The following is a 72,089-nucleotide window of genomic DNA, read 5'->3' on the forward strand; positions in this document are numbered from 1 at the left end:
TTTTTATGAGTGACGCAATAAAACTGTTTAAAGTTAAAAAAAAAAAAATAACACAAAACCCAGACCCAGATCTGTCTTCATGTTTAATGCATTTTTGGGCTTTCTATTTCTAAAGCCTGATAATGAGGCCCCATACAGGAAGTCACATGACCAGGACTTTTGTACACTCCTTTGGAGGTCATTCAAATTCAGTGGGGACCTGGAGTAATTAATCAATATAATGTATTCCAGAGAAACAAGCCTGTTGGACAGCAGTGTTCAACAACGACTTGAATACGGAGCATTTCTGACTATGTGCCAACATATCCATATTGGCATGGCATGGAAGGCAGCTTTGCATAACTCTGTATTGTCTCAGTTCCCTCACATAATCTGGCCTAGAACCAATGAGAAACGTTAAGACATTTTTTTTTATCCTCATTTTTTATTTTTTTCCTTTTCATGCGCTTTCTTCCTTTCAATATATGTCAGAAAAAATGGGAATAATTTACATCACTGGCCTGGGGCTCGTTGCAAAGCACGTAGAAAGCAAAGACTTAAATCTGACTGTTGTTTCAGATTTTTATTAGACATGGTGAAATATAGCACATTAGTGGTGGGGCACGGAGTTTCAAAAAGAAGTGACAGATTAAAGGCGGGGATGTGAATTCTTGATATACTTTAAACGCGTACATTTCATTTAATGTAGTAATATGTTGCAAAGGGCTTTAAGAAATGGAATCTTGTGGCCAAGCACATTGAGGTCAAAACATCATTGTGGATGCAATATCCCTCTTTAATTGCTAAGAATTTGAAGAGTCGATTCACTCAAACCTACAGACAGATATTTGTGGTGCTTTTGTAAGCCATGAACATCAAAGATACTGGTTATTTATTTAAGACTTGCCCTACTCCAGCTGCCTACAAAATATGCACTTTCAGACTGCGCATTAACTCCACATAGCCCGATTCTGACACCAGTGATATCTGAATATTTGAAAAGCATATTTAAAGCAGGAAATATTGTTGTTCCCATCTATGGGTTAGTTTTCCATTCCCTTGATGGTAGAAACATTCACAGCCTTCACAGCCATTTTACCAGCTGAGTTTTTTTTTTTTTTTCTTTAATCCACAAAGGGGCTTTAGTGTAATATGCATACACTGAAATGCCACTTTAATTATCTGGAACTGCTGTAACGAGAGGAAACTTGGACCATTAAGGTCCATCCTCCTACACTGCTCACTCTGATCACTGAATACTAACAAACTTAAGGCAAATAAGAAATAATAAAAAAACACCAGTGATGTGAAATGCTTTAACTAACGTGACCTAAAAGCAGTAAGGGGAGTTTCACTCTGGTGTACTAGCCTCAAGATTCAACAGATATAAAAGTGGCAAATTAATGGCAAAACACACACAAAGAAGAACAGAGACTCAACATAATATGAATGCTTAGCTACAGCATATGGAGACAGTAGCTAGTTTGCAGAAATGTCGCTCACAATCACCAGATCTCAGTAGAACTGAAATCATACAGGTTTTTGATTGTTATACAAAAAACAAAACAAACAGAGAATATATTTACATATATGGTGTTCCTTCTCTTCACTGAACCACTATATATTGATGGAAAAGCACCTTACTAAGTGACTTGTTGTGTTTCTCATTTGATTCTTCAAATTATTTAACTGCAAGACTGAGTTTATTCCTACAAACTGTGCAGAAAAGGATAGCAGAAAGGACGAGCAGTGGTGCAGTGGCAAGTCTTGTCGCAAGAAGATCCTAATTGAATCTGCCAGGGGCCTTTCTCTGCGGAGTTTGCACGTTGTCCCTGTGCCTGCGTGGGTTTCCCTGCGGATCCTCCCGCTTCTTCCCACAGTCAAACGACATGCATGTTAGGTTAATTGGTGATTCTAAATTGGCCGGAGGTGTGCGTGCGAGTGTGAATAGTGGTTTGTCTGTCTGTGTTAGCCCTGTGATGGACTGGCAATCCATTCAACGTGTACCCTGCCTCTTGCCCAACGCTAGCTGGGCTAGGCTCCAGCCCTCCTCTATGGGATAGGTAGTTATAATGGCTTGATGGAGGAGAGTCTGGTGGCCGCTCTATTTGTAATAGCTGGAAATTCTATGCATAAAACTGAGGCAGTCTGAGTGTTTTTCAGCAAACGTTGTGCTGTGTGCCGCTGAGCCGTCTTTACATTCCACTCTCTGACTAACAGCTTGATCCCCTTTGCTACATTTAAGGGGCGGATTATCACCAAATATTTTAAAGAGGTTTTGAAGAGGGTTAAAACTTCAGTATACTAGGAAATGACTAGCTTAATCAGCGTTGTGTTAAGTCATGTGGCAAGAGCTTGAATGTTGTGGTAATGTGTATGTAAAGGTCCTGCACTATAACTTACTTTAATATTTCCAATTCATAGCTGTGCCTTTTTACTCTACAGATATAACTAATATGTTTGCAAATTACGATTTTATATGCAAACCATGTGAGACTAATACAATCTGAAATAAAATCGGTGAAACGTCTAAATCTAGCATCTGAAAACATGATCCATTATTATTGCAATGCACTTAATGCAGTCACGTCTGGAATAATACTGCAACATCCGCTGGCACATAATTAAATTTTTACATTTGATGTTGTATTTTGCTGTTATTTATTAAGATAACTGAATGTAAGACTTTTCTTTACGTCATTTTCATAGTTTTTTTTTTTTCCAACATTGTACTAAATAAAAGGAGGTAGTCTTTAATCATTACAGTTAATTGCCAAACTGTTGCAGCCTCGGCTCATCGTATCCCCTCTCGTGATAGGAATTCTTGCTCCTCACCCATGTATTTTATTATATTTTGTATAAAAATATTGCAAATTTTGCAACCATGACCAAAATCTAATCAAGTTGCCCGAGTAACTTTATGAAGGCAGTCCAATTTATTCGGCATGTGAGGAGAATCATAATTTTTCATAATCTTTAAAGTTCATGTCATAAAATCTAATCAGACTGTTACGACCAGGTCAAGCCTCCAAAGAAGGGAGCAGGAACTCTGTTACTACTTCACCTTGCTCTCCTGAGAGGAGTTGGCATTTCGTATCTGTTGCGATACAGGTAGCATGTTCTTGATGCTAATAAAGCAATCCCTCAGCCTGTCTTTTAATGGAATTTAGGCCATACGTGACAGGAATATTTCCCTCTTCAAAGTCGTGCAGTGAGTTGCATAGATAGTCTCCCCGTTCATCGACTGCTGTTGCTTAGATGTGAAAAGTCAAGCACACTCAGCCTTTGCTCTCTGCGTGGGCTTCATCTTCTGGATATCTGTCTCTTTGGTGGCGGCCATTTTAATATTCAAACCAAGCAGAGAGAACAAGTGCAGAGGGACAGCGGCCATTTGAATAATTGAAGAGGCTCCATAGTGTGAGAGTATCCTCTCTCTCTCTCCCTCTTTTTTTTTTTTGCCCCCTCCCTCTCCAGCATATTTTCCATTCCATCTTTCTTCCAGCCCAGCTTCTTGAAGTTTGTCCCAGAAAGCAGTCTGGGACATGTGCTACCACAGCAGCCGATCCAACGATCCCAGTAGGCCGAGGGAGAAAGATAGAAAAGGAGGAAGAAGGGGAAGAGATGTCTCACAGAGAGAAAATATTATAGAGGCCAAATCTAGTTTGACAGACAAGTGGCTACAGACCAAAATAGGGGATAAAAAGAATCAACTAAAGCCATCGCTGCATATAACGTGTTAAACACTTCCACATAGCCTCTCCCATTTATGTCCTTCAATTAGTTTGACAGACTTTAAAGCTAAGATGTCTATATGAGGCAGTGAGCAGAATCCCCTTCCTCCCAAAAGACTGAACAGAGTTTGAAGTTTTCAGCGTTCTTCTCATTTAATCATATCTCAAGCAGCAGCCTCGAGAAATATTCCATATCTGCTAAACTGTTATGTCCTCACCATGTGGCTAGTTAACCTTCATTTCTGTTATTTATTTCTGTTATCTGTTAAGTTACAAAGCTCCACGTTGATGAATGCCAGACGTAGCGGAAGGCGTTTGCAGTCAGTGAATGTGTTGTCATCAAGGAGTGTCATGTCATCGTGGAGTTTTCCTCTATTAAACAGACATTTCCCTGACATTAAGCGGGCGCCTAAACGTGACCATAAAAAGTTTGATATCATTGTAGTGCTTTCAGTGAATGCATCTTGTTCACTATTATTGCATTTGCAAGTTGCCAAAGTTTCCCCATTACTTCGATTTTAATTATACTTTCCTCGATTTGCTTTTGCGCTTGACTTGCATGGGAATAAGTGACAAAGGGAGGCAATCACAAACTCTATTACCTAAGATATTAAACATGATATTTACTGTTTCTAATCAAATGAGAGGTGTACATTTATAAAAAACCATAGTGGGCCGGTAGCTGGTAGACTCAGCTCACATTATACAGTATATTTTAAAATCTATAGTACAAAAGCTGTTCCAGGCTAAAGACTCTGACACATTAAGCAAGGGTTGATGGCTGGTTGGTATTGGACTGTTGCTAAGCATTGGTAGCCCTAGTTTTTGCCTTATGTCCTGCACCACTGTCATTGACTCTAAGGCCACGTTTACACGAATAAGATTTTTGGGTGAAACTGCATAGGTCTTGCACGGTTCTGCCCGCCGTCAATGATAGAGTCGGATCTTCGTGTGACTGGAGCCACATCCTTTTGAATCCAGGTCCCAAAGTGGTTCCTTTTTTTCATTTGTGTGAACAGCCTGATACGAACACGATGATCATCGCCCCACTATCGTCCGCTGTAGCGGACTACAAACTTGTGACGGTGCTGCATCAGATATTGACTCTTGTTGGGTGGCTAGCTCCAATATATACTGTTGCTTCACCACTGCAATGAGCTAAAAATGATTATGGACTGTATAGGGCTTGCAAGGTTGATGCGAATGCTCCACGTCTCTAGCAGAAACAGCGGCACGCATAGCAGCCTTTCTACTACTAGATGTTAGATGATGGATCATCATTTATGGAGAAATACTCAACACGACGCCAAGGAAAATTGGATAATTTTCGTACGTATGGGCGTGGCCTAATTGGATGATCGGAATATACCAACCAGGGCATGGGAAATAATGAGCAAGTGACAAATACTCCAATACTCAACAGCTTGTTGCTCTTTCTAGTTCCCTAGCCTTACAGCTAACAGTAGTTCCTCCATTTATCAGTTTTTGAATGACATTTTGGCAGCACAAGGTGATGTCGTATTCTGTATTTTCCGTTGATACATTTTTGACTCTGTTTGTTGGTCTTAATCACTAACTGCATGTAAAGATTGATAAGCCATCCATAACGTCGGCCTTAGTTTTCCTTAAGAGCAGTTTTGAAGATCAGTGCGTTGGCTCTGATTGTCTCGGCAATGCGTGACTACCTCGGGCAGACAGGAGGATTTTGAGAGGAGCTGAAGCATGTCAGTTGTACCTACGCAGAACACTAGCGAATTGTGAGGGGCACCCAACTGTTACTCAAAGTAGCATAGCTTAGCTTTAAGCCTGGATGCAAATGAAACAAATAAAAACTGACCTACGTGTAAGTGCCAAGAAAAGTAGCTATAGAGACCAAAGCCATTTTTCATATCAGTCTGTGAACATATTTAGTTTAGGCATTTCAACATTGACGCTTATAAATTGACTCACTCTTAGACCTACCCTAAAGTGGCTATTACGTAAACTGTACAGATGCTGCTGGTCTTAAAAAGGCTGAGAGTGGCTAGATTATATGAATCCCACATGTTCTAGTAAAGCACCCTTGGTGGAGTCCTTTTAGAAAATGTCTGGTATTACATGCCTTCTCTAAGCAACTTTTGCCTTTTGCATGGAAAATAGAACTAACAACTACTGTCAGACTGTCCTTCATCTATGTGTTGATTTACCCCCCAGAAGCTGCTTGTGGGTGGGAAATGTTTGCGCTGACACTGAGTATTGCTGTTGTATAGATTCAAACAGGACTAAATAAGACATAGGGTATATTTATATTGTCCTTGTATGAAAAACATTGTAATGAGGGAGTGCGTTTTCGAAGCAGCATGTGGTTGATATTGATTTGATTGTACAGATCTGCTGAGGCTTTCACTTATAGGGTGTGCATCCCTCCCTCTGTTGCCTCCACTTTTATTTTTTAATTTTTTTCTGCTCTGGAGATCTCAAAGAATTAAAATTCATATTTCATCAAAGCACGAATAGAGTGCTGATAAGAGAAAACATATCAAATGTATCTGGAGTTCGTAGAGGATACTGAAAGGTCTCTCACAGCTATGTAACCATTACCACATTAAGATTAGTGCGAGGCATGGAAAAAGATATTGAAGTCAAGTCCAATTATTCCTCCATATCTAAAAACCTACAAGCTCCAGTTTTCGTGCACCTGAATCTGACTTTGTCCAAGGCTATGAAAATGATCTCAGATATATTTCTTCTCAGACCATGATTACATTTAATCTGTCCGAAATTGGCTTGTGTTTTGACAAGCTTCCCTTTTAGTTATGCGCGAGGAGAGAAACTCTGACTTTCACAGATGAGGAAAAAGCACTAAAATCTTTCATACAAGTCTTGAGTCATTCCATGAGAATGGTTCAAATTGGACTTCGACATTTTCACATTTTTTACCAAAATGTATTATTTGTAGGGTTCTATCAGACAAACACATTTTCCCATCTCAGACATTACTTTTCTATTATTACTGGTCATTATTTCAAGATGACGTCACTGCTATTCTCCAACCCCGTTATGTGCACTAAACTATAAAATGTATCTGGAGTTTGTAGAGGAGACTGTGAAAGGTCTCTCACAGCTATGTGACCATTACCACATTAAGATTATTGAAGCTCATGGAAAATTATATTGAAGTCAAGTCCAATTATTCCTCAATATCTAAAAACCTACATGGTCCAGTTGATGTGACTTTTGTCCAAGGCTATGAAAATGTGTGAAAGTACTCTTGTCATTTTTCATCAACTTTTTTGGTTTAATCAAACTCAGTGATCTTAAGATAGCTCTCTACACTTTAGACAGAAGTCAACAAACATTTAATAAGCTTTTTAACATTTAAAAAATAACCAACCCTTGTAAGTGTGATGGGGTTGAGACTAGGATAACAGACTTTTTTTTACTCTCAAATTCACTGTATAGGACTTTCTATTAGCATTTTATTTTATTATGTAACCCGAGTAGCAGATATAGCATATATAAATTGCAGTTGAATTGAGTTATATTAACCTAAAGTAAAAACAATGTATAATTTTTTAAACATTGTAAAGTGAAATTTAATGTAATTCTTGGTGGCAGCTGTTCTTCCTGGGGTCCGCATACGACCACGTTTTACAAAAAATATGACATATTACATATAGAATAGATATCTGTTATCTGATCCAAAAAGTCAAATTAAAAACTTTTCCATGAAAAGGTCCAATAAAAATCATTCATTAATATATTATTTGAGAGTGTAAACAATTTGGTTTCTTACACCATCTGGTGCTCCTTTTCCATGGCTAGCCTCAAAAAAAAATTCAAGAAGCAGCGTTGAATCCTCCAGTTCTGTGGTGGAACAAGAAGAAGTTGTTTGTATTGAGTACACGGTCCGTCGCTTAAAAAATGCAACACAGACAGGATGTTGGGCCTGAAGGTAATCCAGCACAGAATTTAGATGCTGCCACATTGCCAGAGGGCCTTTATGTCTACTGGCTGAGATTGTGCTAAAGCGACATACAACACACCCATATGAAGGGTAGTATGCTGAAGTGAAACCCCAAAGTGGACCGCCTGAACTTGGGAACTGTTTTCCCAGCTGTAGCTTTCTGAGAAGTCAACATGTATCAGAGCGTCTTCCCCTGACATGCTCTTCTTCAGCTCACGGCAGAAAGCGTACTGCTGCTTGATGTTAAAGTGAAGCGTTTTAAATCGCTTTACGTAGCTGTGGAAGAGCTCATTGTGGTCCTCTTGTGTGCCCTCCACAGATTTCTTGACTGTTGCCTTTTCTTAATTTTTGTCTATGACCTTCTCCTCTGTTACCCACCGGGTAAACGATGCATTTGAGGTGCTGTTGCACGCACTTGTGGGCACATTCTCCATACATCCAACTCCTGCTAGACGAGTTGCACCAAACCTTCTCTATCAGCTCTTCAGTGTTGCTAGTCTCAATGAGTTTCATCTGACTGAGCTTCGTTGCCAGGAAGCTGAAATCTTCATGCATGTGTCACGTTCAGAGAGAGTCAGATTCATGACCCAAAAGGGGTGAAGGTGGCAGAAACAGCAGTAGGTTATAATCTGCTTTACGTTTTCTGCCAAGAATCGTCTGTGGGTATTTTGTAGTGTTTCCATCAGGAACCTCACTTGCATTTTCATCTTGTTATTTCTGAGTGTTTCTTTGGTTCCCGTGGTGATTCTATTCACATCATCTCTGAGATAGAATGTCTTAAAGGGGAAACAGAGGACTCAATCATGTAAACCGCATTTTATGGACAGAATTCCACTTGTATCAACAATTTATAATACTATTGACAAATGTCGGCATATAAGGAGAATGTATGTATATGTTTATATGTTTATAGAGTTTTTTTTGGCATGGGCGCTGCCATCTCGCTGCACTGTGGCTCGCGACATCATGGGTGTGGTGATTCCCATAGCGGTAGACAGTGAAAGACAGAAGATAGATAGTGGAAGATAGATGGTTAAAGTCAGATACGCGTAGCGTGCACTTGGCTTATAACACATTTTAACGTGTGGTTACAGCTAGCTTGGCTAACCTGCTACAAAAGGGGTGTTGCAGTGTTTGCTGCTCGGGCATCTTTCGGTGAAGGCATTGCCACCTCCAACATGTCCACCTCCCGGCATATAATGTGAAGAGTGCGCACTGTGGAGATAAATGGGCCAGCAGATAGACTCTGAAACAACAGCTGCGTGTCTATCGTAATTTTTCACAAAAAATTATACGTGTTTCCTTTGAAAGGTGTTCGAGGCGTGAATGAGCTGTATTTCTCTTAAATTGTCATCATGCTAGACTTCACTTTGAGGATGATGGACAGGTCACATGATCCCCTGCGTCATCTCAGGTGACGCCGGTGACGGGAAATGTCAAAACAGTGTTTCCATTGCACTTTTGCGATACACTGTTATATTGATACATCTGAAAAACCACCTCATGAGAGCATAAAAATGTTTGAGAGGTATTTGAGTTTTTTTTTCTAAATGTAGACGCTTCAATTACCAGTTCTTTACTAGGATATTTAGGTTTTGCACAGCAATTGGCATCGGTGAACAATAGCCACGCTGACACCAGGTGGTGTTGCCAACACGCTCTTCTCTCCAAACCACTGGTTTTACCACTTCTTCCCCTCTTAGTGGTGCCGCTGCCCGGTTTCCATGCTGTATCGCTTCATAGCCAATAGGATTTATACCGAACTCAAGACGTCTTTCCATTTCATCCTCATCTATTTCCAACAGCGTTCAGAGGGGTCCAACCAAACCCGTGACATATTCAATTGCATCGCTTCAAAATGGCAACTCCCTAGCAGGCTAGGCAGATGGAAATGATGAAAAATAAACTTCCTAAATTTTTTTTAGTTTTTTTTTAGTTTTTAATATTTGTCTTTAGCAAAAGTGTTATTTCAGATATAGTTCACAGTACAAGGACCAATACATGAACTTTTCATTTCCTCTTTAATTCTTTTCTTCAGTGAACCTGCTGGTCTTCTTACTCTCAAAATGAAGACTGTCATGATGTTGGAAATTCTTATTTGAAAATTCTATAATCTTAATTTAAATAATTCTCCCTGTCATGACTTTGTAAATCTGCTGTCCTTGGTGGTCCTTGTTTTTTGTACACTCCTTGATGGCAGCAGATACATACACAAAAATACGAAAAACAGCTTAAGGTGTTGACCTGGCCTCCCTATCCATTAGATCCCAAAATGATCCAGTATCTGTGGGATGCACTGAAACAAGCCTGATCCACAGAGGCCCCTCCCCTCAACCCACAGGACTCATAGGGCCCCACTTTAGCGACAGTGTGATCTAATAAGTGTAGTTTAAGTGTAGTCAAATGAATTTGTTCCATACTGTGTTTCTGGAGCTTCGGACACTTCTTTTCCTCAAGGTGGCGGCACACATGGGAGGAGCGGCTCTTTACACTCAGGTAAACAGCATATCTGTTTTTTGTCCTTTCTTGTGTGTGTTATGTTAACTTGTTATATATAAAGGCAATGTATGCCATCGATGAGACAAACATTTTAATATCAGAAGACATGTGTAAAGATTACATCCCATGTATGCCGACACGTATAGAGAAACTGACAGCAAAGAAATCTTGACACTTGACTTCATTCTTCTTTTATTTACAACAGACTGCTACTACCTTAAGTGTGCTGCTTATTAACATTCACCAAATGTAATTTCATTACAAGCCCACAAAGATAATAAGGTGTCTTGTGTCTACTTCGTGCGCCTCGGGAGTAGCTTCATTAGAAATACAACTCCGCTATAAGAAAGCGCATCGTAAGAGTGCGGCCCTCGTTTTGATGGTGGAAATGGAAGGAGTGGCCTAACATCGGACAGAAATCCGATATTAATGTTCATCTTTTGGTGAGAGCGAAGGCCATCAGACCCCTCGGTGACACCGTATGTCCTTTATAGAAGCTGCCATTACCATTCGATGTTTGTGAAATAGTCCATCCGGCAGGTAACCTGTGATTATTTACTCTGTGGGCTCTCGGCTCTCTTTTCATTTATTTCTTTAGCTGATCAAAACACCATGTAATACAATGCTGTAATGACTGATATATATTCATTGCCCTCTCCCTCTCTACCTTTCTCAATTTCATAAAGCGCTTGGCTCCTGCGACCAGGAGAGGCTGTGTCACGTAGCTGACTTGTGGTTCATTATGTCATATAATGAGACAGGCTGTTCATCTCAGATCAAATGAAAGCACTTGCAAGTCACTAAGCCCCCTTACCTACGAAACCAACACGTGTGCGTTTCTTTGCAATTACTTGGGATTTTGTTTAAGGCTGACAATGACTGCATTTCAACCGCACCGACCCTAATGCTGCAGAAATAAACAGTTTGCAAAAAATCACGCTCATTCAGCAGGGGGAGAAATCAGGCAAGGTTGCAGAAAGAGATGATTTCTGTCATGGACGACGCATGCACATAGTCTGCCTGCGCTTTTGTTGTGGAGGGGAACTGATGAGATGCCTACATGTTGAATGTGGATTTATTGGTGAATGCTGACTGTGGAAATTGTTCGTTTTGGATGACAGAGTCGAGTATAACGCCTGTAGGTGGCAACCATACCTCATCAACAACTGTGCACCCACACGCGCGCACACACTCACACACGGACGGGTAGACAGACGCACGCACACGCACCCTCGCGCGAGCACGTCAGACGTGGGCTTTGTGCGTTAATGCTATTGATCCCTGATAATTAACGACCACTGGGTGATTTAAATGGGCAGATGGACGCGCAGGCAAAGTGGTCAAAGTTAAAGTGGTCCCTGGGCAATACGGGATCACGCTCACGCCTACACATGCGCGCACCTACCGACGCTCGGTTACGCACACACTCACACGAACACGCACACATACACACACACACACACACACACGTGACTCACACATAAGCGCGCACTAGATTTGTGCCTGCAGACCGTGATTTCAACGTGCTCGCTATTCAAGTCATGGACTGCAGAGAGCGCGGGGACCATTAGGAGCCGGTGGCAAAGAAAAACAAAAAACAAAAACGTTTTATTTGCAGCACACGGATGCTGCTTCTGCCGCTGCTGTTTCTGTCTCTGCCTCACCACCCGGGTCGGACACACGCTCCGTGACAAGCGGAATTATCACTAATAGCCGCGTTTATGTAATCGATACACCGGATCGCTTTGGGGGAGAAATAGCAGACGTAGAACCTTCACCTTCCACTTGACAGAAAATACCGTGTGCCATATGCTCTGCGATTTTTAGAGCAGCCTATGGCAGCTCATTTGTCCTGATGCGACGCGTGTGATGGTTGCAGTGGGACGGATATCCTTAATTTTATCCAATAGGCGTTCTCAGTTTTTTTTTTTTTTTTTTTAGTTTTTTTTGCACCCCTTTTTTGCGCTGACCTTATCAACAATGCTTTAAATAGGCAATTGATAATTGCCATGTTTTTCGGCTATTCTTTCCCATTTGTTTAAGGAAAACCCAGACAGACTCTTAAATCCAAGATAATCACTCCACTTTTTTTTTGTTTGTTTGTTTTCCGTTTATTTTTTTTATTTTTTTTTTGTGAGTCTGGTCGAATTTGATTTGGAGATTTTTTTAAAATTCATTATTTATTTCATTTATTTATTCTTTAAGGAAAAAAAAAGAAGAAAACCACCAGTGGGAGTCAGGTTTGGACTGTGGCTGGTTTGGGGGAGAAGAGGGGGGCCTACACGGACTTGAATCCCCGTCAGAAACTCTGCAGGATTTTTCCTCCTGCTCAGTCCAGAGGAATACCTTTAAGTCCGCGGGGTTGCTGCTGGTCCTCTGAGCGTTTTCTTCGGCGCTCGCCGCATCCGAGGGAATGGTGGCCGCGCCGCAGATCCGCGCAACTCTTTCTGAATGTTTGGCATTTTTCGCAGGCGAGCATCTTGACTTGTGATCGAGAGAGACGCGGACTGCAGCAGCCCTTTTCACATGGAGATTTGTGCCTCGGTCGTACTGCAAATCTTGAAAACGGGGACCGGGGCCCTGCTGATTTTTCCTGCACTGCACTCAACCTCGATTTCATTTATTCGAGAAAATGCGTAAGTATTTGTTTGAACTGAGCCTATTCGCCGTGATATGTGCTGTTGTATATATATACATGTTTATGTATATATCCCCTCGTAGACCCATTTCCAATCGCCATTTAACCCTGGATTTGCGCTCGGTTCACAGACTTCAATGGAAAGAAAGCTACTTTTTTATTACGCTATTTCATACGTCCCTTTTCAATCTCTATAGGTAGGTTATGATAGCTGTCGCATCCTCTTTCGGCTGTGAGCGACTGTGTGCGCTTCTGAGTGTGTATGTGTGCGCGTTTGAGGGAGAGATTCCTATATATAGATAAAGATATGGGGGGCAGAAAGGGGATTGTGGAGATGTAGGGGTAACTGGTGCAACACATTGTGTGTTTGAGCGCTTGGTAGAGAGTCTGTGGTAGTCCCTGTTGCCAGTAGGACATTACTGCTAGAAAAAGGCCTACGTCATATGGTAATTCAAATTCAGTTCAGGTATTCTCAGCATACACGTTTGCAGCAAAAGGGGCGCCGGATTGGCCAGGTGGACTGTGCTGTAGGAAGGGCGCTTTTAAGATGTCAAAGCAAAAGCTTCGTTTTTTATAGAATCTGCTGGCTATTTTTTTCTTTATCTATATGTGAGTCTGAACCCAAAAAAAAAAGACTCTGGGCTCTGGTCTGTCTGTTCATCTACAGTAGTTGTATCTCCCTACAACAGCCTGAGCAGGTTAAAAACAATTACAAAGTCAATTAAAAAAATATATATATGATAATAAAAAATCAATCTGCCAGATAGTGGAGTTGCTGCTGCTTCTCTCTTTGGGCAATGCAGCCTTTAAAAAAATGTGAATAGGAGCTGTCCATCAGTGGGAGGTGCTGAAAAAGCCTTGATGCTGAAAATACATGTGTTGGTTGAAAAGGGGGTGGGGGGGGGTAAAAAGAGCTGCATTTGGAGCAGATATCACATCTGAAATTGGCAGCCAAAATCATTCCACTTAAACCTGAACTGCTTCGTCCTCAAGTGAACACTTCCATACTCACATCTGCCGGTTTTATGACCTGCCTGTAAAATGAAGGACGCGGTCTGAGTGTGAACCGGTCTGTCACTCAGCCGTCGGGCTACCACAGTATTTGCGTGCATGTATAAAGCGTAGCTGTTGCACAGTATATATACATTTCACAGAATTGTGCGTTAATAGACCTTTCGGTCGACGGTTTTGTCAGTTCTAGTTGGGGGTTAGTCTCCTCCCCATCAGACCCTTTCTTACTTACTGTGAACGTGCTCTTTGAAAGGTCTGTAAATGCCTTACATCAAGCTATTATTGGTGCCATAATAAATATATTATAGGGTTTGCATTGGGCTCTTTATGCAGAAAAACAGCAACCATTCAGCTGTTTCAGAGTGTAAGGTTTCAATATGTCCAGTTCTAGGTCTGAATCCTGCTGCTACTCTGTTCTTTCAGTGAGCTGTAATACGCTACTAAGCGCTAAAATGAATGCCACACACCACCACCATTAAGTGTTTCAATAGGACAATAGGCCACCTGTGCAGCTACACTGAGCTCTTCTGAAGTCTGGATACACGTGACTATTTCTCACCTGAAGTTCGTGCAAACCGAAGGGCGGTTGGCGCCATTGTTTCTAGAACAGACGTAGGCCGTGGTATATCTAAACAGAAGGATAAAACAAAGGCAACTAGACTTGTATGGGTGTTCTCGAAGATGTATCACCTCCCGTCCAAGTGGCCTCTTCAGTTGCAGATGAATGGCAGCGAGTTTAGGTTTTTACTACAACCCAGTGAGTCATTAAGGGCTGGGAGAGCCACGTGGATGCGTGGTGAAACAAATTCAAGAAAGCTCAACCACTGTTTTACCCTTGTATTTAGACAGAATAGCATTCTGCTTGGGAGAGCATTTGGCAAACATGATTTATGTGGTGAGAAAGCATCTCGGGGACCTTCTCGTGTCCCTCAGTCATCAGGGCAGAAACACAAGAGCATGAGAAATGTCAACAGCCAAGCAAGCGTCGTAGGTTTTTGGCATTTACCTGCCTGATAAAGGACTGACTGGGTGTACGAACCATGCCAGCACCACTCACCAGAGCAGCCTGGACTGAAGCCTTCACTGTGGGAGATAAGTAGAGATTTCTTTTCATGCGTGGCACACATGTAGTCAACCACTGGTTTAGAACAGGATGAGTCATCTGACTAGTCGAGGTTCTTCCTTCTCAGTGAAACACTGCTTTTGTTCTTGCCCTAACTGGTGTAAAAGAGGTAATTCATAAAAAAAGGACTTTATGCACTTTGGTTCTTCCAACATAATATTCTTATCTAAATTTCTTGCAACAAGCTGCCTTCTAACTCCTCAGGCAAACAATAGCAGTAGGTATGAACCGCGCTGCCTCGTCTGATTTTTGGTAATAACGCACAAACGTCACAGCCGGTGTCCTTGTTCCTCCCGTGTGGTTGCCACGTTTCAAGATATTTTCATGCCATTGTCGCCATGGCTGCGTTTTCGAATCATCAGACATCATTAAGTCAAACAATGCCTTACGGAAGCTCCAAGAAAATGTACTTCAACAATCAGTCCTCTGATGAAATTCGCAGGTTTTCTCTTTGAGCCACAGGAGCCAAAATAATGAGTGACTGTGTCTGCCCAGGGTTTTTACACACAACACTAAGCATGGTGGGATGTTAATCACTGAGTAATTTCAAAGACCCGTCACACACACACACACACACGAAAAAAATGCATATTTATTCTGTCTCTCGGATGTCAAGTGACCAGTCAGCCAGACTTCTTAATTAATTTCCCCAAATCCTCGGGTTGTGGGTCAGACACAGACAGTTTGACAGAGTTTATTGGTGCTCCAGCTAAGTCACAGTCTGATTCCTGTGTGACATTTTTTAATCTGCTTGTTGTCTCTGTGTACAGTGCCAGGATGTGATGCGACAGAAATGTGTTGCGGATTAATCTTGTGCATAATGTCACAGGCTAGACGTTTTGAGCATTCAAAATTTAGTATCTTGGGTATTCAAATTTAGACATGATATTAGGGGTCGAACTGACTACTCAACTTTACTGTTGTGTCGTGACACTTTAAACAGGACGTCGACGATCACATGACAATAACAACACAGACGCCTCTGAGACGACAGGTGAGGAGCCCAGTGGGTCATTGCAGCAAACAAGCAGCGGTTCATCAAGTGTGTGGAAATACTTCACTAAATATGGGGCCCGTATTGCCATGACATGCTCAATGTGCAAGTCAGTCCTGAAATACAACAAATGTACTACTGCACTTCACCTTCGTCTGAGAAGGCATCGACTAACGCTAGCAGAGGAACGGCCCAAATACTCACGGCAGCAGTCAATTGACAACTTCACTGAAAGTCTTGGTGGTGACGGAGAAGGAGGCTGTAAATCAACAATTTGTTGAACTTCATTATCCAAAGTTATTAGACATTTAGCTGCTATACACGGAAAAGGATTGTGAGATATACTGCTTCTTTTTTCATTCCAACTACATTATATTATGTTACAACAGGCTGTGAAGTACTATTAGATGCTATTAGTGGTGCTGATTTATGTAGGCTATATAAATCAATATTGATAAGCTCATGTGTTTGTGCTCAGTTCTGTTGTGATCTATTAGTTGACACTGTTGCTGTAGCTGTAGAGTGTTTTCTTTATATATTTATTTATTTGTTTGTGTATTTAGTTTCAGAGCGAGAGCTACATGTTAAGTGTCAGACTGGTGTCAGTGTTGATGGTGCTGACGTGGGCTACGGCCCATGTTCAAGCTTCGGTAAGATGCAGAAAAGCCTTTTTTGGGAGACCCTGCAGTATGTATATGTAAGCCAAGAACGCAGGTTTCACTGTTGTAAAACGTTTCTACTTTCTGCTGTGTTTTCATGTGTGACGTCATCGACTGGTCGACGTCAAGTCAACTTTCGCCACGTGTTGGTCATCCAGCCCTTAGCAGCGAAACCTGTCACCAGCGAAAATGCTGATTCATTTTCAAATCACTGTCTTCTCCATTGCACTTACGCTCCTGACGATTGATGGGGCAGTCAGTGCTTTTGAGGGATGTGTTTTACAGGCGCTGTTCTGCTGTGGCGGCCGTCTGCATACTTCTGTGCGTGATATGAGGAGTGGCGATGGCAGTGGGGATAATTTGTGGCTCTGTGTGGATGAAGTTTGAAACAGCAGCGTTCCCTCGGGCCCGTGCATTTAAACCTAACTAATACAGAAGGACTGTGTGCATTTCTGTATGTATATGTATTCTAAGTGCCCATGTAAGTGAGTGGAATGCAGGCTTGTGATAGCCTGACTCCCAGCTGGCTCAATTTTGATAGATAGCGCTCCATATCTTTCCAGTAGTACCTCTGCGAAACATGTGCTCGTGTCGAGTCAAGAGACAGGCTGATCTGAACGAGTCGGACCGCTCGGGTGTGAAAGAGTCCAACGCATGCCAGGCTGGAGCGAGACTTAGTATTCACTGTAGCAGCTTAAGTTATGCCTTTGTGCACCAGAAAGGGGATTATTCTGCGAATCCTGCTCTGTGTCATTCATGAGTCCGCATTTCTAAATCAACAAATATTAATGCGGTGATGTATGAACAGGCTGTATACGTGCCTGTGCACCCTTCACTGTTCGTTACAGCTAAGTGTGACTTACGCGGACTGACAGTGTTGATGCCGGGAATAAATCATAACTTATGGCATAAATGTCATAATTGTTTTGACTGCGGCTGCTGGTGCCTTATTTCACCATCTGTGTTGTGCACCATGTGTCTGCAGTGGCCTGCAGCAGGAGCCAGTCATCAGCTCCAGTGAGAGCCCCTGATAGAAAGAGTGGGTTCAGACAAACTGGTACCACGTTTCTGCCTGTTTAGCAACCAGCCCCTGACCTTTAAGGATTCCTCTGTGCGGTCCAGAGGACCTACATATACAGCCGAGCAATAATGTTCGAGTCAACGTTATCTCCTGTGATTATAGGTACGGCGGAGCTGTGATGCGAGGCACAGCCGAGTTCCTCCCACTGCTCCGAAGGATGCATAATCACAGTAAACAATGTCCAAAAGGCAATTATGTCTTTGATACAACCACTTCGATGCTTTTTGTACCGTTTCAAACGGTTTCACTGGAGCGTAAGGAGCGCAAATAAAACCGAGTCACGTCGCAACGGGGAAGCGCAGACAGGAGTTAATCATGGGAAGGGATATGCTCATATTCAGCTGGGTACGGTGGTGTTTAGCTGTGTCGCCACACAGCAAGAAAGTTCTAGGCTGAAACTCGCCTGGGCCTTTTCAGTGCGCTGTTTGCATGTCCCCTCTCTAATGTTTTTCTCTTAACCTTGTGCCAGGCTGGCAGTCTGTCCCAGGTGTAAACCACTTCTCACCTGGCGACTGCTATGATAGGTTCCTGCACCTTTCTCGAACCTCTAAAGGAAAAACAAACATAGAAAACAATACTAATTGGTTATGTTCGGTGTGAATAAAACGGCCCTTTTAATCTCTTCTATTTTTTATTGCACTTTTCAAAATACGCCCAGACAACCAGTTTACAGCTGTGCTAAATTTGTGGTGTTTTTTTTCTCTTATATGCTGCACATGGTTGTTTCACCATTTAATGACTACATTTCAGTACACGGCAGCTCCCAGCCACGGGTTTAAATATAGTCACTAAAATCTTGTTGAAATAATGGGTGTGTGTTTCAAAGGCATCTGACTAAACACACGCTGGGCTGGCTGCAAAGCTATCGTGATCATATATTGTGATGATATAATTTCCAAGAATGACTTACTTAACTGCTCACAAAACCAAGATGTGATTGGACCAGTAGCTCCCGGCAGTAGAGGTAGAGCGGCCGTCCAATAACTGAAAGGTTGGTGGTTCGATCCCTCCTCTGTCCATTGTGTCCTCAACCCACCTTGCTCCCAGTGTACACCCCACTCCATGAAAGAGTGAGTCATATATGTGAGGATCTAAATGCAAGTCTTTTCGATGCATTTTATCACCTAATGTTGTCCCACCATCCACACACTTATTTGTTACGTTAATTGGTGATTCTAAATAGGCCTTAGATGTGAATGGCTCTCTGTCTCTTTGTGTTAGTCCTGCAGTAGACTGGAGACCTCTCACCCAATGACAGCTGGGATAGGCTCCAGCGCCCCCGCGACCCTCAAGAAGAAAAGCGGTCGCGGAAAATGAATGGTGTGCATTAAGTACATAAAGAGTTTAAAACCCTATGAGTATACAACACTGTGTATGTTTGGAAATAGGATCTTCACGCTAGGCAGCATCTTGTATTACAGAACAGAGTGAAAGAGGTTTTTTTTTTCTATCTGTCCATCTGCATAGTTGAATGTTGCAATCTGTCAAAGTTCTGCACTAGTATTGCACAGCATACTGAGCATGAGGACGACCAGTAGACTATGTTGCAGGAGAAACTTTGAATTTGAATTGGCATCTATCAGAATCAGAATCAGAATCAGAAAAAACTTTATTTATCCCTGAGGGGCAAGTAGGAGGGCGATTTAATTCTATACAGCAAATCAAAGCTATTGAGAGCGGATGAGAAATATACTTAACTAGTGGTAGTTTTGGCAAAGCATTTCTTCATTTTTATGTGGAATTAATCAGCAGCTACTTCTGATAGCAGTCCATCTGCAGTAGAAAGATGTAGAAATATGTCTCTAAGTGAAGGCCTTGGTCACTCATAAGTGTCAGGAGTCATCTTCTCAGCACAGTCTGTAGCAATCTTGCGAAGATATTGTGCAACTTGCCAAAAACCAAGTGATGGAGCTAAGAAAAGTCAGGGAGGCGGCGCGGCGATCCATCCAATACATGTTGAAGTATTTCAGTCTGGGCCACATTTGCGGAACCAAGCGACTGAATGACCAACGGACATTAGCGATCCTTGGAGGAATGCGGCTAAAAGTTCAACTGTGAATTTCTTTCTTCTGTCTGTGCGAAATAAGCCTCCTCGCTGTGCTGCCTCCACTCACAGCCCACAGCTTTACACCGCAAGAAATTTCCTGGAGGAAGTTTCGGCCCCCCCTCCCCACCCCCCTTTAACTTTTGGTGGTTTGGCTCATAGTGCTAATTAGACTGAGACTCGCAGAGGGCAAGGAAGCGAGAATACAATCCCACCGACAAGTTTGCACGACACCTGGCTAGGTTGAATCCAACCCACAGCAAAGAGGAAGTCTCCTGTCATTTCAAGCGTGACATTCAAACCTAGTGTAGGTGAAAGCAAGCCCTTGGAAGGGCTTTGCCTCAAAGCACGGGCAAATCTCATTGTCTGCTTATCAGCCTCAAATTTACGCCGCCTTACTGAGATATTCCCTTAGAGAATTAGGGATAATAACTGAAGTGATGACTGTCATGATGAGCCTCTATCTCTGTCATGTTCAATGCCACCTCCTCCTTCCATCTCTCTTTCTCTCACTTTCTCCTGTTTATCTAATTCCCCACATATTAATATACATTTTATCTCCTGTCAATTCATTTAGCTCAGATGTCTTTTGATGAGGATATGTCAGCGTCACCGAGAGCTATGCATATGCGTGTACTTTCATGTTGCAACTCACCAGGAACAGACAGTGATTCATGAAATGACAGGAGTGAAATTAATATCTAGTTCATTAATTCTTTGGCAAACAGCGGGGATTGTAGTTGCTGGAATACGCTAGATCGGCTTAATTGGCACAGATGAAACCCCAGTAACTGGCGCCAAGTCAAACACTACTAAACCAAGAAGGGAATCTTGTAGGAATGACAAGATTGCCTTTTTAGTGCGTGGCTCGCACTCGTCTCTGCCACACATTTCCAATTTTATGACAACACTTCTTCAACCGCACTGTTTTCTGGCCTTTAACAAAGCTGTTTTCGAACATCATGTTCTCTTGTTGCCACACGCTAATACATTATTGGTGAACCGCATTGTTTGCCACAAGAGCATTTTGTCCTTCAAATTCAAAGGAAACGAAAGAGGAAGGCTCTTACGATGCGTCCCTCTCTGTCTTGCGTCCTCGGTAGTTAGACACGGTTCCTTTCATTTGATACACAATGCATTAAAGTATTTTACAAGATAAAGGATGCAGGCAACAACATCGCCTGATCATGCCTTTTTTTTTTCTCTAATCTAATCATTTTTATTTATTTTTTTCTTTCTTCGCCTTCTGTCACAGCTTTATGCCACCGGAGATGTAGCCACTCAGTTCATACGTGACAGTGCGGCAGAGTTAAAGAGGCCGTCTCAAACATTTCAGTCATGGCTGATTTACACTAGTGATGGCAACAAGTTAGATTTAATCACACGGCTCACGCGATTCTGGGGACGGAAAAACAAACTATTGTCCTTTAAGTACATTCATCTGTGAGCTTTCATCTTTTCTGTGAGCATAACTTCCTAAATATTTAAAATTCACCCACTGTAGAAATATAACTGGAGCCTTTTCTGTGTGGAGTTTGCATGTTCTCCCTGCGTCTCCAGCTTCCACACACCATCCAAAGACATGAATTTTAGGCTAATTGGTGAGTCTAAATTGGCTGTAGGTGTGAGTGTGACTGTTTGTCGTTAACTCCTTCAAGGTTAAAGAAATCAACTTGTGTTTGAACAGTTAAACGCTGTTAATGTGAAGCTGCATCAGTGGGACATGCTCGGTTTGCGTTAGCTGCAATCGGCTACTGTCTGATGACAATTTCAAATTCTTTGTTCATATCTGGGCATGAAGGAAGATGATAGATATAGAAGGATTATGTTACATTACAGCTAATATATAAATATATAAATGTTGTAATACTTTCATTAATGGATCATAGTGATTTTTCTCAGAGATTGCAACTTTAATACTCATGCAAGAATTTAATTAAGTTAAACAGTACAGCTATTTACCAGGAATGTGTGATGATTAAATAGCTCCGCTTCGAGAAAATACAGTCTTTATTTACATAATACCCATATAGACAGAACTGCCATTCTGACATTGTTGGGAAAGACTAATCTAATCAGAGGTAGACATTTCTTCCATCTCTACAACTATGAACAGCATTTTACCAACATCTGCAGCAAGTCAAGAGGCAGTTGGCGCTCACCTATAAATCACAGTGAAGCAGAGAACAGTGCAGTGCGAAGAAATGTAGGCACTAGAACTAACGCATGGCTGTTTTCATTGCTCCGTCAACATCATACAAAGTGCAGTGAGCTCAAATCGATATTGTGAGCACATACTGCCTTTAAACCTGCCAGATTCTCCTACACTGGCGTTGAGGTTGGCAGTGTGTTTGAAGCAACTTGCCTCAGTTCCTCGGTAGACTTAAGTCGTCAGTTGCTTTTTCACAATTTTTTATTTTTTTTTTTCCACACCACTGTGTGGAGATCAGGGCCTTGCCACTTTATTTCTTTACGACGCTGGTGGTATATGTGAAGTCATTGTTATACAGAATACGTTTGGAGCTATGAGATCCCTCTTTGTGATGGATGGCGTTCCGTGAAATGTCTGTGCTTTTCTCTTTACTTTGTCAGATAACTGCGTGTCATTGAAGGAGGAGGTCTTAAGGCAGCTCATTGACTTAAAGCACAAACATGTTCTGTATCCAAGTGGATCAGGCTTTATTGCTTTTGCTAAATCTTTAAAATGTTATGTATACAGTACACAGCTGAAGCTGGTCTAACTAGCACCTGCTGCATAAACTTTAATTATCCAGGCTTTATCTTATTCACGCCTTTTTTTTATTAAATGAAAATGACTAACAATGTGAGCCAATTAATAATGTTGGAGAAAGCAGCACTCCTTGACTACTTACCCCTGGTTGTGCTGTAGTTTAATTTGGCACATCCTGCCAAATCCATCTGATTGGATAAGGATACATTATTGTCCTGGATACAGGAATACACACATGGCACCTGAGTGCCATCAGGATCAGTGTTGCCAGATGTACAATAATTATCATAAATCATCAGTTTCAGGGCCTATACGATGTAAAATGGCAAATTATTCATTAGGGTTTATTCAGTAGGTTATTGCAGCACCATGCATGCAGAATTTAAATGCTTTTAAAAGGCATTGTCCTAGCATGTGACTTTTCAAGTTGTCAGTACATACAATACTTTGGCTCAAGATACGAAAATTTTAAAGTGACAGCACAATATAGATATGGCTTCATTTCCCATCTGGCGGCACTGTTCAGGATACAGACTCAGTGTTTTAGTTACATTTTTTGTCCCCATCGACCCAGTTTGATTGACAGGTCAGACAAGCTAAACTCTTTCAAGAATACAATCTCATGATGCACTGGCAGTGAAACTTTTGTGTCGTCTAAATGTTTGAAACGTTTAAGAAAAAAATGTCCAGTGTAACGTGAGTACATTTGTAAATTCTTTCAGTAAATCAAACACTTAATTTTGTAAAGGTGAAACCACCATATGCCTTTTTTTTTCACCATGTCATCCTTTGCACAGTAATGCACAAAGCAGTGTATGTATCGAAGCATTTAATTTGATGCTTAATTTGACACGTAATTTGACACTTAATTTGACAAATTCTCTACAGTTATATATGTAAATTGACACTACAGACTCCCGCGGCAGCTTTACGTTCTAGTTTTTGTTATCCTGTGCAGTGCCTTGCCACCTTTTCTTTATGGCGTATGTTGTATATTTGTAGCCTGTACAGTTGTACAAACTGGAAAGTCTTTATTGTTTATTGTTAGACTTTTTTCTGTGTTTATCTCCTGTCAATATATTCCTCTTTGTATTGTGTGATATTACAGATTATGGAAGAGTTTCTTCTAATGTTTTTTTTTTTGTTCTTTGTCAATATCTGATTGTAAAATTAATCTTTTGGTTTTGAAATATTGGTTAGATGTCACTTTTCATAATTGGCAAACTTTACATTTAGTTAATCCCAAAACCGACAGTACAAAAAATTACAAAAAAATAAAAAATAAAAATGTTGTGCAATTTACACCTCATTAAATTGAAAGCATCAGTCAGACAGGCAGCCACCTCTTTACCCATATCCCCTAGCTGTGTTTTCTCATTCCAGGGTAGTGATGGGACATAGACTAAGTATCTTGAGTCATTTAATAAAACGTGGAGCAGCTAGGCTAAGGGGCATATGGCCATGCTGGAGCAGAGCCATGCGCCTTAAGGCGGGGTAGACGGATGGGCAGAGATTCTTGGTGTATTAGCCGTTCGGCTCTGCATCGTGTTTCGCTGTTGCTGAGATCACTGTTTATCCAACAGCAGTAAATAAAACATTACAGTCATATTTTCGCTCCGTGATGGAGAAAGTTGATTTTCTTAGGAATTTGTGGCCATCACACTGTGAATGCCGCTTGTCTGTGCGTGGCGGACGCGACAGATGCAGGGATAGAGGGAGAGCCATCAACTAAAATACCCTTGGTGGTAAAAGAAGCTGCATTCACATGTTATTCACGCACAGTCTGTACCAACACGTTCTGCTGAGGATGATCGACTCTGATTGGCTAAATGCGCTGGAGAAAACGCTGCCGCAGAGCTAGGGAGCTGACGACGGACTGTGTGTGTCGACTGTTGATTATAGGGAGAGCCTGTGGTTCCATCTATTTCATATTCATGAACCAAATGGTGCACGTTGTAATATTCATGGAGAAATTAGACGTTCGAAACACCAGTGTGTGCGAGTTTTGTGTGCCGAATGCACCGGACCTCATAGACCTGACTTCCACTGGGAGCTCTTCCACCAGTCCGCAAATACCTGGACAGTTCAGTTTTTGTCCACCGCTGATTCCGAGCTGAATGTTTTCCAAATTGTTGTTTTTGTAGTGCAAATTTCCAGGCTGTTCTTTTTACAGAAGTTAGCTCACAATCTACTTGCAGTAGTGAAGCGAAACCAGTCTCAAGAAAAATATCCTGTTTACTGTACGAGAGGTGGAGAGCGGACTGGCTTGTCACAGACCGGCTTTGTTCTGCCTCTCTGATCAGCTGGCTTGCTAGCAGTCGGGAGGGAGCAACAGAAGTGTGTCCAATCAAGCTGAGCCCTGTTTTTAAAAGGCCCTGCAGTCCTTGGGCAGAGGCCGCGTTTATGACCCAAAATCGAGGAGACGAGCTTGGCCCTCTTCCAGGCCCTCCAGCTCGTATATTCTGTTTGAACATATCCAGGAGAGCGCGGCGTTGCAAGGTGGCCCCGAGAGACACCAATACATGTGTAACCGACTGTGTGTGTGTGTGTGTGTGTGTGTAAACAGTATGTAGGATGACAGAAAACCTTGTTAAACTTCACACCTGCTGTCATTGTTTTAGACAGGGGTGGGGAGAGCCGTCACAATACAATCATTGATATCCACAATATAGAAGAGCTACACAATGTGTGTGGCTGGTTTTTATAAGCTCAAGAGAAAATAATGATTAAAAAAAAACGCCCTAATACATACAATCTGCTCAGTAAAAAAAAAATACTCATTTACATTAATCAAATTGGAATAATGGAATAATACAGTAATATTTGTGATTACAGTGCAGGTCTATTACTGTAATGGTGTGGATTTATAGCATGTTGCCCACTAGATAATCAGAGTGTTTTCTAACACTCCAGAGTCTCTTATCTGTTCCAGAGCTGATCCCCAAAGCTGTAGGCTGTGGTCGACTTTAAATCAAACAGATCTGTAGCGAGAATAGGCCGAACAAATGATACCTCAAGTACTATATTTTATACCTTCAACAACTAATTTTGTACGTTTGTATGTTTGTTCAATTTTCATTTTCAATCATGATTCGAGGTCAGAAGCCAAAGAGTTCAGCAGGACTGGATGCTGCATATTCGAAGTCAGGCGCCTTACTCTTTTGTTTTTTGTTAGTTTGTTTTGTGATGTAGTACCATAAAGGTTTGTTGTGCTCATAGTGGATCCGTGCCAGCATGGCCCACAGTTTTGTCTTGCTTATGGTGATCAATAGGCATTAGCTTGAGACAAGTGTTTTGTCAAGTAGATGGTTCGGTGAATGATTGGCATCTCTCTCTCTGCTTTCAACATCAGCCCGACCTCGTCTCACAGCGCACTGGACTCCGTGAGCGCACTCCTTCAACCAGGATGAATGAGAGCGACGCTCGCCGAGCCGTCGTTGATCATCCTGATTTTCAAACCTCATCATTCATTGCATTTGTTCCAGAGATCCGAGATGATCCATCAGTATCTGTTTCTAGATCAACTGGGGTGTGGGAAAAGGCCCATCCGCCTCGCAGAACTCAAGTTCGCTTGGCGTCATTTTGTTCAGCCGAACCTCAAACCACAAATGATGTTACGAAAAACAGCCTTTGCCTTTAACCAAGGCTTCTCAACTCTGAGCCGCACTGGTTGCTGACTCAAGGGAGGTATCAAAGGAGGAATTTCCCCACTGAGATTTGCAGTGCTGCTGCGGCGATATGCGAAGTTTGGTCAGTCCCAGAGTAGGATCAGAGGTTTGATCGGTTTTATCAAAGCCGTATCCACAAACGATGGGCAAAACCTGAAAATGAGAAGCAGAAGAAGAAGATGAGACCTTGATTAAATGTGTCAGACGTGTTGATACAGCAGGTGTCACTTACTTCCACTTTATTTTTCAGGAGCTACTTTATCTCGAAGCACTTCATCATGTCCTAATTCTTAATTAAAATTTGTGGTGTTGTGGTACTGAGAAAACTTTAAATTGGAGTTTCTGCAGAAAGTGGCACGACACATCATCTTTTCTTCTGGAGATATGGCCAGTTTCATTTTTCTCAATATTGTCTCCATCTCGCAGAAGCATACCAACAACCGTGGTGGGTTTTTTTGTACCAAATCTGAATTAAACACACACTAATTTGTTAAATTTCCTTTGACAACTTCGACAGCAATCCTCAGTTTGAACCGTGAAAGCAATCAGCGAGTGTTCTGCCTTTTCTCTCGTTGTGTTGCTTGGGACGAGTTAAGTGTTTTTCAGACTTACACGTTTAAGCGAATTGGAGAGTGCAAGATCTAATCTGGCATTTATAGATCCAAACACTGCTGCTCTCAATACAAATGTGTTTTTTTTATGTCTTCATTCACATTTTTACATGTATGATGCAAATGCATCTCCGGCTGGATAACACCTCCCGTAGCCTGTTGGATTTATTAAGCGCCCCGGTATTCACATGCAGCTCTCTGTGCCGGCACATTGTCAGAATAGTAAGATAGGACGCAGTGAATTGAAATTTGCACAACAAAGACCTGATCTATCAGAAGCAGAGAATGTGGTGGCGGACTTAAAGATGTGCAACAGGAGAGATAATTTAATTATTGAAAATCTTGCGGGCTCCTTCCTCAGCTTTCCCCTATGGTGCTCAAGGTTAATTGTCATGAGTTCAGGCCAATCTACCACCAAGGCACAAGGGAGGGGGCCAGAGTCGAGACACCACACCGGAATTCAATTTTATTAAGATGATTGTGCATTCAAGCAATATTTTCCATTAGGCATCGATTCTTCAGTGCAGACTACCTTCAGGCGGCTTCAAAGAGTTTCTCCAATTTTCTGCATAAGTTACCGCTTATGCTGTCCTCTCACTAACATCACAGCTAATAGGAAAACCAATGTAACCCCCTTCCAGAAGGAATACCTGCGTCATATGAAATGTTTTCTGAACCATATACTAAGCTAAAGCTCTTGGCTGCGAGATTAGCATAGGTGGTTTGGCACTGCAAAGGCACTGGAGATACATCCAGGCCGTTCTAGATAGCGGCATGTTAGCTCGTCTCAGACATTTAGAGGATTGCTTGTGTAATGCCATCTGTATTCAGGGGATGAACTCCCACTTTTACACCAGGACAGAGAGAGAGGAGCGACAGAGACCGCAGCCAACATCTTTGGCTTTCTTTCTGTCTTCCATTCACTCATGCACTTTCATCCGCATTAAATTGTGACACGAGCCCAGATATGTTAATTGAGGAAACAGTTCCCACATGGAGGATAAAAGCATCCATGAACACAGAACATGAACCGCTATAAAACGCAACGATGATGGGTTGTTGATATAAAAGGCTTGATAAATTATTTGTTCCTCTGCAGTCACGGAGGGAAATGTAACGTGAACTAGAATAAATCCAGAATGCTAAAATACACGCATGAAGTCTTATTTTTCAACATAGAAATAAAAGCTTAATTGCACAATAAAAAAACATTTTTTCCCGCTCAAAACAATTGAAGGTATAGAGTAGAGCCGGATGATCATCAGCAGAAAAGACATTTTTTCCACCAGGCGCATTTTTTAAATCCATGTCCCAGATATTAGATATTAGATAATATTAGTGCAGGTGATATAAGTCGACCATAGATGACATTAAAAATATTAAACTTTTTGTCTCCTATGCAACAGTTTCTGCATTCAGTAAACTGATGCTTTGGGGCGTTTGCGGCGCGTCTTCCACTGCTGCTGGACGAGATCACGCGAGGATTCAAACATAACGCGATAATCAAGTCGCAGGTATTTAAAGAGAACAATATTCAAACAAAATAATCATTTGCCTGTATGAGCACTGCAAGACCATAAGATGACCCCTCTGTAAGAACCTGCTTTGCTGGCAAATGTGAAGAGCAATAAAACAGTAGAATGGTTAAAGAAATTAACATGAAAAAAATACAAAGAAATTGTCTGTATGAGCCATTTAGTTCGAAGTGAACTTCCTGCCTGAATACTTCGATCTGCCCATATTGACGCAGAGTCAAGCGAAAAAAAAAAACGGCCGCGTATTTTTAGCTCCTGAAACATGCCACAGCGCGCCTGGTGGAAACACTAAAATTGACTTGAATTGCGCGATCGACTGTGGAGTCACGACCTAGCGGGCTCTTCCTGATGCCACCATTTTCTCTTTACGTGTAGCTCACCAGTTTGAGCGGGCTGGCTCAGCGTCGAGTCCATCCCGTCCTCCTGCGTGTCATCCCCTCTCTCACTCTTGGCTTCCTGTCCAACAAAGGCACAGAATAGCTTCAATCTGCAAACCTGCCATCATTAACCTACTCAAGACCATGGATGTGTGCCACATGTTGAAATAAAAAGTACAAAAAAAAGAATAAGATTAAAGTTTGTCTTGCTGTTTGTTGTGGAGGACCAACAAACAGCAAGATGAATGATAGACTAAAATCTAAAGCATGTTACTGGGCACCCCTGCAGTAAACCTTTGGCTAACCCTGTATTTTTTCATATGTCAACTGTATCAGTTGCTCCCACTAGGTCAGATCAGCTCAACTTGTCCAATCCCCCCGCTTTGTATCACCAAAGGTTTTATTGCCTAAACATTAACAAACAAAATTGTTATACACAAAAAGTCTTGTTTAGTGAAATTAGGTCCACGACAAACAATGAGCTCACAGACCAGAGGGAGACTTTTAACTGCAGTCAGCAGATAATATACAATTTAAAAAAAAAAAAAAAAAGCTGGAGGAGCAAGAGGGTATAGCCACTGATCTTAATCACCTGCCAGAGAGACAATTAGCAATGGCTGGAAACAACAGGTGCAAACATACTGTTGGATGGTTTTGTCTCCAACCTTTTACCACCGCTGCACTTGAAAAAGAAGCCAAGGAATTACTCATCTGCTGGAAACACAGGACACAGCTAATGTCTAAAATCCCATAAAAGGATGCAAAATTTGTCTTAACAGGTGTTAGCCACAGTTGGTTGGAAGCACAGCGGGACTTGGGATTGCCTTCAACCAGCTTTTTTTTTTTTTTTTTTTTTAAGCACAGCAACGCAAGATCACTGGGCAGCGCTGATATTGTTGAGTTTTTATTATCATGTCACAAGGCCCTGGCCATTAGATCCGTACCAAGCTTGCCAGCAGAGATACTGCCATCTTGTGTGATTTTTGCGGCGACCTTCTCTGTTATCGATTCATCGGATTGAAGAAAAAGACGGCTCTCTGCGACTGTCAGATCGTCGCTCCGGAACAATTTGTTAAGAAGTCATCTGACCATTTTGGAAAAGCGCGCGCGCTGACACGCACGTCCAGAGCAGGCCAGTGCAGCCGCGCCGCTGCTTCTCCGAGGTCAAGCGGTGGCACCGATGACAGTAATGGAAGCGGTGGCGCTCGGAAGCTGTTTGGATGTTATTACGCTGATGACACCTGTCACCTGTCATCATGACACCTGTCATCAGCGTAATAGTGAAATGGTGTGGTCCACGATGCAGATCCATATGATGCTGTCGTGCGCAAATTGCCGTTACTGGCACCAAATTGGTTTGGAAACACTTTGTGTGTCTAAATGTGACAAGATATATATATATATATATATATTTCAGTTTCAAATTGGTGGTAGGTTTGGATTTGATAGATGATCATTGCTTTGTCCAAAGGAAAGGGACGACTTTTATTCCTCGCTGCACCGTTTCATCCTCAAGTGCTTTTCATCTCACCACCTGTCACTCTACCCTTGGCGTGCATACTGTTAGTCCCATGTTCAGCCTTCCAGGCATCCTAATCCTTACATTTTCGTGTTTGTGTAGTGTGATTGCAGACGTTTCCCGTGTTTGATCCTCTGTTTATTCCAAACAAGCTGCAGTTGCTGGTCCAACAAATGGAAAAGCATGATTCTCTGTTCTAAACAACTTTTCCTTTTTCTTTCTTCATGTCATTCAAGACACTGAGGGTTCACAACAGCACATCTAAAATGTTTTTTTTATGATCTACACATATATAGTGAAACATGTATGTGAATTGAAAAATGGATTTCTAAGCCCCATTCAGTGGACGTTGCAGAATCTGGTTATCAAGTGGCCTTGTATATTTCATGGTCTCTTGACACTATGTCCCTGCTCATCTTTTCCACTCTGTGTTTAAGTTAAACTTTTTTCAATTTTTTTTTTTTTGCAGTTAATAAGATTAACGAATGCATATGGTTAAAATTGGTTTAGCAATTTCACAGCTTTTGCACTTTTGCACTCTTATAAATTGTTACGCTCAAGGAGTCTAGTTTTATAAATGAGGTTGCTCGGAGAAACAATGATCTGCGCGCGTGCACACACACACACACACACACACACACACACACACACACACACACACACACACACACACGCGCGCGCCAAGTGAGCCAAAAGAAGATTTTTAACTGCAGTCAACAGATCATAATAATGAAAAGAAGCAGAAAAAAATCAAGCTGGAGGTTATAGCCATTGATCTTAATCACATGCTAGAGAGACAATTAGTAATGGTTGGGGAAAAAAAAAAAAGCACGCACACACATACTGTCAGATTATTCTGACTCCAACCTTTACCGCCGCTGTCAGAACAAGACCAAAACAAGCAACTTTGTTGTTCAAATATAGCTCAAACAAGCACCTCTTTTCCCCCCACAGACTGAACAGGGGGATGATCAGAATGCCCTATTTTAGTTTGCTAATAATTGACACAGTGTCATTTCGGTCTTGTGTTGTTTTCAGCATCAAATAAATGTCTGCTTAGGTTTTGCGTCTCTTTTTTTTTTTTCTATTTTTTTATGGAGCATGACATCATAAAGTGTTGATAGACACTTTATTCATGAGCCAAATGCAGTCAAAGAAGTCAAAAGGTCTTTCTCAAAAACGTGCGCTTTGATAATCGCTACGACAATGGCATTTTTCTTTTCGGTTTTTAATTAGTGATCTCCTCTCGCGTACTGTATGATAAATAGTCAACAGTTTACTTGTTATTTATAGGTCGCGTTGCACATTTGCATGCTTCTGTTGTGGATTCGCTCTCTTGTCAGAAACGTGTCGCCCCGTGTACTTACGGCGCTGAGATGAGTCCCGACAGCGAGGTGCAGCCTTTAAACGTGATTTATAAAACCCCGAAGCGTGAGTACTAAAAAACAGCCCTCTTAAATATTGTACATAGAAAACCAGTCTATCATAGTTCTTTCCATTTTGGAGCAGGCTCTGATTTTAATTACTATACATGGTGAATTAGCTAATGAATAATGAATGGATTCCTCACACTAAGTGCTCTGACTGCTAATGCACTTGCAATTCTCTCACTCTACAACCCCCTCACACACTGCCAATGTTGCTGTCTGATTCTGGCTCTTTCTTTTTTTTTTTCTTTTTTTTTTTAATATATCCCCTTTTCCGAAGTCTGATTCACACTCACCATTTCTTCCCATTTCTTCTTTTCTCACTCTCACTAAGATTTGATTAGATTTTCCTCTGTAAGGAATTATTTAGCGATGAGAGTAGAGACGGAGAAAGGCTCCGGGATAGAGGGAGACAGATAGTGGTTCTCAGGGGAGGCGAGGGGAAAAAAGGAGAAAGGTGCTTCGAGGAAAGAGAGTGAAAAAGCTCTAGGATTAAGGTGCAGTGAAGCTGCAGAGAGGCAGACAAAGTGGTGTACTCTCTGTGCTCGCAAACTCTCTGGAGTTGGGAAAAGCATCAACAGATGTACATCTTCTAATGTAGGCGAATATAATACGGCCTCATACAAGCGGAGGATTGTGTGCCTGTAGGCGTGAATGTGTTTCTCTGTCTATATGTGTTAGCACTGTGATAGACTGGCATCCTGTCAAGGGTGGTTCTCACCCAGTGCATGATGGGATAGACTCCAACCCCCTTTAGGCACTTATAACGCAACTAGTGATACAGAAAATGGATGTTTTTGCTCACAATAACTGACTCATTCTCAGCTTTTTATTTATCCAAAGCTGCTAAAAATGTTCATGACTCAAAAAGGACTCAGTCGGTCATTTATGCAATCAGCTTATGGTGGCCGTTATGGTATGGTGGCTCCATATACTGACTATAATTATAAAAGGTGTAAATGAGGTGATACTACAGAGGAGACCAGGGTGGATGGATTGATCAGTAAAACACATGTTTCAGCCACTACATTAAAGGCCCTCCATTTTACCCCACGTCTCGTTCCTTCCCCAGACCTGCCCAGGTTGTCTAAATCTAAACAAACAGATGTGGAAAAACATCTGCGGCCCCATTACACTCTTACGGGAGTATGCACAAATGACCTATACATCGATTAAAGTGGTGGAACGTATAATGTAAACGGCGCTGATGAACTCTCAGAGATCAAGTTCTTGGAGAATTGCAGTGTCCCTCAGCTCATTGTTTCGGGGGCCTGGGAAACAGCTGGTGGCTGTTTTAGACAAAGTAATTAAAAAAGAAAAACACGCAACCTTACTTGCCCAGCAACAAACGGCAGACAGAAATAGCAGTGAGTAGCTACTGGGGCATTCAGCAGCTAAGGAGCCAGACATTTTTTCTCAGGTATCAGAGGTAACCAAAAACTAACCGGACATATTTGTCAAGTTTCCAGAATCACAACTATAAGTGATGGGTGAGGCTGTTCCATGTCTGCTAAATGTATAAATAAACGACAAATTCAACATGTAAAACTTGCTATTTCTTTCTCTCTCTATATATATATATAAATGTAATGTCACTTAAAATAATACAGGCATTTAAACTGAAGGTATTTGTGTAAACCTTCATACTTCATCAGTTTTTATTAACTGCCAAGTGGGGCCTATTCTCAGCCAGGTTTTGTTTTACCTCAAAGACATTGTTTTAAAAAATATATATGTTTTAGTTTGAGCCATCAAAGAAGCAACTTAGGAATAATTACCTTGTCTGGCAATATGAATAACAGCGCAGCTGTCATGTTCCTATCTGCTAGATTCATTTGAATAAAATACAAAAAAAAAAGAAACAGCATAATGCATTTATATAACTGACATGGAGTTTATATAACATTGCATGACTTATGACTGACATTGGTTGTAGATATATATAGTCACTGACAGTATAAAGTGCACATTTGGTAATGAATTGGGTTAGGCTACTGTAGCTTAGTTAAATAATAATCAGCACCACAGTGGCTGGACAGCTCCGCCTCAGGCCAAGCTGCATTAAATATAGATAGTGTCAAATGTGTAAAGATAACTTAGGACAATTTCAATTCAGGACTGAAGCCCAAAGTTAATAGGTTCAAGTGTACTCTAATGCTAGATTTATGCTTCTACATCAGTTCCACATTGTAACCAATGCGAATGATCTACCCCTTGGTAAACATTTATACTTGTGCCTGTCTGTAGTTGTCTATGAGCCGTGAATGTTCCGTGTTCTATGAATGTTCTCAGTCATCCAGGTCACAGTAAATCGTTAAAGAAAAGTGGGATGTTAAGGTTTAAAGAGGAACATTTTTGGGAGTAGCCCATCAGAAACTTTCTTGACTAGTGTCTGTTAACGGGTAGATACTAAGCTGCCGTTGTCCCCGTCTTCTTCCCCTAATTAATGGTGCTCAAACTCAGCTCTCCACCAGTCCCTTAGAACTGCAGAAGTTACTGGGATAAGTGCCTTCCTTTAATGTTTTTGGATGGTCTGCACTTGCTCTTCTAAACCAACCAGTCAATTGTGTCTTTAGAAAACTGGAGAGAACACTTGAGAATTAGAGGTAATAAATGTTGAATAGTTACTTTTACTCACTGCAACGTATAAAAGAAAGAAGATGTCTGAGTAGATGATGTGCACGATCATTAAAAATACTGAGGTAGAAGGAGGGTTCATGTCTTTGGTACTTGCCTTGCCACTTAAAGGCGGGGCTCTGGACATACATTTTGAAGGGCTGTTGTAATTTGCATTACCATGACATTCATTCAGTCTTTTTTTTTTGTAACCGCTTGTCCTTCGGAGGGTCGCGGTGGGGGGCTGGAGCCTATCCCAGCTGTCACTGGGCGAGAGGCGGTGTACACCCTGGACAGGTCGCCAGACTATCGCAGGGCTAACACAGAGAGACAGACAACACTCACACTCCTACCTGGGGCCAATTTAGAATTAACCTAACAAACATGTCTTTGGTTGGTGGGAAGAAGCCAGAGTACCCGGAGAGAACCGTCACAGGCACAGGGAGAACATTCAAACTCCACACAGAAAAGCCCCAGTTGGCTTCTTACTGTTTAGAAGTTGCTCCCCTCTCTTTTTGTGTGGAACATTTTTTTGTCTGTATGTTGAATTCCTGTCGCCATTTGTCCTGAAACGTGGACAACATCTATAACAAAAGCAAAGAAGGACGATGATGGCCTGTAGTTCAGAGCAGTTTGGCATGTACTGAGGCCCCCCTTTTAAATTTCTGTGTATTATAACATTCCTGCGAGGCGCCGAAAAAAATATAAAAAAAAAATAGAAGCAACAAATAGCAAGGACAAACAAGGACAGATCAACAGGGAAACACATTTTTGGGAAGATACGCATTTTGGCATGACACCAATTCTTAACAGCTTATTAGCATGCCAGCTGAGACTTCTCACCATGAGCAAATAATGAAAGAAAACATGATGGACTGCCGACTGTATGCTGTCAACACTGGCAACACGCAATCAATCAGCCATCAACTGTGAGAAAAGCAACGCAATCCCTTAGTGTAGCATAACTGAGGCGAGTCTGCTCATCAGCTCGGCGGCTCGTCGGGTGCGTTAGAGATTCGTTAACCACCTGAAAGCAACAAAAACGAGAGGTAAAGATCACTGGCATCACGCTTGTGGTGCAACAAATGACCTTGTACTGGCATAACAATAATATGACTCACAGTGATGATTTGTCATCCCCTTGAGGGCCTTTATAAGACATTTTGTGTAGAGCGCGGATCCAGCTTTTACAAAATTGTCGACTGCCACTTTCATAATTGCATTCTGCCTGCTTTGATTTCTGACTGACTTTAAGACGGTCTCCCACCACGCGTCGTGCGTTCACTGCTGAATTATCAAAGCAGATTAGCAGCGATAAAAGAAAAGAGGGGGGTGGGGGGTGGGGGGGGGGAAACGACGAGAGAGAGGGAGGTGGAGGAACCCCGAATCACTCCAGTGAGAAAATGTCTGCTCCTCAGCTTTCATTTATTGAGTCCAAATATATTGGATGGCAGTTATTTTTAAACAGACCTTAATCCTCTGCTCACTCTTCATCGTGAGGTAGATAATTATAATCATCTGGTTGAGGGGAATTAAATTTGCGAGCTGTAAATCGTTGCAGTGAGACGGACCAGTTGCTATGTGAAAGTAACAACACGTATGCAACATGGAACATTGTTCTGTCTACTCTTTTTTTTTTTTTTTTTTTTCAATTTTGAGACACTAATTAGCACCACTGCCGACAGGTACCTGTACAAGACAACGTGGCACATGGCAGGTATATACTTTAAGAGAAATAGCTGAGAAGTACCCATTGTTCTTTTTGTTCTACATAGAGGGCCGGGTTGAATAGATTGCCTTCGAAGTAGGACAACCTCAAAGCGCTCTCCTGATATTCACTTCCAATAAAAATCTAACTCTCCTCTACCATAAGCCAGTTTTATGCTGGGAATTTCTTTTGAAGATGTTTTAAGTAGAGGAGATTTCAGATGTCCCTCCCTTTGTAACCACGCGGCTAAGTGGTTGTAATGTGCGCGCTGTTCTTGTCCTGCCCTTGAGCAAGTCAGTGATTCCCCACAGACCTGCTGCCAGCTCCGGGGGCACTCTCTGTGAAGATGACCCTACACTCTGACCTCCCTGGAGGGAGCAAAGTGAAAAGAGAGTTTCGCTGCAGGGATCAATAGAAGTATCACGTTGTTATCACTTTATTCGAGGCGGTTAAGCAATTTGGGAAAGAAGGGCTTAGTCTGCATTAACCCCTGACCAAGATATGCCCGGGAATCTTTTGTTTTAATTTAATATTCATCTTGTGACTGTGCGTGTGTTTGTGTCTGTAGCGACTGAAGGATTAAACGCGGATGCATGCGGTCACTTTGCAGTAGATGTTGTTCCATCTTTGTCGAGGTAATATTCAAGGTAAAATATACAATTTATGTGTGTTTACTGCAAAAAGGAATCCGCTCATGCTCTATGAACATTATGTGACAATTCAATGTTCTGAAGGGAAACTTTTGGACCTGGTATTCATGTGGATGTTACTTAAACATGTACCACCCACCTAGACCGGACCAGACACTCCCCCCACCTTATAGCAATGACAGTGTTGCTGCAGCTGGATGCAGCCTGACACAGCTAGACACACAAAAACAGTTTAAGAACAGCTCAAAAAATCTGACTTTAGAAAGATCAAGCCTGATCTGTGGGATGCACTGGAACAAGCCTGATCCACAGAGGCCCATCTCCTCAATAGGCGGACCCAAAGACCCCCACTAACAACATGGTTTTGACAGACACCACAGGACACCCTCAGAAGGCCTATGTCCGTTCTCCGATGAGTCACAACAATTTTAGAGGCACAAGTGCGACTTACACAATATCAGGAATGCATTTTTAATGTTGTGGCTGATTGGTGTATTATGTATAACCAGCTGGCTCGTACTCCCACTTTATGTTCTTCATGGAAGCATATGATTGGCGGCTGTGTGCTTTTAGGCTACAGAGGCCAATTCATATACTGAAGCCCATTAACTATACAGCAGCTATGTTTTCTTGCAGCTTTCATCTTGGGCGTTTTGAAAAACTTCAAACATGATTATGAGTGGTGGAGTGTGTCCTCTGAGTGCATAAAGATCAGAGCCCAACTAGACGTCTCAGCGCTATAGTAATTCATCACTGTTGAAGCAGAACTGTAACAACCTCTTTTAAATTTTGCAAGAAGTTTTGTTGAGCATTACCTATTGATGCTCATAGTCAGCAGGTGTCTTTGCTGAGACGAGCCGGGAGGAGCGTTTTATTCCTGTTTGTTTCTATGACTTCTTTATTTTTCCCCGTCCAAAATAAAAGCCTATTAGTTAATAGTTTGCTGTGACATTTTTTCAGGCCGGCTGAGTCGAGGCAGCGGATGAGGCCAAGCATAGTGCTTCCGCCAGCTAAAGATGCAGCTGGCAAATATGTTTTTTTTTCTTCTTCTTCTTTTTTTTTTTGTTTTTGTTTAGCTCTCTTGTGATCTGTTTTGATTTTGGTGAAGAGATGGCATAATAATCTTCATCCAAACAGGGACTCGCTATCGCTGTTTGTATCAAGGAGCAACTTCTGGAGATGGAAAATTAAGCCACTGTGTGGAAGGGCCTGTTCCTTGAATAGCCACTTGACGCTGACTCCAAAAGTGAGTCAACCCCCCCCCCCATATGCCTCCATTTTAAAATATCTGACATCACAGCTGAAGTCACCATGTTTGCAGCCTGCTACGAACAACTGTTGTGCTCTTTCTACCTAATTTCTCCATTCGTGAGAAATTTTTAGGGGTTTAATGTTAAATGTATGCATAATTAATTCACCAATTATGCATGGCCACTTTGACTGACAGGTGGGTGCTTTCGCCTCCACTCACACTTCACCTCTTTGCCTGTTTTTTGAATTAGCTGGGGGTGAGATGGAGCCAGGTACTGCCAAGGTGCCACCGACCGGAGCTACCGCACTAAGTCTCAGAACAGCTCTTCACACAAACTATGAGTTATCTCACAAAGGCTTTGTCCATCTTTATCTATAGTAAATGGTTTGCATGTGTTGAATTTATATATTTGATACTCGGCCACTGCTGGACTATGAATCTATTATTTTATGTGTAGAAATCTTCACAACACCCTAATTCTAAACTAACTTTCCAGAAGTTATTGCCTACAACATAATTCAACTTCAGTATTATTTAGCTTAGGCATGTATTCTGTTTCATCTTTCCAAAATTATGTGAGACTGTCTCAACACCAATCTGCATGCCAACCGTGCCTCAGTGAAGGGATCTCAGCGAAGGGATACGTGGTCACAGCATTGCACTTATTAGCGACGTGTGAATGACTTCTCACACAGCGACAGACACGGGGCAGAATCCAGAGGAAAGAGTTCAACGAGAGACCGCGCCACGCTGGTGGGCCGCAATCTTAACCAAAAGAACAAAAGGCTGCGCCACGTAGGGCGCCATGTGTTGTCAGTATCCTGTCACCCAAAAGTGAACACAAAAGCTCAGAGGAGAACTGTCTGCAACTTCTGCTATTCAGTCAATTTGCAAACTAGAATGGCCGGAATTCATTGGCAAATAGCTGTGACTGAACAGAGGACACTTCAGTGAACTAATCCCTTCAAGCACTCTGCATTTTGAAGGGAGTGGAAACCTGCCAAGACTGGCCATTTAAGCTGCATCACTATTGTGCCGTTTTTAATGCAACACTGTTGTCTCTCTCGACGCTAACAATGGAAGCTGGCATATTGACTTTTTGGAGGCATCGCCGTGGAACAGCACCACACCAGTGATACGCCACGGGAAGGTGGAAATCTCCAAGATTCTGGCAAATTGCAAGTCCCTGGCCATGAAAATGAGAATTTCCTTGTTGTATCACTGAATTCCCTGGCCCACTTTCCGCGGCTTATGAACCTGAAAGAAATCACATTCACTATGTTATTAACACGTTTGGAAAAGCCAAGTTCCACTGATGAAGTGTAACAAGGCCGTCAGTGTCATGTGGAACTTCTTTTAAGTAAATATGTAAAAATGAAGCGTTCAAAGTGTCATGAGTTAATTCAGAATGATTTTGCTGGGAGACCAGCTTTGGTCCTCACTTCCTTGGTCTTCCTGCTTTACCGATCCTACAAATCCTCCGCTTCTAGTTAGATCTGCCTACTTTAAGAATGCAGCTCATGTGGTCTGCTCATTATTCAGCGTACTCACTCACACTAATACCTACCTTTATGAGCTGCATGTGGCGGTACCTTTGTTTCCGCGGTTTTCCGATCACTCCAAAACTAAAGCATTTTGCGGTGGGAGCGTTGCTCCATATGTGTGCAACCAATTACCAAGATTGTCTGCCTGAGTCATACTAACATACTGCCCCGTGCTGTGTTTTCAGTTAGTTCAAACAGCCCTGACTCCGCTGCAATGCCCTTCCACCTACAGTTGGCCAGTCCTGCAGATCTCTTTTTAGAAGCACAGTCATGGGAGCAGATTGGTGGGTTACACAAGTGACACGAATACTAAGAGTGCCCTCGCATTCAGTCAGTCTGCCACCCAGGGCATCCTGTCTTAATCCCTTTGCAGAGACCAGACAGAGCCTTGGCAGAGTGCATTTGAACGTGGACGTCCCTGCTGATTATTTAGCCTATGCAATTATCATAATGGAGGCAGCATAAGGTAATATGTGAACAAGAATTGAATTATCACTTGAAAGGTGTCTTTCTGTCCCCTCGCTCTCCTTCTTTCCAGTATTGGCACGAGATACAAACCCTCCTCTACTTAGCCGAAATGAAGGCACATGAAATAACATACTGGGTGTTCTAAAATATTCCAACGCCATTACACGAGAGCTAATGCAAGCATGATTGCCTGAGCAACTGTTGCAGTCAGATGCACTCACAGGAACAAGCTGCACATACTAATTTAAAGATGTTTAATTAACGTGCCTTCGGTGTACTGTACATGTCTGGAATTTCTCTTACCATCATTGTGATGTACAAGCTAATGAGCTGCATGGTTTCTCAGTTTGTCATCTGTTCTCCTTTAATCTTTAGATTTTTATTTACACAGAGGGTCGTTTGATGCTTTAAAAACCCTTCTTAAGATTGTTAAACTTTACTTGACCAGGTCTCACCGAGGGTGAGTTTGAGTTATGTCCCCATTACCTCTTTGATTTTTCCTCTTCTACTACATCAGACTATCATGTCAGTTCCATAAGCCCCATTCCATCGCTTTGTAGCTGATGGCGTACGTTCCTTGCGTACTTCCCATCCCAAATGGAAACATGTTACTAATTCAAAGAAGCTTCACCCTCTTGACATCATGGCTCTCCACTGACGCAACTCCAGCTGGTTTCACCGAACGCAACGAGCCCTCCGCCATCGGCATGGTGAATTAGACGGCCGGAGCCAAAGCCGGGGGCCGTGTTTCCTTGTAGGGAACATTTGGGGAACTGTGTTTGGCTCATATGTCCAACAACTTAATCAGTCGCTCCGTTTAAAAGCCGCTTCAATCACATTAATTCAAAGTTGAAATGACTTCAAATTGGTGCCGCCCACTTCGCGTTGCCAAAAGGTTTTTCACTTATCATTGCTACAACTCTTTGAATTTCATTACTTTCCACAGCCTTTCACTGTCACTCCGCGTCTAGTCTCTGTGTAAGTCCTTTAATTTTTTTTTTTTTTTTTTTTTTGAAGAGGAAATAAAGAAAATATGTGATAATGGTGTTCTCAGGTCTTGGCTCATATATGGCTATCATCCACTCCATAGTGGCTGCGCGGCTGATAATTACATTACATTTTCTCAAGAGAAACAAGAGATTGATTAAAAATAATGTCTTTCATCCTGCTCTCACTCATAATATCACAGCATAGCGGCTGATGGCAAATTAAAATGTGTCTATAAGTGTTTTGTCCTCGTAGTGATTGTCTGTCTGATCCTGATTCCAGATGGCAGTTTGATTGCTCTCCCTTTTGCCTTTCTTTTTATTTAATCTCTTCCATCACAAACTGGAGAGAATGAGCCGGGGTCATCCAAATGCATAATGATTCTCAATGATATACCATCTGGGAGTGCTGGCACCCTGATGGCAGAGGTTAAGAACAGGTCAGAGGGTCAGCTGTACCACCTCTTATCTCCGTTTTTTATCTACAGATCAAACAAAGTTTTTTTTTTGTTTGTTTCAAATGGGTCTCAACACCTTAGAGAACATGAATATATAAATAGCAAATAAATTTACTGCAAAATGCGTAAGATATAACAGATTTGCTCCAAGTGTAGAAATCAAACATTAACTTCAGGAAATTGCCCTTCCATACTTTTTCAAGCTTCATGTTATATTGTATGACATTGTATGTCATATTTACTACAATGGCTCAATGCATTTGTAAGGTTGGTGCTTTGCTCCTTCAAGACCAAAATCAATCAGTGCACCTTTAAGATTAAATAAAAAAATTAAAAAAAAAAAGAAAGAAAAAAAGAAAAAGGAATCAATGCCGTTTATGTGAAAGCATTCAGCTATAATAAATCTGGAGTGTCCCTTTATGTATTGTCATAGCATCTTGTTCCCTATGGTTCTATAGGGCCTCTTTAGCTTTTGACTAATGCCCTTGGCAGAGCTTTATCTCATACAGATAAAAAAAAACAACCCTCTCATAGTACTTTATTGTATTGTAGAATTTATTGGATTTACATATATATGCAGAAGTCAGTGGCTCTAAATTCTATATACAGTATACTATTGTGGCTCTACACATTCACAGCCCATGTAATTCTACTAATGATTTCTCCATTGCTCTAAATAGAGTAATAGTTCACACAAGCTGTGTAGCTAAAGGAATAAACAATGCCTGAATGTTGATTTTGTTGTGTGTGTGTATGTTTGTGTATTTCAGCAGTGCCCTGTAACTCTTTTCATAAAGTGGTGAGACGGTGCACTGGCAACATACTCACTGAATGCGTTAAGTGCAGAAAGTCCTTTCTTTCAAAGCGCTGTTCCTCAAAATACCCAGGCCAGTGAGATGATAAAGGCTCAAGTCGAATAAAAATTACAACAGGCTTCAAAATGATGGTTGCATTAAAGCATAAGTACAGTATATCATAGCGTAGTAAACAGCCTTACCCTACTTCCACGCAGTTTAAAAATGGCTGCAGTAAGCAGTATGCGTTTGGGTAGCACCATCCCAGGAGAGTGAAAAATGTTCAAGAAAATACACGTCATTTTCTGCAGTTCTGAGACTTGTCCGGTCAACAAAAGGGCCATCATATCCGTTCCTGTTAAAAGAATAGTGCAAGGCTGATAAGTCAGCAGCACCCAACAGCCTCCTACTGTAGATTTATTTCCCTAACACCAGCGCTCAGAGTACTGAGGCCGAGGTGGAGGAGGGGAATTGCTTAATTCCTTTTTTTTTTTCTCTCCCCAGTAGCAGTCTGTATGTCAGCGAAGGCTGCTAGTTATGGTCGCCCCCATCAAAGCTGTTCCAATTTGCCATCTTAACTGAACATGTAATTATTGTTGCATGTTTACATGAACATAATCTTCTAATGTTAGCGACACGCTAAAGCTGCAGGCTTTTCGATTACACACTTTAATCTAATAGCAAAGCTGCTGATGTGCTCTTATTAAAATAATAAAATGTCTTTATCAATTCTTAAATCAGTTTGATCTGATATATATTTCGGGATTCCAATTAGTTATTGTCATTCGCAGTTAAGGTGTCAATAATCATTAATCAGTTAACTTTTACATATTAGAAAGTGAGGAAAATTTTTGTGATTTAGGGGAATGTGTCTTTTAGTGTTTGTTCAAAGTCCAAAGATATGTACCTCACTGTTACATATGACTTTTGATGAGGAATATTTGACATTCCTGCTTTTAAAAATGACCGAAATGACAGATTGACTGACAAAATAAGGGATTAGATGTTAAAATGAATCAGCTAAACGTTTCAGCCCCATTTAGTTTTTTGCTTTTTTTTATTAGGACCTTTAAAAAGTAAGCCTAGACAAACTCTCTTTGGACTTTTAGAGTGTCTTACTCTCTACAAGTCCAGTTGCCTTTCTTTAAAGGACTACTATGACCTGGATGACCGACAACCTTCACAGACCTAGAAAAAAACTGTTTTCTCATTATTATTTCATGAATGGTTGTGTATATGTGAAGTTATGTTCAGTAGGAACAAATGAGCATTGATCTCTAGTGACACAGATGTACTAGTGGTGTGTCTTCGAGGAATTTGTTCAGTTAATTTGAAAAAATTAAGTATTGTTGCATTGTTAGGCTCTTATATGTAGTGCGTATGCTGATATATTTATTAGCATTTTGGATTTATGAAGATTTCAAACACTGATAGAGCAAACCTGTTATCCATCTGCGTCACCTAGGCGCATTGCTTCTGTTCAGGTCTTGTGAGACACAGCTGGCTTGGGAGGTTACGCCATCAGCACAAACGAGGTTAAAAACAAGACGTGCAACAAACGTATGCAAATGCAATGAATCAGTAATGTGGTGAATGAATTAGCAAGATGATATCGAGTTCATCAGCGCTCTTAGAGGCCACAGGCTTTTTTTTGCCACCGTGATAAGAGACTTGCCAGATTTCATATCACGTCTTTGCTTCTTTTTCTTTTTTTTTTAAATCCACTCTATCAGCTTCATCTTCACTGGATGAGCCGTAATCATCCAATAAACCCTATGACTAAGGTTAAAGGCAGTGTTTCCTTTTAAATACTATAGTAAGTAAATCATATAATCACGTGACGCTTGCTGTTCTCTCTAATGACTTTATCATTTACCGTCGCATCAAATGGAGGAATGCGAGAATACACATATGCTGCGGGTGAAAAGGATTTGCTTCAGGGAGAGTGCTAATGACTTCAGGTGTTAACAGTGACAACATCAGTGTTACAGTCTCGTTACAAACATGCGATTAGCACTCTAGCTAATGAACATGTGACTTTTTGGACATTTTTATCTAAAAAGACATTTTTAGCATTTTTGAAATGCTCCATATTCTCCTTGATATGAGCAGCCAGGTTTAAATTATTTTTTTTTTCCAACAAACTCATTAGAACAAATGGATTTGGCAAATCACAGCGGCGTCAGACATAATGCCGGTGGCTGCTCGTGCAGAAGCAGAAAAGTAAGGGTGGGAGTGTTTTTTTTTTTGTTTTGTTTTGTTTTTATGTCGCTGGCAGGATTTTAGATGTAAGCAGCTACTGCTTTCAGCGGCTCTGAATGCATGTTGAGCGTGCCGAGATGAAATTAATCCATGCAGCGTTGCACTAACAAAGGGAGGAAGGATGTTCGAGGCAATTTTATTTCTTCTGCAATATATGTGCCACTGCCGTATGTAATGATGCATCCGGCGCTGATAAAATGTGCTCATGAAGAAGGCATGTGGCCAAGGCTAGAATCGCTCTACATGCTCGTTGCTTTTCGCATTCAAGTCCATGTGCACACTGGTATGTTTTATTGACAGCAGATAATCACTATCTGTGTGTTTTCCATGTCTGACATTTTCTTCTCTTAGGTGGCAGCACAGGGTTGTTGTAATTCCAGCCAGACGAAATGAGCTCCTGCCAGTGGGAGGCCTTATTCGATCTGATTCCCCAGCAGAGGCTCGTCTCTCCACAGCCTCGCTGCATCACAGCTATCGCAGCAGCCTGGCTGGTACAAAACTAAGCCACATGTAGACTCATTTCTTCTGATTAAGTCAGCCACTCATCCCCACCGGAGAACATTTCCGCCTCAGTTAACAATTTTTACAGTTTAGAAAATACCTGTCATAATATACTTGTTTCTCCTTGCTTGTGGGGTGATGGAAAGAGATGATTAACAGATAACTTCAGTTGTATGAGCTGCAAAAAGACAAGGAGAATACTTACATCTAAAGACCCAGTAGGCAAGGTTAATGTTTTTTGCAATAGGCAAGAGTGCTTTGCTCTTGGCAACGACAGTAACTACACTGAAGAATGGTGTCTGTATCATTTCACAGCGTGGCTTGACTCAATGCTGTCATATTCTTATAATTTCAGCATATACTCATATATAATATGATGTGTTTGTTGCACTGCATGCATTGATTCATTTGTAGGTTACTATCTCTGGGGGCAGGAAATAAGGGGGGAGATAGCAACATATCAACACTGCAGTGTGGAAGTGGGAGGCACAGGCTGTACCGTACTGTATGTGTATGAATCTCTTGGTCTATTTTTATCTACAGCACACTCAGGCATATTCCTAGACATGTTGGCTGAATGGATTAGTCTAATCTAATTTGATCTAATCTGAGATAAGAGAGTAACGAGTTTCTTGTTAGTCACTTGATTTGGGAGATAATAAATTCTGCTATAGTTATCGACCGCCTCATTCCCGTGAATGAATCCGTCTGAGGTTTTGGTGTGATGGTGGACTGGGTTGTAATGAAAAGTAAACAGCACCGGAATACCAATTTGTGTAAAAAACTTTAATTATAAGTGTTTTAAAAGAAAAAAAACAAAAAACATTAACTATCCTCATTGTTCTGGCAAGATCAACATATCAGCCATGGCACAATTTCCTCCAAGAAAAGCTGGACCCCCATTTTGTTTCCCCGTGCATACATTTCACAGAGCACATTCCCTCTTGCATCTTTTTTTATTACTATTATATATTTTTTTAACACTGACAGATAAACTGTTCACATTTCTCATTGGCATTCAGACAGTATTTGTTTGTCACAGGGCATAGCCACATCCATCCATGTGTAGTGGTTAGGGTGTTAGTGACTTGTCTTGCTCCGACAAAAATGGGTCCCGAAGACTCCAACAGCAGACTGCACAGTTTCTTCTGAAAATTTTCATGACTGCGGCTTTGTGTATTGAATAATTCCAGGCTTATGATTCCAATGAATAAGGAGCTTACAAGAAAGTCACAGGTCCGGCTCCAATGGGAGGCAGATGTTAAGTTCTCATTTTTCATTTTCGGTCTCCTGTGTAGATGAATCAGCTTCTGTGAAGTCTATAAATATGGGACAAATCCAGGGTTAGGGAGCAAACAAAAAGCTTGTTATATTACACAAATGGGCATTATTGACAATCAATTTAAGCATTTAATTCATCCACCTCTTGGTATTTCGTCATTCAGTGCACATTGTATTGTTTTAATGCCTTAAATAATTCATTAAGGCTAATGTGTCAAAATTGGTTGTTATATTTTCCCAGAGTTCCAATTTACATCGTGAGATTATTTGTTACAATCATAGAAAAATATAGAAAAACAGAGAAAGCAACAGTTCATATTTGAGAGGCTGAAAAAGCAAATGTTGTTGTTGTTGTTTCTATGGATCAACTAATCAATTCCGCATGAAAGAAGATTTTTCTTGATGCCTACAGTGCAAAACATAGCAATTCACTCTCTGGTGTTCTGTGTTGTTACTCAGAAATATTCTCTCTTTTCTTCTTCTTGTTACAGAGAACCCAAACAGCAGATGAACTATGAATGCTGAACACAATGATCTCTTCCCTCCAGCGCCAGACAATGAGAGGTCGTAGGCTGAAGGGGGCACTGTCCAACCCCCTCTTTGTGCTGCTTTTGGCCCTTCAGATCCTGGTGGTGGCTGGGCTGGTTCGCGCTCAGACCTGTCCTTCGGTCTGCTCATGCAGTAACCAATTCAGCAAAGTCATATGCACCCGTCGAAGTCTACGGGACGTCCCAGATGGCATTTCCACCAACACTCGCTACCTGAACCTCCAGGATAACCTCATTCAGATAATCAAGGTGGACAGTTTCAAACATCTGCGCCATCTGGAAATCCTGCAACTGAGCAAAAATCACATTCGCAGCATTGAAATTGGCGCCTTCAATGGGCTTGCCAGCCTCAACACCTTGGAGCTCTTTGATAATCGGCTCACGACAATCCCCAATGGAGCATTTGAGTACTTGTCCAAGCTGAAGGAATTGTGGCTACGGAACAACCCTATCGAAAGTATACCATCTTATGCCTTCAACCGGGTCCCCTCGCTTCGAAGGCTGGATCTAGGTGAGCTCAAGCGTCTCTCCTACATTTCTGATGGAGCTTTCAAGGACTTGAGCAACCTGCGCTACCTGAACCTGGGAATGTGTAACCTCAAGGAGATTCCCAACATCTTACCATTGGTTAGGCTTGAAGAGCTCGAAATGTCAGGTAACCAGCTCTCTGTGGTCAAGCCCAGCTCATTTACAGGGTTAGTGAACCTCCAGAAGCTGTGGATGATGCATGCCCAGGTCCAAACTATTGAGAGGAATTCCTTTGATGACCTTCAGTCACTGGTGGAGCTCAACCTGGCTCACAACAACCTTACCTTTCTACCACATGACCTCTTCACACCGTTGCATCGCCTGGAACGAGTCCACCTCCACCACAACCCTTGGAACTGCAACTGTGACATTCTGTGGCTCAGCTGGTGGCTGAAAGAAACAGTACCTGCCAATACTAGCTGCTGCGCACGTTGTCATACCCCTACAGTCTTTAAAGGTCGGTACATCGGAGAACTGGACCACAGCTACTTCCAGTGTGACGTTCCTGTTATAGTGGAGCCACCCAGTGACTTGAATGTGACAGAAGGCATGGGTGCCGAGCTTAAATGTCGTACAAGCTCGTTGACCTCCATCAGCTGGCTTACACCAAATGGCTCATTAGTGACACATGGGGCTTATAAAGTGCGGTTGTCTGTGCTCAACGATGGGACACTTAATTTTACCAGCGTCACAATGCAGGATACTGGGACTTACACCTGTATGGTTAGCAACACAGCTGGCAATATTTCTGCCTCTGCTGTGCTTAATGTCACTTCTGTGGAAAACAGCGGAGTGACCTATTTTACCACAGTCACCGTGGAGACCATTGAGACTCCGGGGGATGATAGCCAAACACCGCTTCCCCCATTTGGCTGGGTGTCATCCTCAACAACAAAAGGGACTCCTATTTCAACATGGACCACAGAGCGGACTTACACCATTCCCGTTCTTGATGTGGATGGAGAGGGACCCCTCAATGGCCTGGATGAGGTGATGAAAACCACCAAGATAATCATCGGCTGCTTTGTGGCCATCACACTTATGGCTGCCGTTCTGCTGGTTATTTTCTACAAGATGAGGAAGCAGCATAACCAGCAGGATCCCGATGGCCCCGCATCCTCAATGGAGGTCATTACTGTTGAAGAAGACATCACAGGTGTCGCTGCTATAGAGAGACACCTAACGCTGCCCCCGCTGGAGCACTACAACCACTACAACACCTACAAGAGCACTTACCACCACCCTCCTATGCTCAGTACCATACACAGTTCAGCTACACAAGAACCTTTACTGATTCAAGCCTGCTCAAAAGACAATGTACAAGAGACCCAGATCTGATCTTAAATTTTGACTAAATATCCAGTATCAGCAGTTTCACACTTGGAGTGCAATGGACCAAATTGTGACGATAAAGAAATCAAATGCCATTGACTTGACAGAGTTGATGTTGATAATGGCACTTAATCAGCATTTGGGATGACATATGATACTTTAAGAAGTGTCTTTACAAAAAACAAAGATTATTTATTAAAATATGTCTAGTGGCTAAATGAAGAAAAACAATTTGTGATAGCTTTTTAGCTCATTTTATTTCTCTCTCTCTCTCTATGTGTAATACTGCACAAGGGAAAGAATGGTTTCCTGGAATATGTAAGGTGTCAAATGCAGCATTTGAAGGCACCGTAGATTTTGGCCTTACACTAAAACTAACGCAATTAATTTAGTTAATATCACTTACTTAATATTACCATATAATGATATGTTTTGTTGAAGGGCATTGGTTGAATATTTCTAAGTGTTTATTTGCTGAGCAAATCCTGTCCAATTTGGAGGACGTTTATGAGACATAAGGCATAAAATGGGTTTATTTTTGTCGCCATCATGCTCTAGCTGTCACTCAAAACAAAATTAGATCTTTTAATGACACAGCTCTGGATGATATCACAGTGAAGCCAGCATGCCTGAGGAGCAAAGCTGCCAAATGAGTAAATGCGCATTTCCCCTGTGGCTCCTAAACAACAATGATGAATCCTTCACTTTAATTAAGATTAAGGTCTTGCTCCCACTCCTCCTCCTGCCTTTTCTTTACACGCTGTACACTTTACCTTTGCTGCATTTTTCCTCCTGCTCCTCCCTTTATCAATCCATGACATGTCTGTGGTTTCTCTTTTTCTCTGTGCACTCTCAGCCACCGCATCCTCATGCTTCTTCGACTGTCTCTCTGTCACTTAGCTCAAGCACGTTCCTCACCCCTCGCCATGTCTCATTTGTCTCGCTTTATCCACCGCCATGTGCTGCACGGCAGCAGAATATTGCTTAGGAAAATGAAGGGGAGCATAAGGCTGTGGTTTGTAGCCTCCCTGTTAACCCAGTAATGATCTACGTCCACTCAGTGTCGCGTTACCTTGCCATCACCCCAGGGTCACACGAGCTCCGGCGCTGATAGTCCATCTGTTAGTACAGATAAAGACGCAAATGAGGCTGTATTGTAATGCACTGTGACCCTGTCAGACTGACGCAGACGGGGCTAACATAGTCAGCGAAGCGGTTAGGAACCTGCAACAAAATAAGGGAAGATGTGTTATAGCTCATTAATCTGTATCTGCAGTTCATTTGCAGACTAACAGAGAAAAGCTGATAAGAAAACAGCATGAGACTTTTCCACTCTCCCTGTGCCCAACATCTAACGGGGGGTTGAGGCCTTTGATATTGAGGCGACCCCTGCTCGGTCTCATTTTTGTCAGCTGAAAAACACACACACACACACACACACACACACACACACACACACACGCACATACACTTTGATGTTGCATCATTTATAAACCATCAAAACATTGTCTCTCCTGTTGTCTGTTTACGCTTTGCCTTTTCATTTATTCTTTCAAAGAGGAAGGCTTAAGAAAGGGGAAGGCAGGAATGAAAAGTGGAGAACAGTGTTCGGGGAGGGGGAGCCGGACCCACAGTGGTCATGAGGGGTCTTCAAACGGAGATATTGCAGATATGAAGGGAGAGGAGTGAAAAATAGATAAGGAATAAGCAGGCAAAACTAGCCATCAGCCTGTCGCCATGGAAACAGTGACCTTGTGCAGAAAGTAAGAAGAGGTAGATATGCCTTTCGCTTTGGTCTCTGTGCAACAAGCATATTTTAATTTCCCACTGGCGATTTCACGAATACGACTGATTATCAGCTGAACTGCCATAACAGAATGTGTATTTACAGACGGCTTTTGATCCGCACATGACGTCACTCCGCAGTCTGAACTTAGAACAAATAATCTCTTACTGCGGAAAATTGCTCGGTTTAAGAGTCCAACGGTTCCACACGCCTTATTGACTTCCCCTAATACCGTAGCTTAGAGTATGAGCATAATAAAAAGCGCTGTCACTCGCAAAACTATAAACCTCTGATCAGTCGGTCTCTCATATGTATCCTTTCTGCACTGACGTTAGGGCACTGAACAAACGCATCTGAACAAAAACGTGCACTTAAAAATTGGCCGTGTCTGGTGAGCACAGATGAAAGTCTAAATGGAGCAGGAACAATCGAGAAAGGAAGCCTATTCACGCCGCCAGCCCTTCAATGAGCGTTATGAATGACGAGAGTAATAGCGTCAATGCTAATCTCAATGAGCAAACCATTCTTTCCCTTTCCACTGTTTCCTTTTTTTCGATGCTCAATTCCTTTTCAATGCTTTTGGTGGCTTAATGATTCAATGTTGACGCTGGCTACAGTGAAAAAAAAAAGATTCCAATTTTTTTACATACATATATATATATTTGGGGATGAGGGTCGTGCGAATGAATGAATGGAATATCTCTGTACTGGTATTTACTGCGGGAGGACGGCTTATGTGAGGGGGAATATTCGAATGCCAGAATGAAATTAAGACTAACATGAAGAATGTTGGACTGGAAATACCAGCAGAGTGAGCTTGATTTTTGTGCAAAACCCTTAGCCAAGGTGATCAAATTCTTGTGTGTTATTCTGCCAACTGTCCATGTATGGGGGGGATGGGGTGGGCGGGGGTTACTGTATGTGGGGACATTCTCTCTCATTTTTGGAGAGAGTAATCATCACATGGTAAAATTTCTACAAAAAAAAAACAAAAAAAAAATATTTTCAAAAACAATACAAAAAATCTTCAGATCATAATTTTACATGTGCTTCAATTGTTAAAAAAAAGACAAAAAAGCAAAACAAAAACGAGAAAAAAATAATAAACCAACAACAACAAGAGACTGTGCTTGTAAGGAGTCCAACTAATTTCCCTGAGGATGATGTTCATTTATTGATACCTGAGATTGTAGTTCATACTGTACATGAATACAAATAAAAATTGCAATTCTTTTTTTTCCAGTAGATTTCACGGAATGTGTTATTAACAGAGGCTTCTGTCGACCGTTTTGCCGTCGCTGTCCCGTTTGCGCATTTGAACGCGTGCGTCGAGAGGCTCAAACATAAAAATGGATCGCTAAGCAGCTCCCAGAATGCTGAACTGAGGAGAATCTGCTGGGAAGAAACACGCCGTAGCTTTTCTTATGAGGTCAGAGGAGGGAAGTGGTTCTCTTTGAGTGGAAGAGGAAGTGCTCTTTCTGCGTTTCACATTGGATTATTTTATCTCGTTTGAATCACTCCATCTGTCTGACAGAGTCATTCGATTCATGCGGGGAAAATCTGAGGATTTCTCCACCAGTAGCACAATAGGCTATTCCTGCTGTCTTAGCTGACTCAATATGTGGATTCAAGAACATGTCACTGTCACAAAAACTCACCCTGGAGGGGAATTTAATATGTATTTAACCATGAGTCAATTAAACTGAATCTCCACTGGAAACGGTTGAGGCCACACACACACACACACACAAAAAAAACTGCAACAATTCAGCGAAGAGACTGCCTGTCATTATGACATCCCTACCATCCAAAGTAGCACAAAATGGGATTGCTCCATTTAATTCACGGAGTGCTTATGAGATGGCTGCAGACGGCAAAATATTGCGAGGCAATTGGTGCGGGCTTCAATCAAGACACTCGGTGGTCTGTGGTCAGTCTCAAATGCCAGATTGCCTGCTGCAAAATGATAATACATTCGCAAAGCGATCGGTTTAGTGAGGTGAATCACTCGGGCACAACACTCAGAAAGTCGTAAGTAAGTCTATTAATTTCAAGAAAGGTATAGCACGTACTGGAGATGTAGGCATTTCTCTATTAGTGATGCATATGATCAGTTACTTTGTGTGGTATTGCATTTGGGGTAGGGCTGCACCAATTAATTTTTTTCAGTCGATTAATCTGTTAATTAACAGGGTAGTCTATAAATTATTTCTTTAACATGGCTTCAGTGAAGACCCAATTGGGAAACGTGTTGTTTATTATGTTTTACCATTACCCTACTTAGTGTTGAGCATGATCAACATCAGTGGTGTCAGTTGCATTGATTGTAATTGGATATGCATCTGTAAAAGCTTGCTTATACCCAATGGGAGCACATCATTAATAGAAGCTGACGTCATTTAGTTTTTATAGTTTATATATGTAAAAAATATAAACTTCTAATATCTTGTATATGCACTGGAAGCCAGTGATGCCCTGCTGGGTGTTAGCATCTGCACTTCGAGTCTCTGAGTTCCCGTCTGAGACCCAGCAGAAAAGGACATGACGACGACTCCCAGGCTCTGACCACCAGTCAAGAATCAGACAAAGTCGCCGTAGCAGTCCAAGTACATGCACTGCTGTCTTGTCGTTTTGAGGTCAGAAAGTCCCAGGATGTTGTCTTTTGAAATGCTTGTGCGGAGCGGTTGTTCCACTTACAAAGCAACCATTTTATCAGCTTTAAATAATTCCTACACAATTGGGATTATCCTTTTTAGGATAAAGTATCCAGCATTTCCAGCACGCTTGGCAACGGGAGGAGCCATAATTGGGAATGAACGGGAACAGTGTAAAGGCATAAATGTATTCCAAGGATATTGTCATTTTTGAAAATTTGAAAATGCCTCTATTGACGCTGACTTACACCATTTTCAGTACATTATACTAAGATCTAGCTCGTTGTCCAGAAAAGATGAGTTATAGTACTTTTAAGTGTAATATAGTAAAAAATTAAAGAAGGAAAAAAGAACTAGGCTGCTCCTTTGTGCCGGGCTTGTCATGGCCTTGTGAATCTCAACACAGGCACAAAACAGTGCCCATTTACATTACTTACTATGAAGTATCCTGAGAGAAGATACAAAACTAAACCTGGTCAAATAAGAACAATGTAAAAACCTTAACAGTATGTTTATTAACTTCAGTGATGTCCTAAAGTTTGTAGTTTCTTTTCTTTTCTTTTTGTTTTGTATTGAAAAGGTGCCTGTATATCCATCTATAGTCAGTTCTTTGATGTTGAAGGTAGCTCTGGCACAAGTATAGTAAATGCACAACCGCGGGACAGATGTCAGCAACACAAGGCAAAACCTGGAGATAAAAGGAAACAGGCTTTAGGACGGAGTAATAGCATACATTAAAGCAACACTAAGAGGTTGCATTAGTGCGGCCACGTTGCCAAAAGTAGACAACAGGTAAAAAATTACACACATTACTACAGGCTTATTAATTACCAACATACTTCATGGTGGTTTAAACAAAGTCTGTTCTTCACACCAGTATTAGCAACAGTTCTGCTAGCCTTTCTGAAAGAAAAAGAAAAAAAAAAGCTTGAATCTGTGATCGATATGATAAGACTAGTCTCCACACTTGCGTCACCTTTTACACTTCTCAGCTGCAATCAGTATCCAGAAAAACCTCTTCATCTTCAAACCACCCTGTCCGTTCTATCTTCACCACTGGAGTCTTTTTTTCTTTTAGCTTTGGATGTTTAAGGTGCAGAGGTCGTAGATGATTAAAAAATAAAAATACATCAATGATCATATTTTATTTAAGTCAGCTGAATAAAGATAGACTCAAAAGGATTAATGCATTTGTACGATTCTACAAGGCATTTTCTCACGCTGAAAGGCATGATTTCTTGTCTAATTCTGACCTCTCCTTTGAGGTCGGACTGTACATCTCTAAACAAATCATCTACTTATTCTTCTCAAGCTAGCTGAGGGGACACGTCCCATGTTCTGCGACAAAAGTCTGACGTCACGTGCGCATTGTCTCAATGATGGGCTAACACCAGAAGTCAATGATACATGTGGAAAATAAGAAGAGAGCAATCATTAAACTGAAGATTTCTTAGATTTCTTAGAACTTAGATGAATACCAGTCCCGCTTTAGGTGCAAAAATCACTGTGTATCTCCAAACTATTTGCCGTCACTGATTGTGACGGAAACTACACAATCTTCCAGGGCATGTTGCATACGTTGTTTGGCCACTGCCACTGTATTGTCATTGTGTCGCTGCACAGCACAAATATCATATGCTCCATAAAACATGATAATGATCTCCTGACAGCAAGAGCAAGGGCTACTTTACAACAACAGCACACATCCTGACAACAAGCATATTACTATTCCGCTGCAGAACAGTGGACCGTCCTAATAAATCTTGGGCTGCATGTCTCCATACTGATCACACGGATCCTTGCATATCTGGAAACAATGACCTGACGTTAAAGGAGCAACGACATGTTATGTTGCTTGAACACTGAAGGAATTCTGCGAGATGTCCTTTGTTGTTGTGCAGAAAGCTCTTAGATGCTATTGTGTTTACCTGCTTAGTCTGTAGTTCACATGTATTGTATTGTGCTCAAAGCTGACATAATTAACAAACCAAATTCGAAGTCTGTGGAGCTAAACGTGCAAACGTCCCCTTTAAGAACGGCTCCGTCGAGGGAGTCTAGTTCTAAGAGACAAGACAGCCAGGTTAAACAGACCACCAGCATGCTGTGAAACAGATGGTTTCCCTCTTGACTACTGTTTCCCATAATCAAGCGTCTAATAACACCTGTTACACATATGAAAAGTGGACTGAGACAGAGAGAAGGTGCACTTTCCACCAAGCAGCGGCGTGCACAGGTTGTAATTTATTTCTTTTTTGCCTCACAGGTGAGGGGTAGAAGAGGGGTATAAAGAGTGCAAAATCTTGGGATGCGCTGGTGGCTTAAAACTCTCTGAACTGCATCTGTGATGGAGGCATGGCGTGAGCAACGCGTTAGCAAAGCAGCAGCAGCTCTAGTGTTCCGTGCGTGTCTAAATAGGAGACATTAAGGCGCAGTATTGAAATTGTAGGTCACGAGCATTTTGGAAGCACTCAAACACAAAATCACAAGCACCGGAGATAAAACGCCGCAAAATAGAATCTCAGGTTGTAATGGGTGTAAAAGTAGAGCAATAAAGCCCCATGTGTAGGGACGTCCGGATCAGGCACATATCTGTTTTGCCACATACGTGAGGTGGACAACCGAGAGACGCTGCTGTGTTACTTTTTGCGTAAACATGCCTCAACTCACAAATCATTTAACTATATCACCTTGACCTTTGCTGTGTTCGCATGGAACTGGCGAGCTTGTGGTTACAACATTGGAAGCATTGGGGGCGGTAACACCAGCCATAAATCATGCTGCTGCTGCTGCTGCTGCTGCTGGGAAACTGCTGGTGTCCAGAAGCCACTGAAGCTAATACTTTAGCAAGCTAAGGATTTGGTGGCTTAAAGTAGAAAATGCAAATGAAAATGAGATATAAAAACATGAGACATGAAAAATTATGAAGAAAACTCTAAACCTTAGGTCTTCAACAGGGGGTCCGCGACCCCTAGGGCGACCGCGCAGGTACTGCGGGGTGGGGTCGCAAATTCTTTGGTTGATTAGACATTTTTTTATTTATTTTTCAAATTTTGGCCCATGAACATGAAGCCAACATATTTTAGTAAAAGGATAAATGGAGGCAGAACACGTTATCTTTCAGTCACCACTTCACTCACAGCACGGCCTATTCAAGCTTGGAAGCTAGGTTTCAGGTTACTATAAATTATCCCATTAAGAAGGTTGTTCTTTCATTTTCTGAGACCACTTGTCTTCTGGAGGGTCGTGGGGAGGCAGACAACCATTCAGTTGACCTAACAAGCATGTCCTTGGATGGCGGGAGGAAGCTACCTGAGAACATAAAAAAACTCCTTCTCCTACTTGCTGTGAGGCATCAGTGCTACACAGCACTGTGTCGGACAAAAAAAAAAAACAAATATTTTATGAAATAAATATTGCCGCCATTAACATCATTAAGAGTCAGCGTTCAACAGATGTAGGCCAAAGCCTTAAACTGTGTCTGCAGGCACTGATAGTTGCCTCTCACTATAATGTGGCGTCTCACAGTTTTGGCAGCTTCTTTGCTCAGAGTAGCTTCAGACATTTGTCTGCACAGACTGGATAAGAGAAGGAGCCAAGTATCTTATGATTTTATGGGGAAGGGAAGAGGAAAATATTCATGTGGCCTCAATGCTCAAGCTGTTTGTGCATTGTGAGCTGTGTGCTGTACCAGATGTCGTTTTTCTTTTTTTCTTTTTGTTGTTGTGTTTTTTGGTTTGATTAATATGCTAGTTAATGGATAATTTATTACAATATCTGACGGGAGCAAACCGCCAAAAAAAAAAAAAAAAATCGATCGTTGAGCAAAACCAGTCGAGTTCATATAACAGCTTTCCAACGTTAAAGCTTCTGTCAGAGCAGAGATCTAGTGCCGTACCATTTTTAGTGGTATGTTTGATGGGTCTGCCCATCAGAATGCATGCCCAGCAGAATGATGGAGTAAAAACTGATTAGGGACCTTAGTATTAGGTCCACTATTGTCTTCTGTGGGTGTCCAGGTCTTTTTGTTGTTGTTGTTGTTGCAGAGCTCATCAGTGCTTTCTTTTTTCCTCAGGATGTTGCCTGTCTCACATGAGTTGTGAAATCCTTTGAACGCATGTTGTGACAGCAGTGTTACCAGATGGGAAATGAGGAAATATCGTACTATCACTTTAAAATGATCAGATTTTGACCCAAGCTACCATATGTACAAAAACAACTTGAAAAATCACACACTAGGACAGTGCGTTAAAAAAAAAAAAAAAGAAAAGAAAAAAAAGCTATTTTATATGCAGTACTGCAGTAACTTAAGGAATAAACACAGAAGATTTGGCCGTTTGAATGAATCAGCTGCTTTATTCACTGTCGGTGAAATGACAAACTATCGTATAGTTGCCCTTTCATATCGCATAGGCGATATGAAAGGGCAACTATCGTACAAATATGATAATTATCGTGTATCTGGCAACACTGGGTCACAGCAACGGTTCCCAGTTGCAAATGTCACAACTCCGGGGCTTTTACATACTTTACCGATAAAGAAATATTTCACATTTGTCCAAGAAGCAGCCTTTGAGTCAAGTGTCCAATCACTTCTGAGCCTCTGATAATAGAGGCACTGTTTATAAAAATTGCTGTAGTTCCTATGAATTTCCACCAATTTGCATGTAATTACCCTCAATTTAAAGCTGAGAGGCTGTACTTTTAGCCCATATTCTATAACCGTAATCTCAATATGTTTTGATAAACTGATAAACTAACGGCAAAAAAAAAAAAAGACCAGCCTCGAACTCATGTTACAAATGTAGCTTGGACTGTTTCGCTTGAGTTGGGTTGTCACGATGGAAGAGCACTTCTATAAGAAATTCGGTTCTACCTCCTGCAAGTCAACCAGCGCTGCAGCAAATGATACAAAAGCCGATCTGAGCAAATTGGCAGGAGCAGCAGAGGCATGTGGTTAGTGCCTGAAAATGTGTACACTCGCAACATGTCCGTTCGACTCACGTGGGCTGAAAATCTAAAATATGTGTTGCCGCTCCAGAAACGAGCTCTCCTTGCGAACGGGAGAGAGCCTATAAGCGGCATGCTGATGTCAGCCAATGTTGCCCTTTGGGTTGGAAGAAGACATCTGTTTTCCTTAATCTGTGGTAGTCTGTGTGGTTGTTTCTACAAAAACCACTAGCGGGGGAAAAAATCTGACAAGGTGAGCATCATCTGATAAAAAAAAAAAAAAGAAGATCATTTTATTTATTTAGGACTGTTCAGCAGATAAGCACAAAGCGAGTTCCAAAGAAGAGAAAGAAAGATTACGGTGTAAAGAGACTTCCAGTATTTCATATTCGAGATATTGTGTTACCGTACCCTTGTTCCTTTCAAAGCTTCTCTGTTTTGCTTACTCTTTTACAATATTTGGTTTGCTCTACATATAACATAAAGATCTAAATCTATGACATTCCTCAGCTAGACGCCTTTGCTAGTCTTGCAGTTATTTCCCAAGCTTGTATGAAAATCGGAACTGACCAAATTCCCTCGACAAGGGAGCAGAAGGAACGTGGCCCATCTTAACCGGTGGTGACAAATTGGAAGCGAGTGGCAAGGCTGCCACGTTCGGTGGAGGACAAACTGTAACGGGACCTCACGTGTTGTGCTGACAAATCAGACTGTCATGTAGCAGATTAAATTAACGCATCAAGTAGCCCCTGTCACAGACTGCTGGAGCTCTGGCATAGTTTCAGGCAGCACAGGCACACACGGGTGGATTTAGGTTGACATAGGAACAGCTGTTAAAGTAAATAAAGTTGTGTATGTAGGTCGGTGGCGGCTGGTGGTGAAATTTGGTGGGTGGGCTAACTAATGCGTAATACCAATTAAATAATTAATACGGCAGCAAAAGGAACATCACCTACAAAAAAAATTACATAAATTACGGTTTTTAGTGCATTACATCAGTGGTTCACAACTGGTCTGGATTCTGGACCACCATTAATATCACAGTATGAAAACACACATGCACAAAAAAAAAAAAAAAAAAACTAATTTAAGGATGAACCAAAACAACCAGCAAGCAACTATTCCCTTTTACCCTCAATTAGCTGCCGGTGATGTTCTTTTCAGTCACTTCTTTGAGCATTAATCAAAAGGCTGACATGATAATCACAACATTTCACTGACAGACATTTTTAACAAACTCAGTTGGTGTTTTCATGCAACATATGTAAAATAAAAAGTGCAACGTCTGGATATATATTAATTACAAAAAATTAAAAGCAAACACGAAAAACAGAGAAGTGCATTCTTGGCTACATTTGCCGTTAGCCAGTCATTTCTTTCAAACCAAGAAACATGAAACTTACGGTTTTGTTGTTTGTCCCTTTGTGATCCCAGTATCTCAACTTAAAACTTTTCCTCCAAAGACATTGAGGAAAATGGATTATAAAGCACCAGCAGCACTTTTGACCAATGACTGGATTTAGGCCAAATGATCAGTGAATGACGGGGGCGTGACATGACACCTGTCAATCACTTACATAATTAAATGAATGAAACCAGGGCCGTAATAAATCAGCCCATTTAGAGATATTCTGCTTTTCTTTTGACTTTTTGATGTTGTTGCGAACCTTTGTTTCACCAGAATTTGAAACGATCCAGTGTAAGTTATTAAAAACATAATTTTCTTATCTTTTTTGTGTTAGCTTGGGAGGGCTTAGCCCTGTTAGCCCACTTATACCAGCTGCCCCTGATGTAGGTGTAGCGCTGATTAAGAGTTACTTTAGTCAGCCTAAAAAGTATCTTAAGTTTGGACTTCTTAAATGTTAATTTCTATGAGTGTAAATTTAGTGTTTAGATGTTTTGCTCAGTCAAAATAGGCAATTAAACACTTGCCGCATTTTGATGAGCGTTTATGGTCATGTCTGACATTTAACTGTTGATTAATTAACAGTTGTTGCTCGAAGGCTTAGTTGTGTATCTGGCAAATGCTCGGGGCTGTACAGTTGCGGTTTTTAAGAGCCTTACACAGTCGGAAGCGGAGTGTGACGGATGCTGCAGTGGAGACTGCTGTGAGCTCGGATGCACCAGAAGTGTCTTATGCTAAACAGGTGGTTACCTGCGTTGGCAGAGACGCCTGGCAGTGGCAGCAACATTCCCTGCCCTTTTCCATGCTTTGACGAGCTGGCAACGGGCTTCCCGACTGTTCAGCCGTTCAAATGACAAGCTGCTGCTTCGCGCTGGCACGACTCATGTAGGAGCCCTAATCTAGCCGCACCAAACCGCCACATCTCCCCGACTGCTCGCACAGTAATGACGACACAGCCAAAATAAATTATCGACCGGCACTCCCACTCCTACATACTTGATAAATGCCAGACTATTGGTTCAGCGAACTCTATACCAATATGTCACATGCAGGGTTAGAAAGTGAATGATAGAAACGCTGACATGAGGACTGCATCAGCTTCGGGGTCAAAGGCCAACCTGTTACCATTCAATATCAGCCATCAACATTAGGAACATTTATAATGAGCCCCCAAACTGATGGGGAGGTTAAGTAGGGACCCCCTACCTACTATATGTGTTCTATATTAAACTCAGTCCAATGCTTTTTTTAAATATACACTATTATTATCATTTTGCATTCAATATGTTAATGTGTATTTAAAGAGATTCAATTTGTGGAGGTAAATTAAAAAAAAAAAATATATATATAAACTGCATAATTAATCAAATATTTTGCAACCCCCCTGCAGTACCTCCACGGACCCCCTGCTGAAGACCTATGCATTAATACACCCAAAGATTAGTGACCACACTGAGAGGAGCTGGGAGGGGAGACGTTTGGGGGGTTGGATGCATCGCTGAATGCAGTGGATTTAGGGGGAGATTCAAATGAGTGACTTCATGATCCCAAATCAGCTTCTTGGACCACAGTTAATAAGGCTGAGAGGTAGTTGTAGATGGAAAAACTGCGCAAGACGTTTCTATATCAACAGCAATAAAATTAAGCAAAGTAAAACAAAGCAATTAAAACACATCATCTTAAATACATATGTGTACGCGTGAAGGAGCTTTCTCATCTGCCCCGTCGGCTAAATACAGTCATCATATATAGACGTGCTGGAAATGTAACAGAACAAACATCAGCTGCTGTAAGCGGAGGAAGACGTGTGGTGGGAGGACAGACGTGGGACAGGATTTCTTATGAAAGTAGTGTAGGAACACACAATATCAAACATCATGTGGAGTTTATATTAGGAATTAGTTCGGGGGGGGGGAGTGAAAGTCATGAGGAAAACATCAGAACAATAAAACATTTGAGAAATGCGTCAGGACTTAAAAGGAAGCTGTCAAATTTCAAAAAAATCTATTGAAAAGCTGACATGTGTTCAGACATGTAGTGGTCATTTGCTGCTATGACGTGCATGCTTCACAATCTGCTGCAGCAGGCGGGATGGAAAACAGAGGATTACAGAAGCAAAGAGACAAAGAGAATGATATGAAGAGAGAACGTTAGAAGAGCCGAGTTTGAATTGGCTTTGCAGAACATTCATGTAATTACTCTAATTACTCTAATCTTATTTTATTTAAAAAAGGAAAGTGCACCTTTATTAAGTACTTTAATAAGTACACTAAATGTGCCATATTAGACAGTGCATGCTCGTTTTCATCTTAAACCACCTGTACACAATCAGAATCAAAATCAGAATACTTAATGAATCCTTCAAGGAAATTGTTTAAACAAGCTCTAAGCCTGACTTTTCAGTGTTTACATGGAGTTAAATTTGATAAAGTTTGATATTCACTCTCGTTTTCTTAGTTTTTCTTGGTGCAAACCATTTCCACAATGAAAAAATATTGTTATTCATTTTCTTGAATATTTAAAAATCTAAAAGCAACTTTTCTGTCACAACCTTTCACAGTAGCATTATTATAGCAGCAGTTATTACAAACATTTAACTCACACTACATGTGCAACTAACTGAGCACCGCATAAGATTACTTTTCTGTAATCACATTACAGTTACTGAGCCGGTGGAAATCTACTTGGCTGCACCACACATTGAAATTCAACAGCATTACTCCGTGATGCAGTTTAGATCTAATAGCCTATTCACCGACTACTGAATATTGTTTTTCTGTAAATATTAATATCCTAATGCAGCTGTGAGCTTGTTGCCTGGCAACAGCTGCTGTAAGTGGAGGAAGACAGACATGTGGTGGGAGGACAGACGTGGGACAGAATTTTTAAAAAGTAGTGGAGGAACACACGGAATATCAAATATCGTGTGGAATTTATATTAGAAATAGTTTGGGGTGGGGGTGGGGTGGGGGAGGGGGGTTGGTGAAAGCCCTCAGGAAAACATTAAGACTGTATAAAAGCATTTGCAAGCACAAGAAAAATATTCATAAAAAAAAAGAAAAAGCATTAAATGCTGACAACTAACACTTTTAACAAGATAATTGACAGCAAATAACAAAAATTTGACAGGGTATAACAAAACTAAAGCACTATTCGTTCACAAATACAGAAAGAAAAGCATATGTTTTCTTTAAAACATGCAATATAAGTTTTAGAAAAAGGCATTATCGCCACTGAATAAATAAAAAATGGAGGGATGCAATCTCTTCTTTCATAAAACACAGGCACGGTCAGTTCCACATGCATTTATGGATTTTAGGGTTAATACAGCAAAAGGCAGTGTTACTTCCTTGTACCTCCTCAGGCCTAAAACATGTAGTTTAAGTGTGTTTCTAATGAGTGAAATAATTATACTTTAGTGCAAAAAACACTTACTAATTACTTTTAGAATAAATTTTATTCTGGTAAATGGTGCCAGCGCTGTCTCAAATGACATCTTAAATACCGCTATTATTTAACTGGGTTATCTGCCCTTATGTGCTGCCATGCTTTCATGTTATTATTTTTTCTTACACTGAATGAATGATGTGGCTCCTATCAAAGAGAAAATGCGTCACTGGATATACAAGGAGGGGATTTGTGGAGGGTTTAAGTATGCGGTTTAATAACGGTGATTAAAACATACACCACTTTGGTCCCCATACATCATCAGAGAACATACTTTAAATTTTCTGCTGACGTTAAATAAATAGCGACGTGCCACTCAGGAGCTGTTGCTCAGTCCTACTGTAAATCCATACGTAATGGTCTCAAAATAATCTGTTCAAAGCCAGAAAGAAAGCAGGCAGAGTAAGTGCAGAGTGAGAGAAGAGGGAAGCGGGATCAGAAGTCAACGTTCACCCCCAGAACCTGGAGTAAGCACTTTTCTTCTGTTGTTTGATTCTGGAGCTGCGCCAAGCTCTAACCAAAGACCTTATCACCTTTTTAAAGGATTACATGCCTTGACACTTTGACATTTGTATACACAGAAATTGCATCTCCTTTTTTTTTTTTTATTATTATTTCTTTTTTCAGGGGTTTTTGTTTTTTGCACGTACAAAGATAAGAATGCAGCCAAAAGTGATGAGACTGAAATAACTGTGCTCATCATGTGATGTTGGAATAAGTGGAAAAGTTCAAAGTTAAACAGTTAAACAACAACTAAGAAAGTTGGCAAAAAAAAAATTAAAAATTAAATAAATAAAATAAAATTGGTACATAACTTTAAATTTAAAAATTAAATAAATAAAATAAAATTGGTACATAACTTGCTGTTATGTAGCAATTTGGCTGCATTCTTGTCTTTGTACATGTATATTTCTCTGCAGGTAAGTATAGCATGTAGGAGCATGGTAGATGGAAGTAATCATGTCTCAAACATGTCCATCTCACAAGAACATTTATTTTATTTATAAATACAGATGTTTTCATGATTAACCTCCTGAGACGTGAGCTTTAGTTTGGTATGCATATTTAATTTCTCCATGGCATTTGCTATTAGCACCTAAGAAGAATAAAAACTAAGCTTCATCTCTGAACAAGTAGTTTGTGGAAAAGAAAATGTCCTCATATGTGGACACAGGGCTTATTTTGCTGTATAATACAATAGAGTCTCCAGTGTGTAACAAATTATAAAACTATTTATTTCAAATCCTGAACACTGCTAAACAAAAACAAGATCCCAGAAATGAAATCCCAATGTCCTCAAATGAGTACTTGCTAATTAGTGACATAGTAGCTTGTTATTATTGACAGAATTTGTTCAATTTATATGTCATATCAAAATAGAATTATAAACATTAATAAGCACAAATAAACAGTCGTTTATTTCAATCGTATAAGCCCGCTAAAGCACCCACTTAAGAGAACAGCAGGTTTTTAAATTGATAGAATAAGAATAGGCAGCTGCAAACCTAAAACTTGATATCCCCATATGAGGACGCAGGGTCTCAGGAGGTTAATGTGCATTACTTTTGTACCGATGTGGTTTCCGCATTCCCCCTCACAGCAACTCCCCGACTCGAGAATGAGACCATTCGACAAGGTGCACGTGCACTGTTAATCGCCCAGGAACTTCACTGAAGAGACCTGACGTTGGATGTTCGTAGACATCTCCCTATTCAATATGGAGTAAGTGGAATTTTTCTGTGAAGGTTGGTGGAATCACAAGCATGTCAGACCAGGACAAATTATTTTAACTTTTTTTTTTTTTTTTTTCAGTTCAAATCAGATTGAGCGTAAAGGGTGTAAATGAGGATACACACACAGAAAGAGGAAAAAGGTACTTGAGCAGTTGTGTGATAATTCCCCCTTAAGGAGGCTACTGTTCACTTTCAGACATATATAGCATCTATATATAAAGCCCTGGATAATGCTAATAGACTGGGAGACATATTACCCTTGCATGTGCAGCTTAAATAAAGAGAAAAAAAAAAACTCAGTCACTAACCCCCAGCTGCTGCTGATCTTTGCGAAAAACAGTTTTCATCATCTGCGGGGCGTGCACCGGGAGAAAAGTGGCCCGTGTGAAGTATTTGTTACCACGGGTATCTGCTGCATAGCGTAAGGATTTTATATAATACTTCACTGGCTGGAAAGGTTAATTTGTTGCTGTCCTCGACAAAGATCTTATCTATATCTGCATCAGACAAAGACAAAGCAGACAGTATCCGGAGGCATTTTTCTTTTTTCTTTTGTCTGCTTCCCTGATATTTCTGAAAAGATGGTGGGCATCACAGGGTTGAGAGGCATTTTTGTGGAGATAATTAGCTTTTACCAATTGTTGCTTGTTTGTCATAGCATGGCGTTACACATCGGGGATCTTGGTTAGTGTAACCAAAGCAACCTGACATGCTGCTTTTACTGTGATGTGTTAATTAATGAGATCATAAACTGCAGACAATAGCCATTATGTCTACATTTTACATCTTCCTTTGTTGGCAGACTAGTTAAGTGGTTCGTGCATGTGACCGGTACTTAGTTTCCCAACTGATTTTCTTCTTTCGCATCAAAGACACAGACAAGAACTGCAGGATAAAAACTATTTCTCCATTGGATTCATTAAACGTCTCGCTCAAGTTTCTAGTTTGAGCCAGTTAATAAGCGCTCGCTACTGAATGCGCTGACTGCCAGGTGCGACATCTGTGGCGTGGCCACGAGTGGCCGGTCCTCATCAGCCTTCATCACCTCCAGTCTCTCAGGCTAAAAGTCCCCTCATTTTCACTGGGAAGCACTACAACTAACAATGCGCGCCTGAAGTGAAAACATAATTAACACGTGAAGAGCGATGAAACAAAGATCAACATACCTTGTGTGATAAAAGCACATTTTCACACGTTTGGTTTTATGCAGAACACATGCAGACTTTGGCAAAACGGCAATTAAATGATGAGAGCATTTGAGAATTACACAAAAGGTGCTGGCTCTGGACAGTAGTGGAGACCTAAGCAGCAGCACCTGAGTGTGACTAACAAGTATAGTTGAAACACCGTTTTAGCTAGTCAGTGTGTCTATTTAAGAGGTAAACTATAATATTGGAGATAAAAGCCTCAGAATAAACACACAATAGTTTATTTGTTCCAAAAGCACCGCATATTACAGTACAAACTGCAGCCTGCAATTTCACTTCATCGTTTCATATTATGTATAATATATGAAGTTTTAATCTTTTATAAGCCATCAATAGCTGCTTTTTCTTAATTTACTTTATACTGTAATGAACTGAAGAGTCTGTCCCCTTATATTTCCCTAGATGCAGTGAGCTAATGTCAAAGCTGAAAGTCAAGATGAGTTCTTAAATTGTGGATGTCACGATTCAGCTTTGCCAGTTTTCTGTTCACACAGCTGCAGCAAAATAGACTGCACAGAATTGGACAAAAGCAGCAACATTTAACTCTTACAAATCAGTTATTTTTTTACTCTGGTTGCTTCAGCACGAAATGTAAAATTAGGTTTATTTTTCAGCCTGAGGAAAATGTTTATTGACGGTATTTTAAGATGGCTACAACACATTTTCAATGGAAGCTGCTGAAATGAAGCAACAAGCTAACCTCGCTTGCCCTTAAATGTGTCGGACAACATGCGCAACATGAAAGCTGAGCTTAAAAAATAATTATTTATTTGATCTTTGCCAAAAAGAAATATTAATGTGATGTATTTTTAGTCCTAGTAATTAAGAGGATCTTCATTACATGTAGGAAGTCACCCCTCCTGGTAGTTGGAGAAGAACCTCTGGTAGGACCGATTTATAGATTTGCTCTTAACACCCTGAGACAACCACAGGCCAACCCAATTAATTTCCAACTTATTTAATATTGAGGATTTAAAATCTTGATATTTGACTTTTCACTTGATGAAGACCATGAAAAGGCTGATACTGACCCACTTATGACCCCTGGTGAGCCTGAAGCTGGATCCCCTGCAGTTTGCATATAAGCCAAGCATTGAGGTGGATGACGCCATCATCTGCTTGCCGCACAAATCCCTCTTGCACCTTGAGGAGCCCAGAGGCACTGGTCATGTTTTTTTAACTTTAACATGATACAACCCTCGGCGCTCAAAGGGAAGCTAGTGGGAGTAGGGGTAAACAACCAGCTGACTGCATGGACCATCGGCTACCTCACAAACAGACTACGCTATGTGAGGCTTCATGGATGTGTGACCGACCACACTTAGTGAACATCCGGGGAGAAATACCTGGGTGTTCACCTATATAAAAAAAAACTAGACTGGTTGGATAACACTAACGCCCCCGTACAGGGAGGACCAAAGTCACCTCCACCTACTGAAGAGACTGAGGTCTTCTGGAGTGTGAAAGACACTACTCAGGACATTTTCTCACACAATGTTTGCGTGGTCTGCTGGAGGAGCAGAGAGGAACAAGAAAAGATTGGACAAAGTGATAAAGAAGGCCAGTTGTAGCCTGGACTGAATGGAGTCAAATGGGTAAGAAGATGACGCTGACCAAACTGTCAAACATCCTGAACAACCCCACCCACTCCCTGTTCAAGACTTTTGGGACATTTGGTAGCTCCTATAGTCAGAGGCTGCTGCGCCAATGGTTCAAGGAGGACAGTTTCCTGCAGGTCCTTTGTCCCTTTAGCTGTTTAGCAGTCTTCAGCAGTCTCCTCAACCTCAGCATTTGTCAGCACTTTCCTCCTCAACCAAAGGATTCAGGGTTGTCCAAACTAGAGCCAGCAGGTCAACTGTGAGCTGTAATTATGTTACAGAACACCTGTCTCTGTCATGTCCTTACCATCACAACCATTAAACTTACCCTTGGCCTGTCAACCATCCGTCGGTCTGAAGTGCAGCATCACTGCTCCCTCCCAGTTGTAGGTAACATTGAGTTCAAAATATATATTCCACAGTTTTCATAGGCTTGATAGATACCCTATATATTCCCTTTAGCCCCCTCTCCACCCACCATCCTGACTAGGAAGAAACCTAAAGCTGCTGTGTCGTGAATTAGCAGCCTCCTCTTTTTGTAGCAAAATAAATGAAAACTATTCAACAGAAAGCTGTGATGTAGGTAGGCAGATGTTTTTCTTAAAGCATTTTCATATACCAAGCATTTTTGACCTACATTTATTTGCTGATATACCTCACCTGAGAGGCCACGCCCTGAGTGAAAAAGGTTTGGACATCCCTGATCTATATCCATCTATCATTTTATTATTTCAACCCATGTGAGCTATCAGGGTTTTTTTCACATTGTTCTCTGTCATTTTTGGAGCAATAATGTTTATTTAAGAGCTATCCTCCTAATTGACTTGTTTTTCATGATATTCATGAACGTCAGTTATGTATATTTAGTCTCCACCACTTCTGCCTTTCATTTACCTTTACCTTTTTCATTTATTTCACCTTTTAACTGTAGTTATTAATAGTGGTAGTCGTAGCTAGCTTGTTACTCACTTAAAACATACTGCTTGTACCTTCAATGTAATTACGAGCTTATTCTCTTATTCTATTTTGTATCTAACTTGTGTTTTTGGACTGTCTTGTCTCGTCCCTGGAACACCTAAATTTCCCCACAGGAATCAATGAAGTCCCATCTCATCTCTGCTGATGACATATATTAAAACTGACAATTCAAATCTCACCTCCAGATCTCACGGAAGAATAGATGCTGTCTAAGTCTCCATAACTACTTTCTTCTGCCTTGTACGTTTCTCACTGCAAAGAAAAAGTTAGTAAATCCTACTTCTACTTCGACTTCATCTTCTTCTTCTTAATTGGCCAGTTTAATTGGCACCTTGACAAAGTACTCGCAGGTGATTTACCACAACCTGTTAGTCTGGAGCATGGATCAAAGGATTTATAGCGTCTTTTTTCTGCACATCCACTTTCCCGCGATATCAGGTGAGGTGGTGCGTTCGGTGCCCTCATGATCTAGAATGACAGTCTATGTATAAATAGCCATATAATAATACCCAAGAGTGTGTGTTGCACTACTATTTTTAAATCCTGTAGTATGCGCACGTTGAAGATGAGAGAGAAGAATATCTGTGAAGTTCATCCTTAAGCGTGTGATGCAACCTGATTTTAAAGTCGGGAGGATTTTGAAAACTCCGGTTGTCTTAGCACGGCTTTAGAGACTAATTAATGTCTATATGTGACCTGAAGTTGTATTTGATATTTGTCATTTTGCGAATTTGTTTGCGATTGAAAACAAAGTAAAACAAAAGCAACCTGTGTACACTCAGCATGTCACTTTGTTATGGATCCATTGATATTGTCATGTGTATGCACAACACGAAAACCGGGGCTAAATCAAACTGCAGTTTTCTCTCCATCATTTAATAGCCTGTTTTTACACTTGAAATACCAATTCATCAAGGCAGAGAAGCAGACTGTGTGTACCACAGCGTGAGCGTCTAACTCATTACCATAGAAATGTACTATTATTCAATGTTATTTCCTCTTCCAGAATCTTCAAGTTACACACCTGCAGTGTGCAGATGATACAAAGTAGCTGAATATTCGTGTTTATAATAGGTGTTGGTTACAATACACTTCAAATGTGCTTTTAATCCCCAACAAGATACAGTACATGCTGCGTATTCTGCCTTGAAAAACTGAGGTCCACAATCTTCAGGAAAACTATGGCGGCAGAATTCTATACAGCTGAAATAATACAATCGATCACCACCTCCCTTATAACTGCCTCGTTCCGCCACTGCTCCTGCCAGATCCGTGAGCAAACTGCACTGTATCATAACACGAGTGGAAAGCGTGACTTCTGCCTTTACTGAAAATATATGAAACTTCACGCTGTGCAGAGAAGATCTTCACTGATGTCGTCGTCTCTTCCATCAAGCAAACACAGTTCTCAAGTATATTTCCTTCAATGCGCTAATTGTTGTAGTTACTGTATTTAAATCCAGTACCCACTGTTTCCACTACCCTTGAAGATCCTCAATCAACTAGGCCATGGCATGAACACTTCGCTAACACATGGCCCAACACAGGAGATTTAGGTCAGGACTCAGCAGTCCACTTACACCTGAAGGACAAGGGACACTGTTATGAGGGCAACATTTTGGCTAGAGAAGACGCACGACCTGAAAGAGGAGAAAAGGAAGCAATCTGTGTCAAATTAGGCAATCCCTCTCTAGACAGCAGAGGTGGACTTGGATATCATTTATCGGCCACTTGCGACTTGCGTAATAAGATTCTCACCTTGAGTCTCGAGTCGTCTGGACGTTAATGGGTCATTAGAGAACCGCTAATTGTGACAAGTGAGTGCCACCACGGTTTATTCTTTTAATTGCAGGTGAGTATTGTGGTTTACGGACCCGACTCATGCAAGTTCCAAGTAGGAAGATCCCAGAGACGTCCTGAAATAAAAACCGTAAGTCCATTTTAAAAACCTAAATCTCATGTAGACATGAAGAAGCCACTTGGGAAACCACAGAAACGTCTCATGCTCTGAATATTTAAATAAATTGCTAGACTTTTGTTTGTTGTATGTGTACAGAAGCAGTTGTCTAGTTTTGCCCTGCTCTGTGCAGTAATGAATACCGTGGACGTCCTGTGTTTATGTGGGAAATGGGACCACTGAGTGTTGATCAGAAAATGTTTGGTCAAAGACATAAAAGCACCAGCAAAGAATTTGATGCTTGAAAAGAAAATGTAAATAACCCAGTGATTAGAGGTAGAGGATACCCGCTTGAACAGCCTGACTCACGCTCAAATGAAAACTAGCAGAACATGCTGCACTAGAGTGAAACTCTTTTTAATGTTAACATTTTCAAGGTAAACTGAGGAGAGGAGCTGTCCCTGCGAAAGTTAGAATCAGACAATATTTTTTTCCACTTTCTTTCTTTCTGTGATTCAGCATTTTAGAGGAAACCATTTTGGGCGGACGACCATGTACTGAATAATATGACCTCCTCGCTTTGTCCCTGAAAGGTTTCTGATAATTCTTTTTTGCGCGTATATATTTTTAACACATGCATCCAGGCGGCCTGCAAGGCTATGCACAACAAGGGTGCAATTTAAACTGTGCGTTCAGCCATTTTACCTTGACGTAGCTAGATAACATTTTATTAGATGAGAATCGTCTGTATAAACCAAGGCATCAAAGTCATTACTTTACAAGAAATGTCTATTCTTATTCAAGCATCATAATATCAGAGTGGCCTTTGAAGTTGAGAAGCTTTTTTTGCCAGAGGTTATCGTACTAAATCTAAAATATTTAAAGATGTGTGTGCTCAAAGGATGATTCTGTCTTCAGGACATGAAAACGAGTATGTATAAATAATAGTCTGGTATGTTTCAATATGTTACTATGGTTCCAAATATACTGCAGATGAAACAATAAGAAAATGTGAAATGAAAGCCAGTGTGAACAAGGCATCGTGGAACATTTTCAACGAAAGAATAAAAAACAAAATGTCACAGTCATATCCTGAAATGTGAAATTTCTGAAACGGGTGGTGTACGATCTCAATTGTGACACAAAGAGGCACAAAACCAGTGTAGAGTTCAACTGCTTAATTAGACAGACACATGAGGGCCACACGCAGAAATAACCATCAGAATAGTTTATGTAAATCAATCAAAGTTATGATAGACAATTAAACTGTGACTGGATGGGTGAGGAAAAACCAAAGGAACAGGCTGTGGAGCCCTGTTTCACGCCCTCATAGAGGGGCAGGTACATGCAGCAGAACCTCCCAGCTCCACCTGAAAGCCATCACTGAAACAAAAGGAAGAGAGCGGGAGGGATTGTCACACACGGCAAAAGCAATCTGACGAAGGACCGAGCGTGGAACTGGTAAATACATGCTGGCCTGATTACAGAGGATGGGGAGCGACACAGGTGAGCCGAGCTGACTGATGAGGTGGGAGTGAGTGGCAGGCTAAGTGAAGAAGATGCAGGGTCAATGGAAAAATACTGAGAGAGAGATGTGTGACTTAACTGTGACGATTTCAATTATTATCAGCCGAACTACCACAATCTGGTTTAGTCTTTAGCTTTGAATACAGATTTGTTGGCTATATAATTGCGCCTATAACTGTTACTGGTGTTTGCTAGCAGAAAATATGAACAGACTTGAAAATAATGCAACTAAATATCATATTTCCTAGCTTTTAAGATATTCTTTTGAAGATACTTGGATAATAACAATAATTTTATGGATCCCTCATGGGGAAATTCCTGCTCTGCATTTGACCCATCCATCCATTCACACAGTAGTATGTACAGTCGGAGCAGTGGACTGCAGCCTCAGGCAAACCTGTAACCTCC

At 41.3% G+C, this 72,089-nt stretch overlaps 1 protein-coding gene across 1 annotated transcript; it reads left to right on the top strand.

The window, feature by feature from the left end:
• The first annotated feature begins 11,711 nt into the window (after positions 1-11,711).
• lrrc4cb (leucine rich repeat containing 4C, genome duplicate b) lies at positions 11,712-51,529 on the top strand. The gene is made up of 2 exons (XM_047581537.1): positions 11,712-12,791; positions 46,585-51,529. Exon 2 carries the CDS (start codon positions 46,612-46,614, stop codon positions 48,505-48,507), a length of 1,896 nt encoding a protein of 631 aa, XP_047437493.1. The 5' UTR covers positions 11,712-12,791; positions 46,585-46,611; the 3' UTR covers positions 48,508-51,529.
• Positions 51,530-72,089: the final 20,560 nt, after the last annotated feature.

The sequence above is a fragment of the Mugil cephalus genome, chromosome 3 (assembly GCF_022458985.1).
Source record: "Mugil cephalus isolate CIBA_MC_2020 chromosome 3, CIBA_Mcephalus_1.1, whole genome shotgun sequence".
In the NCBI taxonomy this organism is placed as follows: Eukaryota; Metazoa; Chordata; class Actinopteri; order Mugiliformes; family Mugilidae; genus Mugil; species Mugil cephalus.

What these genes read in the sequence shown, in the direction of transcription:
- lrrc4cb (XM_047581537.1), top strand. Translation starts at nt 46,612, where the DNA reads ATGCTGAACACAATGATCTCTTCCCTCCAGCGCCAGACAATGAGAGGT.